The sequence below is a fragment of the Gekko japonicus genome, unplaced genomic scaffold (assembly GCF_001447785.1).
Source record: "Gekko japonicus isolate JY-2015 unplaced genomic scaffold, Gekko_japonicus_V1.1 scaffold1288, whole genome shotgun sequence".
Taxonomy (NCBI): Eukaryota; Metazoa; Chordata; class Lepidosauria; order Squamata; family Gekkonidae; genus Gekko; species Gekko japonicus.
The window spans coordinates 191790-263354 of record NW_015163127.1 but is presented as its reverse complement, the minus strand read 5'-3'; the positions used below and the strand labels follow the sequence as shown (position 1 = coordinate 263354).

Genomic DNA, 71565 nt, shown 5'->3' with positions numbered 1-71565 from the left:
AAGCTGGGCACGCCGGCGAGAGAGCGACAAGGAAACGCCAGAAGCAGCAGCAGCAGCACCCCCGCCGCCAGCCGGGCCATGCACTGGAGAGTTCAGCGAGCCAGCCCAGCCGGCCGAGCACCTTTATCGCTCAATGGGGAGAGGGAGGGGACACAGAAGGGGGTGGAAGTGTCTGGAAATAGCAGCTCCGCGCCAAAGAGGAGGGGGAAGGGGGGGGAGGAGGAGGAGGAGGAGAAACGCAGGGCAGCTGCCCAGCTGGAAACTTCTGGGCGCCTCTAGCGCCTTTGGACAGCCAGCCCGACAGCTCCTCCTTGAGTCACTTCGCCTTCGCTGTCATCAGCAGGAGAGGATTATGACGACGAGAGGCCGGCTTCGCTCCGCCCGCTGGGCGGTGCCCTTAAGTCACGCTTGCCGGCTGCCGGCTGTATTTACCAGGGCCTTTGGGAAGGCAGAAGAGGCCCGCCGGCATCGTCAGATCCGAGAAGAACGTGGTGAGAAACACACCCCAAAGTTAGACGCTTGACCTCCATCTTGGCAGAGGCCTGGTTAAAATGCGAGGGTGGCGGGACAAAAGAACTGGCACTTGCTTCTGGAGTCTTCTTTAAACAGGGCCGCTGCCTATGCGGAATTACTGCAGTCTGGAAGGCCAGATAATGAAACTGAAGCTCAAATACTTTGGCCACCAAATGAGAAGGGAGCACGCCCTGGAGAAGACCCTGATGCTGGGAAAGACTGAAGGTCAAAGAAGACTGGGACGGCAAAGGATGAGATGGTGAGACAGTGTCATCGATGCAACGAACATGAAGTTGAGCAAACTTCAGGGGACGGCGGAAGGCCTGGCGTGATCCATGGGGTCGCGAAGAGTCGGACTCGACTGTGCGACTGAACAACAACAAACAAAAAACCCGCACTGAGTTTGTGTGTAGATACTGCTGGTTTGCATGGCACAGCTCTTGGCCAGTGTTGGGCTGGTATGCCAACTAAGCCTGCACGGCTGCTTTAAAGGTAAAGGTTCCCTTGCTAGAAAGCCAGTCGAATCCGACTCTAGGGTTGCGGTGCTCATCTCCATTTCCAAGCCGAAGAGCCAGCGCTGTCTGAAGTCATTTCCGTGGTCATGTGGCCACAGCTGCTTTACCCAGGCAGTAGTCCAATTTAGGCCTCCTTTAAATGTGATGCAAGTGAGCAGGAAGAACTTACCCAGGCAACTTTGTGAAAGCCCAAGGAATAGCATCACTTAAACTGGGATGTTACCTTTGAAAAATGGTTTTGTGTGCATAGTACACCAAAGACTGGTAGCTTGAGCAGGCAATGTGCCGGTGTGCTAAGCATGCATAGCCATGTTGCATGGGTTGCCCCCTCCCCCAGATTAAACAAGACCACAGACCTGTGCAAAGTCAACGCTATTTTGCCTCACCAATCTCATATCTAAATCAGGCCTTGAACAAAGTGTGCAAAATCATATTTCACTGGCATGTTTAAATCAAGCCTCAGTTTAAATGAGTATGAAGGCCCATTACACGTACAACATTAGCAAGCCAGCATGATGCCCATTCAGGATACAGCTCTCTGATGTTCTAAGACTAGACAAATTGAAAGAGCCCAGTCTAAGATAATGGGTAAGGGTAAGTAGCACAGCTAACTAGTGTCATTTAAAGCAGATATGACTTAGCTGGAATAGTAACTTCCCCATTGTTCTTTCCTCAACATCATTAGTGTGTTGATAGGAGGGCAAGAACATATTGCAGACTGCAAGTAAGTATGTCAGGTAATTACAGGACATGACAGGATAATCAATTTATGCTTAAGAAACAGGAATCCAGTAGCACCTAAAAGATTAACAAAATTTATTCCAACATAAACTGTCATGAGTCAAAATCATGGCAACCTACCCTCTCTGTAGATTGCACTAAGCTTGTTGGAAAAATAGCAGAGCCCCAAAAATGCAGTGTTTGGTTACATAGAAAACTTTACTAAAGGACATGGTTACATTGGGATGTAAAACAACAAAGAATAAAGACTCTAACTAGATTCTTGACCTATACTCCATCTTGGCTAAAACCCTAGTGATCTCAAGAACAAAGAAACAGAAAGTTCCCCCCAAACTCCCCTGAGTAGGTGACAAATACCATATAACTTTCTCTAAATTATCAATTAACCAATAGAGAATCTTAGTTCACTTCATTAAGACTATTATCTCCTTTTTCTCTGGCAGGAACAACTACACAGTGTCTAATTGGTTCTGTGCTAATTAACTATTTGTTGTAAACACAAACAACAGATTAACTCTTTCGTGACTGAGGTGAGGACACTTGCTTCTTCCAACAGCTCTTGATAGCATGCTGACATATACCCTACCTAGAGGTACAAAGTCATTAGGGTTGAATGACATGTTACTTATGGTGCAGTCCTAAGAACATTCTGGAAATATGAATCTTTTAAAAACCATTGCTGAGCCATACAAATTTCTTAACAGTAGTTATTCTCACAACAGTCTGTGAGGCAGGTGGCTATTATTAGAACATTGGTCTTACCCAGCAAGGCAATGTTTATGTTCTTATATTGCAAAAGTTAATAAATCCCTGTTACTGTCCAATATTGTCTAGCCCAGATTTTTTGGGAAAGAAGCCATGAAGGGTCTGACTCAGAAAAACAGCTGCAGCATCTTAGTAAAAATCATGCCTTCTCCTTCTGTTTAGTGAGAAGGCACATTTGATTCCATCTCTAAAACAGAGAAGTTACTTCCCTCACACGCCCAAATGGACACACTAGCTAGCAATCTTCGAACGCTGAATTCAGCAGGCCAATTTACTAATGGCAGTGGTTTCCCATTACAATGCAATATTTAATGTATTATGACTAACCCAAATGAAACAAAACCTGAAAGCTTTTGAGTTCTTCAAAAAAATTTAAGGCACATTTGATTCCATCTCTAAAACAGAGAAGTTACTTCCCTCACACGCCCAAATGGACACACTAGCTAGCAATCTTCGAACGCTGAATTCAGCAGGCCAATTTACTAATGGCAGTGGTTTCCCATTACAATGCAATATTTAATGTATTATGACTAACCCAAATGAAACAAAACAACCTGCAAGCTTTTGAGTTCTTCAAAAAATTTTGTCAGGGTGGATGTTTAAAAAACAAAATGGAGGAAGAAGGGAAAAAATGATGTCTCAGGGCCACTTGCCTGCTCCCACTGTAGAATCATGTAAAAACAATGACAGTCTCCATCAATGTTCCCTCTAAGCTGTGGAGTCTTGTGAGCAAAAATTCTACTTTGTGAGCTACTGGCAATAAAGCTGTGAGCGAGCAATTTGGCTACTGCATAGATTAGTTTGCTCTGGAGCCCTCCTTCCTGAGCTGAGACAAAAATGTGTGAACCAGAGGCTAAGAAACGGTGAGCTAGCTCACACCAACTCAGCTTAGAGGGAACACTGGTCTCCATCATGGGTATAAAAATCAGTCGTTTATCAAATCTCTCTTTATTCCCAGACAAAACAAAGTGGTCTCTCAAAAAGTTGAGAGTGAAGTAAAAATGATCCTTATATTGACACTACCAATTAATTTTATTTGATGGACTAAGTAAAAAGCTGTTTTGACCTTCTTCCCAGAGTGTTGTAAGTACCTAAAACAAACTACTCACTGCTGCTCTGGCCGACTGTTGAGTCAAATTGGCTTGGCTGAACAGGAGCAGACAAGAGGCTTCAAGATCATGGCTCTCCCCACCACCCTTTCTTTGTTTGTTTTTAAGATCCAGCCTGATGAAGAGTTCTGGAGAACCCATTAAGTTTGTACACAGTTATTTTTAGTTGGTCTTAATAAAAAGTATTTACATGGATTTTTTCTCCTTTTAAACCAACACAGCTGCCTAAAATCTCTAATTCTGATATCTGATTAGAACTGCAGAACTTTTTGTTTCCAGGCAACCTTGGCTAGACAAAAAGAACCATTAGTTTCCTATTACATGATTACATTAAGTAATGAACATCAGACTGTCTGAAAGAGCTCTCATATAGTGCTTCAAGAATCGCACTTACTTGGCCAGGTTCATTTGATGTATGTAAAACCCTCTTATCTCTGGCTAGGATAAAGGATTCCTAAAAGATCACGGGTAAATCATTTGACAACTTGGCATTGTCTATTGCAAACTAAAGAAAACAAAGAAAGTCTGAGTGGTTGTGTAGAAAGAAGCTGATTGCCAAGAGAAATTCAAGGCCTTCACTCATGTATCTAACACAGCATGTTGCTAACAGTACTTTCTTTTGTTAACAAGCTCAGTTTACGCCCAAAATAATATGTCCCCTCTACCACAACCTCGGGTAGTTCTAAAATCAGTTCAGCCTTTTGATTTCTAAAACTACAGCAAGACATGTTTACTCGATATGTGTCAGAGACAGACTTGGCAGGCATGGCCTGGCAACCAGCAGGAGTCTGAGGTTGGGGGCCAGGGACATGCAAAGTACTGCCAAGCAATGACATGATGTCATTTCCAGGGGAAACCCAGAAGTGACATGCCTCTCTAGGAATTGCAGATATCCTAGAGCAGACTGGCGGAAAACCTGGAAATGACATCACACCATTGTCTGATGTTGATTTTTTTTTTTAAGCTTATTTTCCTGGTCTGCCACAGGAGTGGGGACAGGAAATGAGATCTGGGGTTGGGGGATGCCCTGCCTCTGGTAGGAAACTGGCAGCCCTAGTCAGAGATGCTATTTTAATTTTGCTTAGCTCATAAATATCCCCCTCTAGATTATCAGTCTTCAAGTCTTTTGTACTTATGGCTCCCAGGAGCCCCATTATATGCATGGACAATTTTTTTCAAACTTTCCCTATAACCTATCACTCATACCACATTACAGAGTAGTTTTTGTTAGCTGTAAATCATTTTGTGATTCTTTAAAACTCCACCCCTCAAGTTTTAAAATGGGATGTGTAGGGGAAAGCTCAGCAAAGCAAATTAGAATTAAACAGTGCAGAGAGTTAATTACTAAGTTATTTTATTGCAATACCAACTTAACAACAGCAAGGGCTGATCAAAGAAAAATATGGAAATGTGGTGCTTCTGGTTGCACAAACATATTGTGCTAAACAGACATTACATTGCTCAAGGTGATCTAAGTTTAGCTGTGTTGTAAAATCCATGCTTGAGCTAGATAGCCTGTCAGCTGTCTCTGCACTGGCAAGCTTTCCTAACTTCCTGAAAGCCTCTGGCATAGCTTTGGTGCTGGGTCGAAAAGAAATGACCAAAAGATTATGAACATTCATTTCATCAGAAGTTAACATGGAAACATGAGACTACTGGCAGAGAAGTAAATTGGTGATACATATTTTAGCATATGGCCAATTGCAAAATCTCAGAGAGCAATCCTAAGAAGGTCTACAAGAGGAGCAGACAAGATTGTTCAAGATCGTGGTCTGAATTTTTTTCTCCCCAACCCCCTATTCAGACCTATACAATGGGGTTTTACTCCCAGGAAAATGATTTTTGGATGGCATTGCTAGTTATCTAGATATCATGTGAGTATATTAGCCTCATTACAAAGGCTTCAGGCATTTTACACCTAGGCCATGCAATAAGAGGCAAAACAGATAGGAAAAACAGATATCAAGCATGTAGGAATAAAAGTATCCAGTGATATAAATTGTCATATTGATCCTTCAGTAAATTGGGTAAAACAAAGAGGAGGCACTTCAGACAGAGGGGAGGGGGATTAATCCCAGAAGGAAAGAATTTCTAACATAGAATTAAAATGCTTATTCTAAAAAAAAATAAACCAGAATATAACTATATAGAAAATTAGTGCAATTCCCGAACAATCCACATGATTTAACTTCCATTCTGACCTGACTGGGGCTCACCTCTACATAAAATAGTCCTGTCCCCATTTCTAACCCCCTTGTCTTTTGTAATTTTGGTCCATCCTGCTTGTCCTTTAAATTCCAACTTCATCTGCTTTAACCAAACACTACATCAGCAAAGACTGGCATCGATCCGTAGTATTTGGTTAAAGCTCTGGGGAAGCAGCATGGCAATAGCAGCCCATGCAGTAAATACTGAATTCATTCCTAGCAAAGCCTATCCATCTCCCACCCCCATAGTCAAAGCACAGCTGTGCCAGGCAGGCAGTCCCTGACCATTCAGCCTCAGGAAGTCAGAGCAGCAATAGAAGTACAAGACAGTATGAGCAGTATGAATATGCCTACCAGTATGTTTTAAATTGATTAAGTGGAACCTCAGACCTAAAAAGGTTTCCCACCCTTTTGCACTTCATCTGAAGTACTCTCTCCACTGCTGGGGCTGATTTGCATGTTACATGCCTTCAGTTTATCTGATACCTTGGAAAATATATATTCTGGGAAGCAGCAATTTAGGGTTGCCAACCTCCAGGTGGGACCTGGAAATCTCCCAGAATTACAACTGCTCTCTTTGGATCTCTCTGGAGGAATCTCTCTCTCTGGAGGAAATGGCTGCTTTGGTGGGTGGACTCTGAGGCATTATACATCACTGATATCCCTCCCTTCCCCAAATGCTGCTCTCCTTGGCTCCACCCACAGATCTGTGGGAATTTCCCAATCCAGAGTTGGCAACCCTATGGGCAGGATTAGTGATTTATTAAGATTATCAGGCTGCAGTTTTCTTTCTTTTTTAAAAAAAGCATTTTTAAACTTTAATAAAGTATCCCCTTAAGGAAAAAAAATACAGCATTTACATATCAGAAAAGGGGAGAAATAGGAGAGTCTTACTTGTATCTCTCTAAACACCAGAAAAAAAATTTTAATGGTCTGGACAACAATAAAAAAATATGGGTAACTTTAGAAAGAGATTTTGAGGTTTGCAACATCGATTTGAATAATTTCATACCACAATCTATATGCATTTTAAACAGGCAGTAGTTTGCAAAGTTCCTTATTTTCCTGTTTTAGAGCTTGGTACCGTGGACTAGGACTAAGGACACCCAGGTTCAGATCCCTGCTTGCCAGGAAATTTGGGACAGTCATTCTCTCTCAGCTTAAGCCACCTCACAGGATGGTTGTGAAGATAAAATGGGTGAGGGGAGAACGATACGTGCCATCCTCAGCTCTCTGGGGGAAGATTAAAAAGGGTAGAGGTATTCCTCCTGAAAAGTGGGCTCTCTTTCACAGTCTAGTCCACATCCTCCCCTGTTCATGTAGTACATCTGATCAAATCATAAATCTCTGTGTTGCTGCTTTATAGTTAAGATTCCTGCATCATTGTATATTTTGTAATCTGGCAATCAATGTTCCCTCTAAGCTATGGAGTCCTGTGAGCAAAAATTCTACTCTGTGAGCTACTGGCATTAAAGTTGTGAGCAAGCAATTTGGTTACTGCATAAATTAGTTTGCTCTGGAGTCATCCTTCCTGAGCTAAGAAAAAAATGTGTGAGCCAGAGGCTAAAAAACTGTGAGCTAGCTCACACTAACTCAGAGGGAACAGTGCTGGCAATGTGTTTGGTATTGTGTAGAAAAGTATTGTATTAGTATTCTGTTAAGATGTTATGGTATTGTAAATTAATAATTTTAAAAAACCCCTCACGTAGAAGCACAAGTGAGAGATCCAACTTCTGGGACGCAGAGTACCAAAATTATGTTTTACTAATCAGGGATCTGCAAAACATCACAAAAAAGACTATTCAAACTGTTCTTCATTATTTGGCAGCCATGGTTTTTTTGGCATCATCCCAGCTGCCCCCCCCCCAACTACCAAGAAGGATTTAAACACGTGAGATATGTAGACGAAGGCCTATTACACTCGGTCATGTTTTCCCTCGCTTTCACTGTGCACATCCGTCAGGTTTTCTTTTTCCTTCTGCATTGATTTTCCTCCCTTCAGCACTCAGTTTGCTTTCTGGTTGCTGTTCCCCTGGGGTTTCTGAGAGTGCTTTTGTGCCAGTTTTTTTCTTGCTTTGCTTCCAAGCTGAAGGTAATTCGAAAGCATGCAGGTTCCCCCCGTCCTTTTGCTACCCCCTCAAAGGCCATTCCCCCGCCCACAATGAGGTTGTTCCACCCACTCTGCACCTTCGGACATCCTTCATTGGTGTACAAGCTCTGGTGATTACTTGTCATGAGTCTAGCGACATGAGGCTGTTGTTAGTCTTGGGCCATGGGGGGTGGGGAGAAATGACAGGGGGAAACTTAAAAGAGTTGTGCAAGAGGTTGTGGTTCCCTGCAATTCCTTTTCTATATGTGAGTCTCTGGCAGCTCTCCAAGCAGCCTCTTTGCAAGCTCTGAAAAGGGGGGGGAGGGGGAGAGAAAGACCAGCATTGGGTCATGTGCCACTGATCAAGCCCAGCAGTGAGCACAGCGGCTACAGCCAATGCTCAGCTGGTATGTGCGCGCGCGCACACAATGGATCAGCCAAGTTTTTCAGCAAGCACTCTCCCCAGTCCCATCTTAGCATCCCCACAGCTTCCCTGTTCATTCCATTCCATTCCCCCACCATAGTGGATGTGTTTCTCCAGTTTGGGTATGAATCACCTTTGAAACATCTGCAGTTGGCTTGGTGCTGGGGTGGGGGAATCTCCGCTCTTCTCTTGCTTTTGGTGGCTTTAAGTTACGTTTTATCTCTAATCTCGTACCACTTATTATAACAAAAATTAAACTATGGAAAATAATTCAAAAAATTATTCAAAATGTTGCTTGTGTGGCAATGAAGGAGGGGGGTGGCAGAGGGGGGTGACTGTTTTCCATTTTTCACAGTGGTCAATAACACATCAGAGAATCTACTGGAGCATGGCAACAAGCTTTTCTGCTGCTCTGGTCAGTTTCAAAAAACTTTTGTCAGTTTCAGGACAATTTCTTTTAGTTTGCTTGCATTCTTTTGTGTTTCCTTTCATTTAAGGAAGTTAACCAGGAGGATTTAAATGGAAGGCACATACTGGACACTACTGCACAGCTGTGATAGGACAATTATGTAAATTAAAAAGACTTTGTACGCCGCCCCCCACATGTCACAAGTGACATTCCACCCAATTTAAGAAAACTGCATTTTTTGGTTGTAGCTGCAGAATAAATACACCAGAGAAAAAAAATAACGGTGTGTAAGGCACACACAGAATCTGAAGTCAAGCTTAAAGGCTTGACTGCTTGGAAAAACTGAAATAAGCTGTGTGTGCGCAATAGACTTAAGTCCCAAGTATCTGTGACCTTGCTTTGTTTACATATCATGTGTGAGTGGGTGCCTCCATTAACATATCCAAGGAACAAGAGGCCACCCTTGAATATTTTTCCAAAGCATTCCAAGGGACCTGGACAATTATTAGGTGGTTTAAAGAGGCTGATGGGCATTAGATCACAAAGCTGCATGCTTCAGTTTATCAACTGGGTGTATATCCTGCCATTCCCTCCCCTTCTTGCTATTTTCAGTCCTTGCTTATCAGTAACTTATCCTGAGAGTTGCTATCAGGTTGTTCCCCTTTGCATCTTTTGCCATTAGATCTAACTGACAAAAAGCCCACTGTCAGCATTATAAACTCACTCCCTCATATTGGACAACCCAAAATTAATTCAGCAGGTTATACTTAGAATATTTACATGGACATTTCAATGTACGATTACTTGCTTCCAAGATGGATCATTTGGCATTTTGCATATAATATACCTGTTGGTGGGCATACGGATGGACTCCACCCCAGGTATTCTAGCCAAGGCTGGGTGGTTAAGACAGAGTTGGCTGAAATTGAATCTTGTTGCGAGCAGAACTGAAGGGGGGAAGATCTCATATTATCTCTCCCTCCTTTCTGTTATCAGTGGCTCCCCATGGCCAGCAGAAAAGAAGGGAAAGAAGATCTCAGACCTCAGATATCCCCCCCCCCCGTCCTTTCTGCTGGTGGCAGGGTACCACCGCCTGTAGAAAGGAGGGAGGGAAAATGTCAGATCGCCTTGGAGGGGACTTCCTTTCCCCCCTTCTCCTGCCTATGGCTTGCCACGGTTGGGAGAATGGGAGCAGGGATCTCCCGGGAATGGGCATCATTTAAGCCTCCAGTTGAAGCAGCGGGAAGCAAAAACAGTGATTTAAATATGGGGATGAAGTGCTTCCCAGGGGGCATTTCACTTCCTCCTTTCTGCTGGCCAAGCTGTCTTGGGCTCCCTTGCATAGCCGTTTAAAGGGGCTATGCCAGGGAGCCTGAGACAGCTGAGCTGGTGAAGAGAGCCCAAAGCTCCCAACAGCCAAACTGAACTGGCCAAAACCCTGGTAAATGTTCAGGGAATGTGCCTTCCCCAAACATTGGTTCCTGAGCTCTGAACCAGCCCAAGCTTGGCTCAAATTTTGGTTCATGAGCTGTTTTGTGCCCACCCCTAATAGAGATGGAACTTAACCTTATCTGGCTGTGATAAAAAAGAGGGAAGAGCATACATGGACCTAATCTCTTCTTTCCATCTTTACAGAAGTGTAGGGGGTGGAAATGATACCTGTCATCCAGCTTTCTGTCAAGCAAGATGGGATAATCACAAGGTTACCAACTGGCCAGCTTTCCATAGGCATGAGTGGATACTCCTGCTTCTGGACAGCAGCCAGATGCAGGTTTTTTTCCTTATAACGGGAACAGGAGAAAGGCTTTTGAAAAATTTATTTATTACACTAAAAGCTTTGTTATCTGGAAGTCATGGGGAATGGGTGTTTGCAGTTAATCAAACATTATAGATACTCAGGCTTACTCTTAGCTACTCTGCCTCGCCTCATATGCACAGGAATCCACAGCAAGCAAACCACACCCCTTTGGGAATGCCTTAACAACAGCCCCTGTGCCTAGAGGGGCTCTTCACCATCCCCTTGAACCATGGAATCAGTCTTAACACTCAGCTGAGGCAGAGGGGCAAGAAAAGGGAGTGGGAAAGGTTGGGCAAGCAGCAGGGATGAAGGCCTTAATTTTGTTGGAAGTGAAAGACTTTGCGCCATCTCTTAGCCTCCGACTTCAAAGGGGGACTATAAGAGAGTCAGAGAGATAGATAACCAGGTTGCCAACAGCTAAGGAGATGTATACAGCCTTAGAATCATCCTACCTGAGTAAGGGTTGAGTATTTATGTATTTGTTGCATCAACGGCTGGTAGCAACTCAATATCTGTTTGGGCAGCTTGAGGATGCTGATGTTCCACTGGATGAGAGACGTAAAATCACCACCCTATTCTTAAGCCTGCCCCCAGGCTATGAGCATGTTGTTAGTCATTTCAGAAAGCAAGTGCTGAAATTTTGCATGAGGTGAGCAGAAGGAAAACCCTGAGTAAAACCAGGGATTCTCTCCCAGAGGAATTTGCTCACAAAGTTTCTGTAAAGGACTGCCCATTTACAGCCCCTCATTGGCAGAACAAAAGGGAAAGCCCTGTTGACAGGGCAACAAATTAGAAGAGCTGGACCATTTCCATACCACTAGAGAGAAATCTGATGTTGTTTCTGCTGTAATAAATTTGACCATAAGGTGGTGAACAGAATAAATAAGGTGGTGCCCACAGAATAAACCAGAGGTGGAGGCTATAAAGCTAACCCTCACAAACATGATTATCAACACCAGATCTATACAGCTGCCCTAGTACAAGGGACAGCTGATTTTATTCTGGACTCAGGAACTTCAGTCCACATCTGTAATAAGAGAGATTTTTACATTGAGCTTAACAATATTCCAAGAGAAATGGCATCAAAGTCAATGCTTACCAAAAGGGCACTGGAGTGCTTTACTGCAAACTACCACAAAGTGGCACTCATGAGTTTCTAGTGAAAATGTACATTTCAGAATTTACAAGCCGCTTACTGTCTTTATCAAAACTAGATGAAGAAGGCTTTGAACTAAATGTTAAACATAGACAGTGTACTCTTTCACTAAATGGAGAAATTTATATAATGGGCACAAAATGCAAAGGTCCTTACAATCTAGACGATACTGTGATAATGACAGACAAAGTGAACCTGACTGAATAATTTTAGACAAATGATTTTCATTAAATGAAGAAATGTATATAATGGGCACAAAATGCAAAGGTCCTTACAATGTAGAAGATGCTATGATAGTGACAGACAAAGTGAACCTGACTGAATAATTTGAGGCAATGGCAGAATAAGTAAACTTTACAAAATCATGTGTTAATGAAAGCTGTCTGCATCTTTGGCACAGGAGATTAGACCATAAGAATTATCAGGAAATTTAGGGAATGGAAAGAAAAGGTTTGACCAATGGCACTGATCCTACTGAATGCAATGTTGATGCTAACTGTGTTTGCTGTATTGAATCTAAGGCTAGTAACAAGGTTTTTCCAAAGCAGAGTAAGAGGAAAACAAAGAGAGCTCTGGAGCTGATCCACAATGACATCTGTGGCCCACTGCCAACTCCAACAATAGACAATTGCAGATATTTTTACTCTTTTATTGATGATTATACCAGATATTTAGTTGTGTTTCTGCTTAGTGAAAAATCACAGATGCTGAGGAAGCTGAGAGAATATACTTTGCTTGTCAGCAACAAATTTGGAAGGAAGCCACAGATCCTGCACACAGACAATGGAGGTGAATACATGGTGAATGCTACACAGCAGTTCCTGAGAGAACAAGGTATGGAACACCAGAGCACAGTTCCTTATACACTGCAACAGAATGATGTGGCAGAGAGGAAGAACAGAAGCCTACTGGACATGGTAAGATGCATGCTTAATAATGTAGGCCTTCCAGAGAAGTTCTGGGGAGAGTGCATCATGACAGCCACATACATACAAAACAGGCTATCCACAAAAGCCATAGACACAACAGAATACAAACTCTGGCATGGCAACAACCCTAGCATGCAACATCTATGTGTATTTGGAAACAAGGCTTATGCATACATCCCAAAATAAAAAAGGTCCAAGCTAGATGATAGGGCCACAGAAAGGATTACAGTAGGCTATTCATCTAAATGCAAAGGCAAGAGAATTCTAGATCCATGCATCAACAAGATCACCATCAGCAGAGCAGTTTACTTTGAGAAAAGTGAGAAAGCTCCACCTTCAGAGAGGCCCTATGTTGAACAGCCAGATTGTGTATACTGATGTGAGTAGCCCTAAAAAGGAAGAAGAAGAGATTGGATTTATACCCCGCCCTTCACTTGGAGTCTCAGAGCGACTTACAAACTCCTTTTCCTTCCCCTCCCCAGAACAGACACCCTGTGAGGTGGGTGGGGCTGAGAGAACTCTGACACAAACTGCTCTTTCAGGAACAGCTGTGCCAGAGCTTGTGACTGACCCAAGGTCACATCAGCAGGTGCAAGTGGAGGAGTGGGGAATCAAACCCGGTTCTCCCAGATTAGAGTCTGCCCACTTAACCACTACACCAAACTGTAGAAGAGACAACATATCCTAACACAATCCTACTTGATGGATAACCTTCAGTACTCCATCAGTACCTGACCAAAAAAACATAAGAGAAGCCAATGTTGGATCAGGCCAATGGCCCATCCAGTCCAACACTCTGTCACACTGTGGCCAAAACTACCAGATGCCATCAGGAGGTCCACCAGTGGGGCCAGGACACTAGAAGCCCTCTCACTGTTGCCCCCCCCAAGCACCAAGAATACATAGCATCACTTGCCCCAGACCTAGAGTTCCTACCTATACCTTGTGGCTAATAGCCACTGATGGACCTCTGAGAGAGAGACCACAGAGGTTGAAGTAAGGTGCTCAATGCACTCAACCAAAGGTATCCCAGCCAAGTGACTGTCCTATCTTGCAAGAATGGTGGAAGTATCAGAACCTGCATCATGGGAAGACTTCCACAAGAGGCACAAACATGGAAACAGGCTGCATGAGAGGAACTTGAAGCCCTAACCAAGAACCACACATGGACATTTACAGACCTACTGTCAGCTATGCTGCCGTGGGGGTTGAGGAGTTCATTCTGTCTCTTGATAATTGCTATTGCATTCCTATCTCTGCTGTTCTGCCTGTGCCGCAATGCTTATCTCTACAGATGTGTAGGAGGATGTTTTGTTGAAGGTTGTATTGTCTGGAAGTCTCATATGTACCGTGAGAGACTACTACTTCCCAGCTTTCGCCACCTAACGGTTTCCTACCTGGTCCCGCGTGCGGGAGGGTAGCTAATTGGCCCATGCCATGGGGGGGTGCATACGAATGCCCTATATCCTATTATGCTCAATGGGTTGCCACCATTCTTAACAGTGCCTGTGTTACTGCATCTATAGCTTTGCAATAAACGTATAACCGTTCCTGAATGCGTGTACTTCATTGTAAGCTGTGGGTTCTGACACCTACCTCCAAAGAGGCAAGCTATAGGATACAAATGGATTTTCAAACTAAAACACATTGCAGAAGGTGAGATCCAGTGCTACAAAGCCAGACTAGTAGCTGAAGGATACTTACAGAAATATGGAGAGGACTATGATGAAACCTTTGCACCAGTGGTTAAGCATGCAACAGTAAGAACATTCCTAAGTGTTGCAGCAAGCAAGGGAATGCACGTTGAGCACCTAGATGTGAAGACTGCATTCTTGCATGGAGAACTAGAAGAAGACAAAGGATTTGTATGCAAACTTCAGAAAAGCATCTGTGGGCTCAACCAGACTGCTAGAGCTTGGAACTTGAAACTGAATGAGATGCTACTTCAAGCAAACTTCAGAAAGATGGCAAATGGAGTTACATCCTGACTAACATTGATGACCTGATTGTAGTGTATGAAATCCAGATGACAGCAAAGAAATAGTGAATCATCTGAACCAACAAGTAGAAATGAAGCAACTAGGCAATGTCACACACTATCTAGGCATTCAAATACAGAGAGAGGAAGATGGAAGTTTTGGTATCAACCAAGAATAAAAGATCAAAGAACTGATAAAGTACCTGAGAATGCAAGATGCCTATCCTGCACCAATTTCCATGGAAGTAAGCTACATAAAACAACATCATGACACCAAAGAGCTACCCGCTAACAAACTTATCATGAAACACTAGGTAAGCTACTCTATATTAGCACACTAACTAGGCCAGACATTAGCACTGCAGTAGGATTACTGTGTAGAAAGACTGCATCACCAACAAACAAAAACTAGACTGCAATTAAGAGACTTGAAGGACACCTAAAGGGCACAGCAGACTTTTATCTTAAATTACCAGCCAATGACAGCTCTAAGCTAGTGGCATATATAGACACTGACTGGGGAGGAAACATAGAAGGAAGAAAATCCACCAGTGTTCCCTCTAAGCTGAGTTAGTGTTAGCTAGCTCACAGTTTTTTAGCCTCCGGCTCACACATTTTCCTCTTAGCTCAGGAAGGATGGCTCCAGGACAAACTAAATTATGCAGTAGCCAAATCACCTGCTCACAACTTTAGTGCCACATTGGTGGCCACATATTTTTCTATGGAGAGGGAGCTATAAGCTGTTCAATTAAGAAGCAAGATATAGTGGAACATTGGTGGCCACATATTTTTCTATGGAGAGGGAGCTATAAGCTGTTCAATTAAGAAGCAAGATATAGTTGCAGTATCTACCACTGAAGCTGAATACATATCAGCTGCACAAGGCTGCCAAGACATACAGTGGCTACGCCAACTAACAGATCTAGGTATAGATGTATCACAGCCCATACAAATTCATGAAGAGAGCCAAAGCTGCATTCAACGATCTAAACAAGAAGATGTGAGCATGCGGACCAAGCATATTGACATAAAGTATCACCTAGTGAGAAAGCTGCAAAGAGAAGAAATTCTCAAGCTGACCTACTGTTCAACAGAAGAAATGATTGCAGATGTTCTCATTAAGCCACTCTCTAGAATTCACTTGGAAGCTCTAAGAAAGAAGATTAATCTTACAGAGTGAGTCACAAGACATCAAGAGGGGGTATTGGAAGTGAAGGACTTTGCGCTGTCTCTTAGCCTCAGACTTTAGAGAAGGACTATAAGAGAGTCAGAGTGGGATATGCTAGGACTCTGATTATCCCCTTCTACTACTCTGATACTATCCCTTTGATGTGCAGATTGCTACTCTCAGGGAATCTTCCTTCCTTCTGGCTTGACACCTTCTCTCCACTCTGTGCTAGCCTTCTCCATCTTGGCACCATGAGGCCAGGACATGCTTCTTGCATCTCTATCCATCCTAGCTAGTTAGACTAGATTAGAATCCTATCTCTAGAATGGAGCTCCTTACAATAAAGGACTCATATTAGTGTTGCAAAGATAAAGGGGCTCTGTTTTTAAGTTTGTTTCTTATCAGCACACACAAACCAGATAGGCTTTGCTGAATTTTGTGCCTGGAGGACTCTGCTAACCAAATAATTCTTCAGATTTGTCTCGCAATCTACTTATTTTCCCTTATGATCAGAAGGACTTAGATCGCTTTGGATGAGATTGTGGAGTCCCCTCCAATCTCACCCAAAGTGATCCAAGTTCTGATTATGAGGAAAACAAGCGAGAAGGGTGAAAGGATGGGCTTTCTGCTGTTCAGCTTCCCACCTCATTTGGCTTGAGCCAAAAGACTTGGGAACTGACTGCTAAAGAGAAGACCGTTTAACACAAGGATTGGGAAGGTTGTCAAGGAGGAGTGGAAGAATTGGTGTAGACCCCCACTCGGGCCAGGAAAAGGGACAGATCTTTTAGTTAGAGAAAAGAAATTCCCTGCCCAGTTGATAAGGAAGATAGTTCTAAAGAGTGGAGTGATCCCTGGTGTATTTAGAGAAGGAATGTGGGTACTTGGTAGTGTATCCCTGCCTTCTAAAACCTGAAGAGTCAGATAAACTCAAGAAAGTATACTGGAGTATTTAGAAAACACTGAAATAAAAGCCCCTCATCTCAAAAACTCTAACTTTGTGTAAAGCTTTAAACTCTCACATGCTGGAAACGTATGAACGTGAGTTTGTGATTATACCAAGTTACCTCAGAGTTATATTTGATTCACCTCAGACATTTTACCCCTGATTTCACCTGACTTTTCCCCTCTACATTGAATAAAATATTTTTATTTTTGAACTTTAAGCCTCACATGTGACATTTTGAGAAGTTTAAGAGGTGGTCTTGTCTCTTCCCTCAAGTTCCAGGGCTTAGCCAGCATCAAAATACCATAAAGTGACAGTGTGGGAGAGTTATAAACCTTCAAAAAGGAACAGATAAAGGGGCTGTTCAGCCAAGAAGGAAGAAAAAATTGAGGGAAAATCCTGTGTGTGAGAGGGAAGAGGGTGAGGTCACCATAATGGCCCATCCTTCTCTCTCGTTGAGGACATAGCCTTTCACTGACTGCTGCAACACCCAGCTTCCCGGTACTCTGTCCCCTCATGGAGGACAATGAGCTGATGAGTCTTGCCCTCCATGCACCACTCCACAGTGATGACGGTCAAGGGTGAGCTCTCCAAAGCGCAAGGCAAAACCGGGCACTTCATGATAGACCTCTGGAGCAGCCAGCAGAACGGCTACCTCTCCCTCACTGCCCACTGGTGGCAATCAGAAGACCTGTCTGTCTGGACTGTTGGGGTATGGCCCAGGCCTCAGGAGGGGATAGTCCTGCCACCAGGCTACAAAGTGGTTCTGCTCCATGACAGGGGATGGATGCAGACCACACAGTGCAAAACATTGCTGCTGCGATACAGAGTATCACGAACCAAACCAGTTCATCTAGCACTAAAAAGTTTGTGACAATCTGTGGTTCACGAACTGCACATGGCACAAACCATAAATTGAAATATATTTTCCCCATTTGTGCCCATCCCTAGTTAAGGCTGAGAAGAGTGTGATTGGCCCAAGCTTTCTTGGCAGATTTGGGATCTGAACCTTGGTCTCTTCCTCTAATTCAGGTGGTTAGCTGTGTTGGTCTGAAGCAACAGAACAAAATTTGAGTCTTCAGAGTCCAGAGCACCTTTAAGACCAACAAAGTTCAATTCTGGCTATAAGCTTTCATGCGCATATACAATTCATCAGATATGACTTGACATCAGTATCTGATGAAGTGTGCATACACACGAAAGCTTATACCCAGAATTAAACTTTGTTGGTCTTAAAGGTGCCACTGGACTCAAACTTTGTTTAAATACTTTAATTACTACTCTGCATAGGCTCTGATAGTTCAAAGAAGTTGTTAAACTTAGGCTGCGGTCACACGGAGCATTAGCCATGCTACTGAGATAGATGATAGGCGGATTTTCTGGGCACGATCACACCGCAACATCTGGGAAGGGTAGAGCTCCCATGGCGAACCCGAGGCTTCCCACCGAAGATGCGGCATAAAAAACTAGTACCTCCGAGGTACTAGTTTCCGGAAACCACGGGGCAAGGGCTGGGGTCTGATTGTTTCCGGTGGTAGTTCGTGGCATCCGGCGCCAGCCCATGTCCCGTCGTAAACAGGTTCCCCCCCCCTCCAAGTCTCCACAGGATACGCACAAGCACCCAACGGTGCATGCGCACGAAGAGGAAAGTGAAAGTTCCATTGCTGTGCAGAATCGCGCATGGCGTTGAACACGAAACCAAAAGTTCCACTCCTCCTTCCTTGAGCTTAAAAGAAAATAAATGACCCCGTTTGCCACGGCAGCAGCGCCTAGCCACTGCTGGTGTGATCGCGCCGCGCCGCTTCTTTGCCGCGCCGCAGGATCGTCGTGTGATCGCCACCCTCGTTTACCTGCCGGAAGGACCCGTGGTGTGCCGCCGGCACGTCTGATCGCGTAATCATGGATCAAACTGTGCCGGGGCAATTAGCCATGCCTCCCCCCTGCGATATCTGGCCCGTGTGACCGGGGCCTTACTTTGTTTTGTAATGGAGGGGATATTTTCTACCACCCCTATCTGTGCTGCCTTCACCTTCCTGGCTTCTCATAAGTAAAGCTTTGTTTCTATTGCAAGAGTACAGGAATGTTCTAGAGGCAATTCACGGCAAGATGCTCAGATTCCCTTCATCTTTTGCACTGTAAGTCCCATAATCATCCTGAACCTGGTGGTTCAGTTTGAAATGTCAGGCTCTATTTTGTGATGAATTATGCCCGCTAGAGATAGACAAACTTCGGTACCATTGGAAACAGCACTGAGATGGGAGCATAATTCTGGCAATAATTCTGGTCAGCATGGTCCAATTCCCTTCATTTTTGACACTGCAACACCCACAATCATCCTGAAGCTCATGGCCTATTTAAAGATGCACAGCTTCATTTTCTGATGACTTATGCCTGCCACAGAAGGACAGATGGACAGAGAGAAAGATAGACACGGCCATTTATTCTCAAAGATTAAGCACTGTACAAAAAAGGCTGCCTTTGTTTATGATCAAAGAGCAACGCACGAAAGGTAAGGAAAAGAAGGAACAAGAAATGCACAATAATTCTGGCATAGCAAACGAGTAAAGCTGACTGTGATATACTTACCTGGATGAGTGTGATGAGCAAAAATTGCCTCCCCAGGATCAAGAAGGAAAGCTTTCCCAAATGTTCTTCTTCTTTATCAAATTATAAACTAGTACATGCAAACAGTCTGGCTATAAAAAATGGCTACGGGCAAATAACTTCTGTTAGCTTATTTGCAGGCTGAAGAGATGGCAAAAGCTATTTTTAATTTTGTGCATTCAAATTAGAAGAGCAAACAGTACTGGAAAATCTTCATGTATTAAGCAGCCTTAGGCTGCAATCCTACTGAACTGCGGGACTTATTTCTGAGCAAACATGCATTGAAATAGACTTAATTTACATAACGCTGTAGTAGTAATAGGATTCAACATCAGCTGTAGTCAAGTTGCAAACTAATGGGAAAAAACTGATTTCATTTTGGCAACCAAAGTTACAAAATCTCTGAAAAATATGAACACAAATCAGTCTTATACACATAGGTTTTTATTTAATTATTTGCATCATCCTGGTGCAGTAAACAATGGGCAAAGTTGGGGGTGGGGTTTGAAAGCACTCTGGGAACCAACTGACCTTCACGTCAGCGTATGTCTGAGGCATGCTAGCATAAGGGCCAGTTATGATAGTGCAGGGCCCCAATGCTGCTCCGTCGCTCTCAGGTGCTGGCGGATGGCCACCCAAGCTGCCTGTTAGTGCAACCATGGCATAGGCCCCTGTGCTAGCATGGCTGTGGGTGGATTTGTGGGCATGGCCAGAGGAATTTGGCACCATGAGCCTTTTCACCTTGGGAACACCCCCTGCCAGAGGTGGAGAGTTACACCAATGAACAAATGGCATGACCCATAGGCGCCAATTGAACTGAAAACTCAAGTCGTCCCTCCACCACTTTTCCCCAGGAGGAAAAGTAGTTTTTATCTGCAATGGGGACCAAAGCAGCTTACATCATTCTCCTCTCCCCCTTTTGACTTGCACAACAACCCTGTGAGGTAGGTTAGGCTAAAAGTCTGTGACTTGTCCAAAATCACCCACTCAGCTTCCACAGCATGAACCTGGGTCTAGCAGACCCTGCTCTGAAGCGTTGACTGCTATGCCTAGGGTAGCCAACCTCCAGGTGGAGCCTGAAGATTGCCAGGTATCACAACTGAACTCCAGACAACAGATCCCCCCCCCCAATAAAATAACTGCTTTGGAGAGTGGGCTCTATGGCATTCTCTTCAGCTGAGGCCTCTTCTCTCCTCAAACCCTTGCTTCCGTAGACTCTACCATAAAATCTCCAGGAATTTCCCTATCTGAAGCTGGCAATCCTAGTCAGAACTGGCCCCAATGAGTTTTCTCCCAAAGGCCAAAACAGGCATAGAAAGGGTCTCCTTCCCCCACACCTTTTACTGACAGAACCAAGCTTGGTTGCCTAGCAACAGGTACTGAGGGGAAAGTAGGGTTGCCAGCTCTGAGTAGGGAAATAGCTGGAGATTTGGGGGAAAGGATCCTGTGGAGGGCAGCGTTTGGGGAGGAAAAAGACCTCAGTCATCTGGAGATAAATTTTAACAGCGGGAGATCTCCAGGTCCCACCTGGAGATTGGCAACCCTAGGGGAAAGAGCTGCACAACGGGGTTGAACAGAATGAAGATCGCCAGTTATCACAACTGAACTCCAGACAACAGATCCCCCCCCCCCCCGAGAAAATAACTGCTTTGGAGGGTAGGCTCTATGGCATTCTGTTCAGCTGAGGTCTCTCCCCTCCCCAAACTCTGGCTTCCTTAGACACAGAATATCCAGGAATTTCCCAACCTGGAGCTGGCAACCCTAGTCAGGATGGGCCCCAATGAGTTCCTCACAAAGGCCTGGAAAGGGTTTCCTTCCTTTGTCTTTTTACTGACAGAACCAAACTTGTTTGCCTACCAACAGCCACTGAGGAAAAAGTTAGTCCCATGGAGGAGCCAAGCAAGAGAAGTGTCTTCGTCAGGAGAGACAGCTATTTGCCAGGCAACAGTGGGCGGGGAAGAGGAGCAGACCCAGCACCCAGCCAATGGCACGCGAGTACTCTTGAGTGGCAGCTGACAGACCAATGGCTGATGGAGTGCATTGCACAGCCAATGGGAGAGCTGGAAACGGCCAATATGCTAGAAATAGAAGAGACAAAGCTTCAGTACACTTATACACTCTTCTAGCTGATTTTTTTTTTTTTTGGCCAATTCACACTTTGGTTCTGTTGACTCTGTAGAACAGTGAGGAATTTCAGACAGGTGATATATTCCAGTTCAGGAACGGTTCCCAAATGGTTTCTGGTCTGACATTTCATACAGAACCGTTTTAGAACCTGTTCCCTACCGAAATATATTTGTACTATCCCGTTCAGGAAACGCTTCTGTCCCATTACAGGTTTTATCTGTAAACCACTTCCAAGTAGTCTTCAGTTTCTTCTCCTGGATCCGAAACGCTTTTTCCCACCATTTTTCGCCCGCGGGGGCAATCTCCAGCTTTTTAAAAAAACGTTTGCTTTAGAGCACTATGGCGCTATAACACAACAGCAAAACAGCATTATAGCAACCCCATTGGAATGCCTGGAGTGTTGTGTTATAGTGTTATAAAGCGAACATTTTTTAAAAAGCCGGAAATCGCCCACGCGGGTTAAAAATGGCAGGAAAAAGCGGGAAAAAGCAGTGCAGTCTGAAATGGCAAACCGCTTCAGAACCAGCTGTTTACCGGTAGGGGAAAGCCATGTGTGAAATGGCAGCCCTATACTGGTTTACTCCACAATGGATCAAAAACGGCTTCAAGCCAGCGTAAAAAGGGTAATGTGAAATTCCTCTATATCCAATAAGTAACTTGCATTCTTACTGTAATCAAGTAGGGACACCACCAGATATCATTGGTCTAGTTTAGTGTTTTATACAGTGGGGACTTGAAGAACTGTCAGAGATGACATTTATTTAAACTGGCAAGAGCAATGTGTTTATTTATGGTCCACTGACCTTCTTACACATGAAAGTTCTAGATGCTTCCCGAATAAGTTCCACTGCTAATAAAATAACTAGAGAGGAAGACGTACTGAAAGAATAGACAGGAACAGACTTTACTCATACTTTATGGAATTGACTCAGGGTGGAGGTAGGGACAATGGAGACATCAAAGTAGGCGAAAAACCTTGAAGCTTTCAGAATTGTTGCTATAGGGTAGAAGAAATCTGCCTTGTTCTAAGCTACTTCATTATAAAGCAGATATGATGAATAAAGAACATTTAAACACAAATACAAGCTCCATTACCCACATGATTGCTTCCCTTGACTACCTGACTTCACCATTTTCTAAAGTTTCCACCTTTTCCCTTTTGTGCCTTTTACAGTTGTATGATAGGCAAAAATGCAAGCTGTGTAGTTTCACAGCATGGAGGCAGTAATGGGGGGGACCGCACCTCTTGAATTCATGCATGACATACAGCTATTGAGAACACAAATGCTTTTAACAGAAAACAAGGGCAATCCTCCTACTGCACTCCTCTTCTGAGCATTAAACCTCACTTTCCTGCTAACCCCACAGAATGGAGCCTTATTATAACTATTGCTTGTCTCAAAGTTAAAGTAACTGAAGTCCTTTTTGTCAAAAGATAAAAAACACACAGGTTGACATTGGCAATTGTTTTCAGTTTCTGCAGCCACCATTAAGATTTTGTTTATAACAGGGATGGCATGCTGGCAACCAAACTGGAATAAAGTGATAAAAAGTCTTTAGACAGTTTCACTGGTGAAGAATTAACAAAAAAATCAGGCAGTGAACTTGTATATTCCATATGCGAATTGAATGTGCAATACGGCTGCACTAGGTAAATGTACGTTTGGGTGCAATCCAAAGACACATGCATTCCACAAGGGTGAAGCACTTACAAATAAACAACACAGGATGGGATGATGGTGGTGGTAACTGACAAAATGCCATTAGTTGTGCTTCCCCACTATGTCGGACACTGTGTAGGTCTAGAGTGCTTGAAACCAGGAGGATAGGGCCAATTTCCCTTCCTTGGCACTACAGCACCTATGCTGGTGATTCCTGTTTCCTTCCTCTCCACCAGACGGGGGATGGAAAGCTGTTGCAGGCTTTTTGTACATCTGGACACATGAGTGGCAAAAGCTGCTAGGTGCAGCATCAGCTGAGATCAACCCAGATGTAGACAGATGAGTGAGTAGCTACCCCTACCCGCATAGATTTAAGAAGCTGAATTGCTGCCTTCAGTATCTGGGGGAATTTAGCTAAATGGCAGGCCTCAGTGAGAGGTGGGGTATTAACGAGGATCTTCCTATGTTTATGGGGATTTTCCCCTTTTTGAGAGCTCTTAATAACCAGTCCAAGGGTAAAATGGAGAATGTTTTATTGAAGGAAAATTAAGGAATTTAACATACAGGGAGCACACATTGAACATATAGCAGGAGATACGGAGGCAAGGACTCAGAAGATGGAAGGGAAGCTGGGAGTCCTGACCAGTGTTCCCTCTAAGCTGAGTTAGTGTGAGCTAGCTCACAGTTTTTTAGCCTCTGGCTCACACATTTTTGTCTCAGCTCAGGAAGGATGGCTCCAAAGATAACTAATTCATGCAGGAGCCAAATCGCTCGCTCACAACTTTAATGCCAGTAGTTCACAAAGTAGAATTTTTGCTCACAAGAGTCCACAGCTTAGAGGGAACTGACCCTCCCAGCGGGCAATTCCTACGAAAGTCAGGTGGCGGCGGCAGGCTACCCGAGAAAGAAAAGCCTCTCCAGGGGCAGAGTGTAACCGGGTTCAGGTTCATCATCATCATCATTCTTTATTTATTTACAGCATTTGTATGGCTGTAAAGAACCCAAAACAACTCACAGAAAAATATCAAGCTACCCATCAATTAAACAAATAATATAATTAAACAAAAATCTTTGTTGTTGTGGATGATGAGGTGCAAGTGACAAGAGATTATCAGACTCTCCTTGCTGTTGCGGGCAGCATTAGCAATGCCAAGGCCTCAGTGGTTAAGTATTCCAGCCAAATAAATGGATCTTCCAGCTTCAACTCGCTCAGCATAATTTCCTTTCCTCAGCAAACAATGCACACAACCCACAGTGTTCCCTCTAAGCTGAGTTAGCATGAGCTAGCTCACAGTTTCTTAGTCTCCAGCTCACAGATTTTTGTCTTAGCTCAGGAAGGATGGCTCCACAGCAAACTAATTTATGCAGCAGCCAACTTGCTCGTTCACAACCTTAATGCCAGTAGCTCACAAAGCAGAATTTTTGCTCACAAGACTTCACAGCATAGAGGGAGCATTGCCCACAAGGAACTGCAACCTGGCACGAGAACATGTCTCCTTCACTGTGGCTTTCCTGGCTTGCTTTCCCCAGTGAAACATCGCAGCATTTCTCAAGCAACAGTCACCAGCAGCCTCCCAAATATGAGCCCTTTTTGGGCGTTGAAAATTACATGTACAGTTGAATGTCTTCAGGGTAACCACAGGCACCTATACATTCACATGAGTAGCCTATCTACATGCATACCATAGGTACTTGGGTGTTTGGTTTCACTATAATTTAAAACGGTCTTTCCATTGGGACCAATTGCTCCAATTGGCTAAAAACAGGATTTTGGCTGTTACCCATTTTTATTATCGACCATTCGAATTTTCCAGGTTACGGTAATCTCTCGCTTATTATATGGAATCCCTGTATGGATTCAGAGTTTTAACAATAACTGTCACTCCTGATAGACATACATATTCATCCACACAGCATCACTTCCAAAACCCCTCCCCCTCTCTGTCACTCACCAATCACACCACACTTGCCTCTTCAAGCACTCTAGACTATCACATGCAACCAAACTTTTAAAAAGACACACACCCATAAACAAGGAATCGTTACACACGTCAATATTAAAAATGGTTCCTTACTGCCAAAATCTTGGACAAGAATTCAGCAATCTGTGCAGCAACTTCTGGTGATTTATCAGCTAGAAGGTACCTAATTGCGTTGTCAATAGTTAATTCTAGACAGTAAGTGCTTAATCCAAAGTAATCAAAGATGTGAGTGAAGGGGGCAGCGCCATAGAAGAATCTGGGACATTGAAGCCCAAATAATCCAGGCTCGGTCTCAGATATGTACCAAATAGTATGGCACAATACTTTTCTAAATTGGTGATCCTGCTGCAACGCAGAGCCTTTATGCTAGCCAGATTTAATGTTTTCCCCTCATCTTGGGTTTCAGGTAGATACAGAAGTATCCCGAGATGTGACAGAATTTGTAATTGTTCCATCCGGAGAACCTGATACCTTAGACCACATCTTCCATTGGGGAAGCTTGGAAACTGTTTAAAACTACAATTCTAGAAGCTCAAATAAAATATATTCCGCAGGTTAGGAAAGGCACAAACAGGTATAAGAAAAAGCCTACATGGTTAACAAACAAAGTAATGGAAGCTGTAAAAGGTAAAAAGGATTCCTTTAAGCGGTGGAAAGCTAGTCACAGTGAGGCTGATAAAACAGAACACAGGCTATGGCAAATAAAATGCAAGTCTGTGGTCAGGCATGCAAAAAGGGAATATGAGGAGCATATAGCAAAAAATGTAAAGACCAACAATAAAACTTTCTTCAAATACATTAGAAACAGGAAACCAGCCAGGGAGGCAGTGGGGCCCTTGGATGACCAAGGGGTAAAAGGAGTACTGAAGGATGATAGGGAAATGGCTGAGAAGCTAAATGCATTTTTTGCCTCCGTCTTCACTGTGGAAGATGAGAGGTGCTTGCCCACTCCAGAGCCGCTGAGTTCGGGAGGGGTGTTGAAAGACCTGAGTCAGATTGAGGTGACGAGAGAGGAGGTCCTAAAACTGATAAACAACTTAAAAACTGATAAATCACCAGGCCCAGATGGCATACATCCAAGAGTTCTGAAAGAACTCAATTGTGAACTTGTGGATCTCCTGACAAAAATATGTAATCTCTCCTTAAAATCAGCCTCCATTCCTGAGGACTGGAAGGTAGCTAATGTCACTCCCATCTTTAAAAAGGGTTCCAGAGGAGATCCGGGAAATTACAGGCCAGTCAGTCTGACGTCGATACCGGGTAAATTGGTGGAAACCATTATTAAGGAAAGAATTAGTAGGCACATAGATGAACAAAACCTATTGAGGCAGACTCAGCACGGTTTCTGTAAGGGAAGATCTTGTCTCACTAACCTGTTAGTGTTCTTTGAGGGGGTGAACAAACATGTGGACAAGGGGGATCCAATAGATATTGTTTACCTTGACTTCCAGAAAGCTTTTGATAAAGTTCCTCATCAAAGGCTCCTAAGCAAGCTCAAAAATCATGGGATAAAAGGACAAGTCCTTTTATGGATCAAAAACTGGCTAATTAATAGAAAACAGAGAGTGAGTATAAATGGGCAGTTCTCCCAGTGGAGGGGTGTAAGCAGTGGGGTACCACAGGGATCAGTACTTGGTCCACTGCTTTTTAACTTGTTCATTAATGATTTGGAGATGGGAGTAAGCAGTGAAGTGGCTAAATTTGCGGATGATACGAAGTTGTTCAGGGTGGTGAAAACCAGTGAGGATTGTGAGGCACTCCAAAGGGATCTGTCAAAGTTGGGCGAGTGGGCGTCAACATGGCAAATGGGGTTCAATGTGGCCAAGTGCAAGGTGATGCACATTGGAGCCAAAAATCCTAACTATAAATACACGTTGATGGGGTCTGAACTGGCAGAGACAGATCAAGAGAGAGATCTTGGAGTTGTAGTAGATAACTCACTGAAAATGTCGAGACAGTGTGTGACTGCAATAAAGAAGGCCAATGCTATGCTGGGGATTATTAGGAAGGGTATTGAAAACAGATCAGCCAATATAATAATGCCCCTATATAAATCAATGGTGAGACCTCATTTGGAATACTGTGTGCAGTTCTGGTCACCACACCTTAAAAAGGATATTATAGCTTTGGAAAAAGTGCAGAAAAGAGCAACTCGAATGATAAAAGGGTTGGAACACTTTCCCTATGAGGAACGGTTAAGGCGCTTAGGGCTCTTTAGCTTGGAGAAACGACGACTGAGGGGTGACATGATTGAGGTTTATAAGATTATGCATGGGAAAGAGCAGGTAGAGAAAGAGGTACTTTTCTCCCTTTCTCACAATACAAGAACCCGTGGGCACTCCATGAAATTGCTGAGCGGTCGGGTTAGAACGGATAAGAGGAAGTACTTCTTCACCCAAAGAGTGATTAACACTTGGAATTCACTGCCACAGGAAGTGGTGGCGGCTACAAGCATGGACGGCTTCAAGAGGGAATTAGATAAGCATATGGAGCAGAGGTCCATCAGTGGCTATTAGCCACAAGGTATAGATAGGGACTCTGGGGCAAGTGATGCTCTGTCATCTTGGTGCTTGGGGGGGGTCAACAGTGGGAGGGCTTCTAATGTCCTGGCCCCACTGGTGGACCTCCTGATGGCACTGGTATTTCTGGCCACTGTGGGATACAGAGTGTTGGACTGGATGGGCCTTTGGCCTGATCCAACATTGGCATCTCTTATGTTCTTATGTTCTTATGTTCATCCCACTGCCCTCTCTACACATCCAGCCTATCCGGTTTAGAAAAATCTGGGCAGGGCTGGTGTGTTTATGGCCTGGTTTACACATGCAGCAAAATGGGTGATACAGACTCAAGAGTGAAGACTGGCATACGGAGGATCATTTTTGGCAACAACTCCCTCCAAACAGAAAAACAGAACAAGAAAAGGAAAAGACGGAGGTTTACATGGAGGTTTGTGGGTTTTTTAAAAACATCATGGTTACAAGGAGATCCCCCCACCACCATTCAAGCCTAGACTCTGCCAGCTGTAGTCTGAAGCCGTACACTCCGTTCTACGAGGGCTGTACTACCTTGCACGCGTTAAACACGTTTCAGTATCCAACACACATCCTCTGCCTTGAAAGTAAACGCCTCAGCATGCGGCGACTGAGTCTCCGAGCCAAATCCACTGCACTTGGAACGTTGCATCTGTTTCACCCTGAAACCGTCTCAAGCGTCCTGTTAGAAACAGACAAATAGAGCAAAAGAAAGCCTTCGCAAAAAAAACCCCCCAAAGCTCCAAACTTATGGATACAGCAAATGTATATATCCAATAAACTAAACATCTCAATCAGCCTCCTCCAAAGCCGCCGCCAGAGTTAGAGCCGGTGTGCAACTGAACGCGGACGCCTTGCGCTGTTTTCTCTCTCATTCAGGCACCCCCTGGAATTCCCACTGAGTAAAATGGAGATCGGAAGCCGGAAGGCGTGCGCCTTTCTAGTCTCTCAATCTCTATGGTGGCGTGGGGAGGAAGGAACGGGTTGCGCTTGCGTGTTGCGTGGCTTCCTGAGTGGTTGGCGGCAGCGGCCATTTTGTGGAGCTTTGGGTTCCCCCTTTTCTGTCTCTCGGTTCTAGTTCTGGTCTTGCCAGGCCCCGGAGGAGAAGAGGGATCTCGGGCTTTGCGCGTTTCTTCATCGCGCGTCGGAGCCTCCCTGTTCCTTCACCTACTGCGCGGTATCCAGGGCCCGTCTATGAGTGGCCGTCCCTACCGCGATGGAAGACGACGGGCAACCCAGGACGCTGTGAGTGACAGTATCCGCTGGAAACAGGGAGATAATCCGCCGGGCGGCAGGGTCTGAGAAAGAAAAGCGAGGGGGGGGGGCTGAGGGAGGAGAATCCAGGGCCCCGAGTAGGACCTCGCTAATTGACGTGGGGTTGAGAGCTTGTAACGGAGAGAGGGGAAGAAGCGTGTCCTCGAGGGGAGTCCAGGCGGCAGGAGACTTTAGATGGCTGGGGATGCGAATCACAATCTTTAAAAAAAATCCAAATGTCTGGGATCCCCCCCCCCAAAAAGCCCCTTTGTAGTACACGCGAGAATAGGAGGGACTTGACGTGTGTTGTGTGAAGCTAAAAGAGTAGGCTGTGGGGATCTTTTAGTCTTTGGAAGATTGTGAATACTTACTTTCGACTGACATCGCACCACTTTTCATTACTTACCGACTAAACGTGTTGATATTCATAGGACCTGGGTGTTCGGTCCTGAACAGTTCAAAGTTTTCTTTTTATGGAATGAGATCTAATTCAGGTCCCTTAGGTTCCAAGAAACCAGTCTCTTCTGTGTGGCCCATAATACTGCCAGTAGGCAAGTTTTAGGATATATTAAATTGATGTTGGGCAGGCACTGAAGAGAGACTAGACCAGGGTGGCCAAACTTGCTTAACGTAAGAGCCACATAGGGTAAACATCATATGTTTGAGAGCCGCAGGACATGACAAATACTATACACATGTTTTTATTGGCAAATGTGCGCATTTGCTTTTTATTAACATTAAATTGATAACTTTAGATGGGGAGGGGAGAAAGAAAGAGAAAGGTGGAAAGAACATGGAAAGAAAGCAAATAGATGGGGGAGGGAGAGAGGTGGAAAGAAAGCAACTTTAAATGCATCCTCCAAGCCCGCCCCCCCCATTCCCATGCTGGCTAGCTTGGCTTGGAGAAGGGGTTTAAAGAGACAAATGCCTTCTTCAAGCCGGCCGGGGGTGGACGGCTTTGAGAATGCATTTAAAGTTACTTTCTTTCTCTGCACTGGCTGGGGAAGGGAAGACCAATTGGGGAGGCATGCCTCCCCTTTGCTTCCCCAGCCGTGTCATCAAATCACAGCCTACTTACAGAGACCGTATCTGTAAAAGAGCCGCATATGGCTCCCGAGCCACAGTTTGGCCATCCCTGGACTAGACCCTTCACTGTTGTCTTTATTATATATTCTGCTCTTCAGATAACAGTTCTCTTTCAAAGTGCCTCAAATCAAGAGAGAAGTCCTATGTATAATGTCCCCATAAAATTTGAAAACAGTGGTTAGCATTAGAAATATAATAAAATCAGGGAGACTCCAGAGGTGAATGGAACAGAATATGAACAGACTTGAACAGAATATGAGATAATTTTTAAAGATGTGGAAACCCAATGGAAGAGGTATGTATAAAGTGTGAGGGTTTTGAAGTCAGAGTCCAAGAATGAATAACTGTAGCAAATGAAAGTAGGGTGGTTTGTGAAGTAGACAGGAAGACACAATATGGGAATGGTCGTTAGTTGGAAGGTATGGTCCCTAAAAAGATCTCCCCCCCCAAAAAAAGTTGAGATAATTGCTGAATCTTGGAGGTGAATATATGATCCATATGTTTGCTGTCCTGGTGCAGACCAAACTCTCTTCTTGCAGAAGAATACTTGCAGCTGCCTAGCAAACTGATGTATACTCTTAATAGCTTTATTTTGATTGTCATGAAACAAATGAACATCTCCTTTGTCTGACTTGTTATTTTAAAGAGAAGGGCTACTGTGGGAACACCAAGATTATGGGTAATAGACACTTTGAGTGTTTGTAAATAACATCACTACTTCTGTGTCTAATATTTAAAAGGCTTTTGACATTTATATGTAAGATCTTGACAGAGTAGCTGCATTTTGAGTGTTATGAAAATTTATTTGAATTGATGAACTCAGGGCTGGACAGTGTTCAGTGCTGTTGACCATGTTGGAAATACTGTGAGGGAGAATAAGTAATTTAAATGGAATGTGTATCTCACCCATGAAAATATGGATGTGAAAATAGTGCACACTTGTATTTCTTCTGCAGTACTTCTGAAATTTTATACTGTAACATCAGAAGCTGAGCTAGCTTTTGTGTGCAGTCTTAAAAATCATAAAGAATTTAAAATGGTTCAGACCTTTGGTATTTTTGCCACCATATTTTAAAGTCTTTGTACCGGGGGAAAAATTGGTTTAAAAATAAATGTTGAATGTTCAGGATTATGCCCCAGAGGAAGTGAGGGGTTCATGTGGCTCAGCAGATGAGCTTTTGCTTTTCATCAGCCCTGGGTTCAATCCTTGGCATCTACTGTTGAAAGGACCAGGCAACATGTGATGTGCAGGACTCTGCCTGAGACCTTGGAGAGCTGCTACCAGTCTGAGTAGACAGTACTGACCTTGATGGACCAATGATCTGATTCAGTATAAGACAGTTTCATATGTGTTCATGTTGTCCGCTCCTGCCCTGGACTATGTCCTTGAAAGTAGAATACTGACTGTGCGCTTTTTGGCAGGTTTTAGGAAAGAGCTTCAAAACCAAATTTGTGGAGTGAAAACAAATGCGTTTTGTTAGAATCAGAAAGAGTTGGGAATATAATCGTCCTATGTCTGTAAGGATGACTCAGCTTTTTGTGGTTCATTAATTTTGGATATTTTCCTCCCATTGCCCTTCCCCAATTCACAAAAGTTATAAATAATTTAAACATGTAGTCAAGCCTTGCCCTGCCCTGATATATATTTGAAATTAGCCCCCCCCCCATCATCTTTGCATCTTTTAAGGGATACTGATTGACTCAAAAATCCAAGTTAGGAATGGTGCTTTTTTGGCAGACTAGGAAAAAGAAATGACAGTGTGTACAGTGGGACTAAATGTAGCTAGCAGGCAGCTAACAAATGTCCATTGTGTTTAGTCACTTTTTAAAGTTTTTTTGAAATGTTAGAATTAAAGATCCCTGTCTTTCAGAAGAGCAAATGTGTGCTTGCATGCCCCTAAACGCATAGGGGATGAAGATATGGGCATTTAAGAACCTTTTTTTCTTCTAAGCTGAGAGAGAGATTAAGCAAAAATTGAAGTAATATAAAATATTACTATTCATTTGCTTTGCAGTGCACTTAGTGATGTTATTGCTTTCTGATGTATAGGACTTATTCCAGTTGAAAATCAGGGCTGGAAAAGTTCTCAGCATCCTGCTTCATTTTCTATCTTACTCTCTAAGGCTGCAGTCCTATTCATGTATACTTGTGAGTAGTACCCGTTTAATTTTAGATAGATAGAAAAACTTTAATGACCATATACATGTATCCCATCTGTTCAGGAATTCTCTTCAATGTCAGGAAAGATAAAGCAAGACACACACTCTCCTGTTCACCTATCTTTGGGAGTACTGGTTTTCTTGAGTCTAGTATGGTATTGCCCGACTGAATAGCAGCGATGTTTTGTTGTATAAAACATTTTACTAAATTACTCAATTGCTTGTTGTTCTTGAGATCTTGCTTGTTGTTCTTGAGATCTTCCACTTCCAACTTAGACTTCAGTACTTGATCATGTGTTTCTTCCTTAAAATCCCTAGCTGTGGAATGGGTCTTGTTTGTTCATATGGAATGTCCACTGAAGGGTGATAGCAAACGATGGTCTTTCCATCTGATGTCACAGCAAGTTCCACTTTGCAATTGTAGTCATCTGGAAGAGCTGAATATGTAGATTTGTTGCAAGAACAATACACAGCCGAGTCAAATGCCAGAGATTGCCTAGTGAATGCTTTGAAACATGTTCCCATAGTAGTGAACACAGCTCTTCTGGATGCTGCAGCCATACTAGTGGATAAAATCAGTGGCACTTCAGGAAGTCATTTGGAGGGGAGCTGTAAAGTTCAGTCCAGGTCTTACTACAGAACAAATTGAGCCAACAGCACAGCCACCTTGTCCCCAAAAAAGCCCTCAATGCTTGTTTGTACCCATTTAATCTTAGAGAGTCTTAGTTTTGAGTAAACAGGCATAAGATGGGGTTACACAGTAAGAAGGAGAACATATATATGTACAACTTCTTTCGTCTGGCAGATTGAGGGACTGAAATTGGCAGTTTACATAGCACTGTGGTGTGACTCTTTGCAGATTATTGCTATAGGTAGTCAGTGCCTCCTCTTGTTTCTGTGCTGTAAGAAAGTATACACAGTTACTGTAGTGCTTTGACTGTTGCCTGTATTAAGGGGAACAAAGTATAGCACTAAAGTAGTTGTATTGGGATTTGTACCACATTCTACATCTCTTCCACTATATTTCAAACTATTCTGAAACATTTCCCCCATCTTCTTGGCCATCTAGAACTCATTTTTCATTGACAAAAGAAGTATAGAGCCCCAAGCTGTTAAAATGTTAGCATATTTTAGTAGGCTTTGTAGTGCTGCTATTGGCAATGGTGCTTTTTATTCCAAGTGCAGGAGTTTTAATGGATCAAAGTTCTGAAAATTGTGACTGAAGACATGATAACTAAAACAACTATTTGCATGGAGGCTTAACATATGATAGTAGGACATGGATTTTACTTGCATAAAGATAGAAAATTGCCATTTAACATTTGTTGTACTTTACAGAAGCTGGTATTTAGATCACTATGTAGTTATAAAATTGTGGTGCTAGAGTATCTCAGGCCTGGGCAGTTAACTTTTTAATGCAGGATATTCCATTATCAAAAACTTACAACTTATTTCCCACGTCATCAAGGTATTCCACAACTATAGATAACAGGTGGGAGAGTCCAAGGTACATCATGACAGAGGTGTCTGAAGGTCAGCTCTTTACTTCTGTGAAACATAGCAGAAGTCCCCAACCTTATTGAATCTGGGGGCACCTTTGGAATTTTAAGAAGTGGTGGTGAGCACCACCCCAAAATTGCTGCTGCAGGAGCCAGAGGCAAACTCAAAATGGCTGCTGCAGTACATGGTGCCCGATACAGTATGCCCCTCCTCACTTCGCAAGAGAATTGCAGAAGAGAAGTAAAAACAAATATAGGTAAACTGAAGGAGGGGAAGGAGGATAGAGGATGAGAGTGGAGAATATAAAGAAATGAATGAAAGCCCAAGAGGTGAGGGAGAAAGACAAAAGGCAATACAAAAGAAGGAACACCTGAAGGAGGAATGGGACCATAAGCCCACGTGCTTACTGCTCTTCCTGATTCACCAGTGGCTATGGCTGCTGTTGCGGCTGTGCAAGACCCTTTCATTTGAATGGCAGCAGCCAATAACAAGCCCTGCCTTACTGTGACCCTGCCCACTTTCTGAAAAGCTCATCTGGTGTCAGTTGGATCTCTGTTGGGGAACACTGGAATATGTTCTGATTTTTAAAAAAATTCAGGTTAACAGCTGTTTCTAACTTGAGAACAAAAGGTATGTAAATGGTACAAGGTTAGGAACTCTGGATGCTATCAATATGATAATAGGGGAGGGGACAGTTAAACTTATTTTGGAGTTTCTCAATTGAGCATCTCATAAATATTATGCAATTGATATAATTTCCCTCTGAAAAATAGTACAATTCTAAGATCTGCCAGATATTAATTGTAACTGCTGAAGATGTCCTTTCTTCAGATGAGACTTTTAGGAGGCCTTTTATTGATATCCTTGACACATGTTGTTCACTGAATAAACTTTTGCTTGTTATCTTTCATATGGTAGAGGAGTTGTGTGTATATTGAAGGTAATAGCTTTTTTTTTTTTACTGGTCGTAAATTGTGAGTCAGGTTGTAAATATAGCAGCCTGCAGTCATGCACAGAATCCTCCATGTCAGCTACAGAGAGAGACTGGATGTGTGTTTGTAGATGATTATGAGCATGATCCTAGGGATGTTCATTCGGAAATAAGTCTCAGTGTATCAGTAGGTCTTAGTGAAAGGTAGGTATGTGCAAGACTGCAGCCTTAGTTAATGTTATAGGCTGAATGGTTGTCTTTTGCTTTACGGAGCTTATATAAATGTTTCTTCTGTATGCAGCAACAGTACCTAGTATTGGAACCTATATATGTCAAATATAAACTATTTATTATCTATTTAGGTTTCTATACTATGCCTGTCAAAGCAGCATAAGTGGTGTCACATGAATTAGGGAGACAGCCTATAGAGGTATGGTATGTGCCTTTCTCTATTTCATTACTTATGGTTTTACCAATTTTTAGAGAACAGTCTATGAAATAGCTTGAAAAATAGTATTTTGTACACATAGTTTGTTTCAATTATTGTACTGAAGTGCCCTCTACCTTTAAGATACTCATTCCAAAATAAATTTCCTGGTTGTAATTTCTCAACAAAGCAAATCAATAAATCATGTCTTTCTGTAGGCTGCCTTCCCAGTTATTTTTCTAGTTGAAATGTCACTTCTTGTATAAGGGCCTGTACATATCTGTACATTTTTTTCTAGGTATCTTCCACCTTTTGGCAATGAGGTGTTCTAGACCTGTTCTTCACTATGGTACAGCAGATTTATTTATTTTTGAAACATAACATCATACAAGTAGTAACTATTTTAAAATAACCTCAAAGCAATGAAATGCTTAGGAAAAAATACCGTATAAATACTAAGTGACAAAACTACTTCATCTTGCAGCCAGCCTGCAAGGTGGCTATTATTATTGTCCCATATTACATGGGTGGAGGAATAACTCGGCAGATGCTGGCAGTGGTTTGCCTAAGGCCACCCAGAGAAGTCATGGCCTAGCTGAGCTTTGAACTATTGGCATCTGGTTTAGAAAACTAACTGAGGTATTTCACATGATAGTCTCTTATATGCCTGTTCAAATTGAACAGGGCTCATATATTACCCCTTCCTACCTTCTGTTTACCTGAGACCCAAGGCCCATACGTTGGGCCTTACTTTTCCCTTTATAGAACAACCAGCTTGAAGGGCATGGAGGCTGTTGTTGTCTGCCAGCACTAGTATTCAGCAGTTACTACCTCTGAACATGGAGGTTCCATGCGTAGCATAGTTAATAGTCATTGATGTACTTGGGTTGCTGTGGGGATTGCTCTGGAGAGGACTTCTGTGTTGTGAATAAGTACAACATCACGAACCTGCAGAAAAAGCATTATGGAAATAAGACTTGCAGTCAGTACTAATTGTGTACAGCAGTGGGTGAAACAAGGTTGGAACCAGATGCACTGATGACTAAAACCAAAATATACCTGAGCTGCGAGCACCATGATGACCTCAGTTGCTAGTTCATCCTACCTAGCTCCTGACTTTCATGTTGTTCCTGTGGTCTCTTTTCTGGAAGACCCTAGGATCCTACAGAACTGATAGCACACTCCATTTCTCAATGTGGTTAAGCCTTTTCCTGTCGTCTTCTTGCCACCTGAATTCCAGTGATGCTCATCACTTGCATCATGGATTCTTCGCCTGAGTTGAGACAGGTCTGGATAGCTCATTATATCCTAGATCAGTGGTGGCGAACCTATGGCACGGGTGCCGGAGGTGGCACTCAGAGCCCTCCCTGTGGGCACGCGTGCCATCGCCCCAGCCAGGCCTAGACCATCATTAAAGTGTCGAATTCTCCGCCAAATAATTTTAAGTAAATGAAAGCATTTGGGATTGCTTTCCTCACTTTGTTTGGATCATTTTAAATTAATGTATGAGTTGTTTTTTCTAAAGTAAAACCTCAGTATTCAGGTTAAATTGCCGTGTTGGCACTTTGTGATAAAAAGTGGGGTTTGGGTTGAAGTTTGGGCACTCGGTCTCTAAAAGGTTCGCTATCACTGTCCTAGATGTATAAAATATTTTTTTTTCCTCATCAGTGTCATCTTGCTGGACATTTGTCAGTTGATCAGCTGACCACTGAAATATGATATGATTCTTTCATTAGTTCAACATAGTTCATTCTTTTTCAAATGTATTATTTCAATCTGTTTTATGCTTAGGTGAAAATTTTTATTTCATTCTGTTTTATACTTAGATGAAAAATGTTTAAGCACTACATTTATTCAAAATTACAAAAATGTAGTTATGAATGATTACAAAATCTGAAACAGTTGTAAGATCAATAAAGTATAGCTCATCTTCTTTGCATAATACATTATTGTTCCATTAATTCCAATAAATTTGACAGGGGGAAATTGTAAAACCTCTGAAGAAAAGTGGTAGAAAAATGTTTCTAGTTGCCCTGAGGAAACCGCTGCCATTTTAAAGTAATTTAAAGTGAGTGTGGTGCTCTTGTTTTCTCCAGTGAGCCTTTTCAAGTGCTGAAACAACCACGTGTATACGCGTGTGTGTACGGCCATCTCAGCACTTGATAAGCTGCAGGGGGGGAGGACAAGAGCTCTATGTTGTGAGTCCAGTCAGAATCAACCTCTCATTATATTTTAAAATGACTTTAAAATGGTGGCAGTTTCCTTGTAGCCATGAGGATACCGTCATATCTAGTTTGGCCCTAAATTTCTAAGACGCTTTCACTACTAGAGCAGACATGTTTTTTCCTAAATGTAGGTGCACTGTATTATGTGTAGTGGTAAATGTTGTACTCATTGAAACTGAGCTAGGAAGAATGCATGTACATAAATGTCAATAGCAAAGGGTTGTTTGGTGTCGTGGTTAGGAGCATGGACTCTAATCTGGGAGAACCGGGTTTGATTCCCCACTCCTCCACATGCAGCTGCTGGTGTGACCTTGGGTCAGTTACAAATTCTTTCAGAGCTGTTCTCTCAAGAGCAGTTCTCAAAAGAGCTCTCAGCCCCACCTACCTCACAGGGTGTCTGTTGTGGGGTGGGGAAGGGAAAGGAGATTGTAAGCTGCTCTGAGACTCCTTTAGGTAGTGAAGGGCGGGGTATAAAGCCAGTCTCTTCTCTCTTGTCAAGCTGAAGTAACTTGGTACTGCTGAAATGGATCACTGTATAATTTGAGCAAGGCAAGGCACAAAGCAACTTCTTTGGTTTGATGAAATGTTTGATAATGAATGTCAGTTAATGGTCTTCGACCGCCTTTATTTATAGTAAGATGTTTTACTTAAAATAAGACTAATGCGTTCTAGTTATATTTGTGTTGAAAGAGAGGTCTGCTTCATGGTCTGATGTTTTTAGAAATTTGGGCATGTAGGAGCTTCTCATATTGGATTATTCTGGGCCAGTGCAAGTAACAATGAAGAGGTCAGGAGTGGACAGCCCCTTCCTCCACTGAAATAATTTCTCTTTCCCACTTTTAAGTTAAAGGAATATTTGACTTCAATATTGAATATGGTTAATGCTAAACGTTAAGATTTGCTAGCCTGTTTCAAACCCTGGCTAGGGGGAACCTTGGTGATTAACCACTCTTAACATTGGTGCTTGTGTATACTTTAACAACTGTTGTGGGGGTCATTCTAAGCAGGGAGGATTTTGGGGACTGGAATAAAGCACAGCTGATCCTCTAGGTCCACCAACGAAGTATGGTTAAAGATATTTATGTATTTAACTAAAGTATTTCTATTGCACCTTTCCTCTTGGCTCAAGGCAGCTTACAAATAATAATTAAAACATAAAAAATAAAAATAAACACTGAAAGGTGCATGTTGTTCATATCCCATCAGAAGCCCAAGAAAACAAACAATGCTTGGGTTGTCTTGTCTCCTGAAGATCTCCAGTGAGGGGGCTCCCCTCTCCTCTTCAGGGATCCAGTTTCACAGAGTGCGGGCCATAATGGAAAAGGCCTGGGCTTCGGTCAATGCCAGTCAGCCATCCTAACTGGGGGACAAACCTGCAGGTGCCAGGCTAAAGACCATAGTTGGTGCACAGAAGCATATATAAAAAGATGGTCCTGCAGATATGTGGGCCCCAGGTCTTGAGGGCTTTAAAGGTTCAGGTTGTAAGCAACTTGGCAACCAATCTAGCGGTTTCAAAATGGGCAACATATGTTTTCTTCTGTTGACCCTGACAATAATTGCTTTATTCTGAACTGGCTGCACTTTCCAAGTTGTCTTCAAGGGCAGCCTAACACAAAGCAAATTACAGAAATCTAGCCATGATATTATAGGAGCAAGGATCAAAGTAGCCAGCTCAGCTAAGTCTGTCTGATTAGACTATAAATTAAATGTGAGTTGGTTTGGGGAAACATCAGCCCAGCTCACATTTAACATGTGACCTTGGACTCACCTTTAAGGGGCGGCAGATTGACTCCTAAGAATAATGGCAAGGAGGGGTTTCAGCATTCCTTCCCTTCCATCCTGTATGCTCTTGCTAGAAGAAAATGGCTGTGGGGGTCCTGCTGCTGGTTTCATGTATCTCTTGGGCGGACATGTGGGACAAACAGCCTGCTTCCCATGGTCATTCTCACAAGTGTGTAGGGTGGGAGGGAGGGAATGCTTTTTCGAGGCTCCTCCTGCCACTGAGCTGTGCTTGGGGTCCCCCCCCATTTTTAAGGTGAGTCCTGGGTCCTACATTAAATGTGAATTAGATTGGGTTTTTCCCCAACCCGATGCACATTTAAAGTATTCCATAACCAGACCCTAAGAAAGGATAGAAGGAGCTCTTGGCTACTGCACCAACCTGCTCTGGAAAAAGTCAAACCCACTCCATCCAGGACAAAAGGATCCAATCTCTCTAGATTCTCTTACTGACCAGCATTACTTCTGTTTTGTCTGTATTAAATGTCAGCTGATAGTTCCTTTTCCTCTTTCTTACCTTAAGAGGATTTATACACTGAAATAAATGAATTCTTCAGATTCTAGTTCAGGGTTTGTGCCTAGCTGTATTCATTTTCAATGGTACCATGTTTCAGTTTACTTTGATGTTAAAATTTTAAACACGGGGATATCATAATGAATGTTTGATTTTGAAGAATTCCAAAGAAGAAAATGCATTTACAACTGAAAACTCAAGTGATGATTAAAAAAAAAAAATTACTGCCACAATCTAGGTGGCCTGTTCCCCTCTCAATTGCACTCTTAACTTTCTTTAAGGATTTAGTTCTCTCTTCTATGAAAGCATAGTATTTATTATTGGCTTGTATTCTTTGGATAACTGAACAGTAATGGTTCTTTGCCAACAAAAATATTACTAAATGTTTGTAAGTACTTAATAATGTCTTTGCTGTATAGACATTCTTAGAGCATAAAATTCTGTGAACTGCTTAACAGCATAAACTTAAACTTTATTGCTGGTATTTCAGCCTTTGCAAGTGGTGAATGAGTGGATTAATATTATCTCTTCTTCTGTTTGTCTAGCTATGTAGGAAATCTCTCTAGAGATGTGACTGAGGTACTTATACTTCAATTATTCAGCCAAATTGGACCCTGCAAAAGCTGTAAAATGATAACAGAGGTAAGACTTTCACAGCCAAATTGATAGCAAATATAACCACTATTAACATCATTACTACATATCTTTGCTAGGGTTGCAGTGTTTAGTCAATTAATTTGACTAAATCCTTGACTAAAAGTTTTTAATAGGGGGCACATCTTGTTCACAAAACTGTTAATTCCTATTAACTTATAAAGACAGCATATGGCAGAAACTAACTTATAAGAGCCCTCTTGTCTCCCAGACAGGAGGGAATACCTCTCCCAGCATTCTCCTGCGATGTATTATACCACCAACAAACCACATATTCTTCACTGCAAAACTGTTCCTTTTTTCCATATGGTGTAATTTATTGATATTTAATCAACTGACATAAAACTCACCGTGTAATCAGTTAAGACTTCTTTAACTAGGTGTGGTGGTAGCCTTCTCTGTTAGAACAAGCTTTAAGAGTTCAGCCAACATATCTTTGGTTCTTGAATGCTACCATTAGTCTTATGTGCAGAATAGCAGTTGTTCTTCAGATATGGCTGTTGAGTGTCTGTATTTGAAGTTCAAGCTTTTCACAACATCCCTTTTACCTTATTGACAAACATTCCTATTTTGCTTCCACTGGAATAATGAAGCACTCTCTGTGATTAGAATAACTTTGCAAACAACTACTGTTGTCTAGTAGACAAAGCTATTGAACTTGATTTGACCTGTGAGTTTTGAGCAAGTTGTTTTTATTTGGCTCTAGATCCCTAACTGCAAAATTAAAAATACCTGCCTTTCTGAATAGTGTGGAAAACAAGAATAGGATAAGGATTATAAGCCATTTAGACAAATACCTATATAAACTAAATGGTGGTGTCATATTTCCACTATGTGGCCAGTTTAAAACATGGATGGCTGTAAATGACTGAAAGCCCCAAATCAGGCCCCTTTAAAGTTCCAAAGGCTCAAAATTGCAAGATGGCATAGCTCCAACTATCTAGAAGACATTTGCCTTTGTCATTTTAGGCCTTCCTTTCTGGGTTAATTAACTGTAAGGAAGCTTTCCCTTCAAACATGACAACATAATTTTTCATTGAGTGTATAACTAGGTAGTATTAAATCTCAGTGAACAAAATCAGGAAAGTTACTGAGATCCTTAAATAGATTTCAAAAACATTATTCTCTGCGATATGGTAATTATATATTTTTGATTTAACTGCAGATCTGTATTTCTAATGAAAATGGCATTTAGAAAAGAACTTAGACTGGATATTTTAATCTATTGTCATCCTAATTACTAAGGAGCAATAAGCATATTCAGAATTTGTTAGAAATAATTTATAATCATGGTGTGAATATGCATATAACTTTCCTATACTGAGTTGGAACCTTAAAAGAGAGATGCACATTTTTATAGTGAACTTTGTGATTGTTTGCTTGTTTTCCAATAGATTCTCTTTGAAATAAACCTATGCACTGAATATTAAAGTGTAACATTAAGCATTTTAGCATAGGAAATATTACTTACAGCATCCCCTGAAATTTTCTTGATGCCTTGCAAATATTTGTGAGCAATTGTATTTGAATAACTTAGTACATTCAGTTATAAAGTCTCAAGGATGTAAGCAGCACCCTGGGTTTTCATGTTCAACTTGTTAAAATTTTGCAGTATGGAAAAAAGAGTTCCTTCACACTGAAAAATCTGGACTGTAGGAATGACAGCTACTTTGGATATCTAACCAGAACCATTTTTTCCCTGTGACTGTCATGTTTGAAAAGAATACATCAGAATAAGGAAATATAAAACCTTTATATACATAGTGTAATCAGCAAGAGTGATGTTCATCCCAAAATAACCTTTGCTGTACAGACAGTCAATTACTATCAGGTCACGGTTTTGAGACTTTTATTTCTTAAACAATAAGTGTGCCAAAGTGGACTACAATTCTTAAGATTATTAGTAAGCATTTGTGGCAATATTTATCTTTCTAGCTTTAAGTAATATATTTTCCTGGATTTTCTTCTCAGCAACCCGATAGCAGAAGGGTCAACTCTTCTGTTGGATTTTCTGTTTTGCAGCATACAAGCAATGATCCTTATTGCTTTGTGGAATTTTATGAACACAGGGACGCAGCTGCTGCATTAGCTGCTATGAATGGGAGAAAAATTTTGGGAAAGGTATGTTTACATCAAAAAAAGAATAATGTAGTAAATGAAATAAGCTGTTTGACTATAATTCAAGGAAAACGTTTGATCCCTTTAACTGGGGATATTTTATACCTCATCACTGAATGTTTCTTTGAAGAGAAAACACTTCTTCCGTTGGCATTGAACATATGATGTATGTGTTGAATTTGTTCATGCCTTCTGGAATTATAGATTGGTAATGAGTGGGGTTTTTTTTGTTTTGTTTTTTTCCAGGAGGTCAAAGTTAATTGGGCAACCACACCAAGCAGCCAGAAGAAAGATACATCAAGTAAGTAATGTTAGGGTTCTGGAAATAATCTACCAAAATTAGTCGTAACAGTATTATACATCTCAAGAATGTATGCTTTTTTAGTTTGCTTCTTGTCCAGGTTGGATTTTCTACTGTAGTTGAAATACAACACATTCTTCAAACTTCTTCCTTAGCTCAAGTCTGTTTACTGTTTAACATCAGATGTAACCTGCAAATTCAAATACTGAAATGTATTACTCCTGCCTTCGCAGTGATTGTTCGAGAAAGTTAAGTCATTCAGTAACAGCATTTTATTTAATTCTGTTATGCTTTCTCTCCTAGATCACTTCCATGTATTTGTGGGAGATTTAAGTCCAGAAATAACAACAGATGACATCAAATCAGCATTTGCTCCATTTGGTAAAATATCGTAAGTACCATAGCTTGTATCTTAAATTATTAGTGAAGAAAAAAGCTGTTATACAAGTTCGTTCTTCTTTTGAAGTTAATGTTTCTCACTTTGCTCAGATAATTTCCTGATAACAGTGTAGTGGGTGCTGTATAGTGACTTTGTGGCCCCCATGTTGTCCCACAAAAGAGTGAGTCTTCTACTTCAAACCCATTAAAAGCTCTATGCTTTAAGCACATTCTTTGTACTTTGGGTTTTTAACATTACTGAAAAATGAAACAGAAAATCTTGTTGTCTTTTAGTTTTCTTGGTTCTTGGGGTTCATGAAGAGGCATTTCAAAGTATTTTGCATCTGATAATTATATAGGCAGTGTTTGATCACATTATGTAAGTTAGGATAGGAAGTTATGAAATTTAGTTGTGTGCATGTATCCTTTTCCTATATATTGTAGTCTTGAATTTGGGGGGAAGGGGGGCCCACAACAGAAGGAATGAGATTTAAATACTACTACTTCAGGAGGAAGCCTTGTTTTGTTTGTTGCAGTACCCAAGCATGTTATGGACCTCTCCCCCTATCCCAAAGCCTCAGTAGATAGTAAAAACTTTGGATTATATTTGAAAATGAAAATTGCTTTTTAACTAAATGTTTGAAACATCGCGAGCATTCCTTTAAGTGCCAAACCATGTTTGTCTCTTTTGTTGCACAATCTAGCTTTAAAAAGAATCTCCTTTGTTTTCTTTCACTCCTTTTAAAACCTTCCCCCAAACCCAAACCTGAACATCTTGTGCTATTTTATGGGAATGTATATGTCTGCTAAAAAACCCCCTCTTTTCTCTACCCCCTGTGTACATTCAAATGAAACATAAATCTTATTTTGTCTATTTTGCTTATTTTACTTTTTATCTCAGTGTGGTAAGTAGTACTGTTTGCTAGCCAATATAAAAAGGTTTAATACAGGTTGCTGTTTCTCAATCTTTATTTATACCTGAGACCTGCAGTTTTTCTAAAGTCCAAGTCACAATTAAAAGTAATAGCATTCTGGTTATTTTGCAGAATTGCTCATAAGAATGGACAGGATCTTGAAGCTAACTGCAAGGAACTGTGCACACTGGAACTCAGTTGTAGATTTTTTTCTCATTTCTATTTATTCTTATTATACATTATTTATATATACATATTTTAGTATTTACATTTTAACATTCTATATTCAGTGCAGTTCTATATTTCCAATCATTTAACTTACTCACTAAAATTTATGTGTAAAATTTGTTGTTTTCGTACTGGTGTGCTTAGCATTGTTGTTAGTTTTATTCTCCTTTCTTAAATTTCTGAAAATGTCAATTTTTCAAAATTTACAGCTGCCCAAACTCCAAAATGATGGTAGAGAATTGACCAAGAAAAATAAAGAAATCTGTTAACAGGCCATGTATGCCTTTTAATTCCTATTTTTTTCCTCTTTTTCAATTTTTTAATATTTCATATTTTGTATCACTAGGCAGAGGGCGTTTATTTAGAAAATGCATGGTAAAAATAGTTAGAAATGTTACAGTTACTTATAGAGCAGTAAACCTTAGAGGGCCCTAGTTGATAGAGTAATAGAAAAGGAAACTTTGTTCCTTTTTTAAAAAAAATCAAATCTGAACATTTCAGTTGTAGAAAGTGCAGGTTATGTGAATAGGTTGCATGTTTATTACATGTTATTTTTTTTTGTCCTACTGCTTTTTTCTAACAGGTAAAGAAGCATTAGGGAGAGGTTAGGTATGGCTATAGCTGTAGGGTTTACTGAGTTTATGTTAGGGAAAATTATGCTCACAATACAGTGTGTGTGGTTCCTTTTAGTTTTTATTTTGAAAATCTTTAATATTTTCCTCATATAACTGTGCTTCTCTTCACAGGGATGCACGGGTAGTTAAAGATATGGCAACGGGAAAATCAAAAGGATACGGCTTTGTGTCATTTTATAACAAACTGGTAATAACAATGTTGTTTGTTTTTTCTTTACTATAAATCTCATGAACACGATAGATATGCTGAGAAACACAAATACTTTCTTGAATGCCAGTGAAAATACCCTTCTCACTATCGAACGGTTGGTGATGTGACAGAGGCAAGCTCCAGTTCCCCTGTATTCTGGTAGAGCTGTGGCTTAGCTTGCTGGGTGCTACTGTGATGCTCTGTTGTCAGCCAGAGGATGCAAAATGTATAGTTTTCAGGTTTTACTCTGTATGTGAATATCTTGTTGTTACGTTTGAAACATCCGTTTTTTTAGACAGTACCATACGAAATTTAGATGCCCCCATCTGTGAGTGAGGCTTAAGCATTTATTCTTAAAATATATTCTATATACATAGGGTTGGATCCACTATTTCCACAAATGGTGACTTGACAGACAATCCAATCTAGCCAGCTTCCAGTTTCTTTAGCAGTCCTTAATCTTCCCCCACCCCTGCTTTTGCTGAGGTTCAGGGGCATGTGACATGGAGGACTTCTGCAAAAGGGTAAAAATCCCTCCCTAATACAAATGTAATTCAAGTTCATAGAGCAAGCTTCACTTATGTGGGAGTGGTTGGGGGTATTTCAGCTGATTTTCTCTTTCATTTGGCAGCACTCTGTGTCATGTTGCAGAATCTCTTGACCAGGGTTGTCTCTGGCCATGGCATCCACAGAGATTTCTCCAGGTGCCCTCTGTGTGTTTCAGAAAAGTAGGCAGGGCTGTTGTGAAGGCAGAACCAATGACTGGCTGCCATCATACACATACAGGGGCTTTTCACATAGGTCCTCCCCACCAATCACTGGAGAAGGATCCAGGATCCTGTAAACAGGACCTGTGGATCAGCAGTAGCATGAGAGGCAGCTTCTCACTCAGCTGTCTGGCGGGTAGAAAGAAAGGTGAGCCCAGGGTGGCAGCAGTGGCACTTGGATCAGCTTGTCCAGTGTGGGGTGGAGCATGAGGGCTGGAGCAGTGTCCAGATCAGCTATCTGGCTGTATGGAAAAAGGAAGCATGGGCCGTGGCAGTCCTCTGATCAGCTGCTCAAGCAGAGCAGGAAGAAGACAAGCACTTCTCAAATCCGGAGCAGGGAGTGAAGTGGAAAAGTGGTTCATTTTGTGTGAATTCCAGGTGGCTGCCAAGGGGATGGGAATCAAGAGAGAATACTTCCTTGGCCACCTTCTCTTTTGGGGTGTGTGTGTGTGTTATCCTCTCCCCCTTGGTAGTCTTTTGCGAGTGTATGTGTTTTGTCCCTCCTTGGCCACCATATGTGTGTTTCTGATCTTCCCCCTTTCCCCCCTTTGGTAATCTTGTATGTCTGTTATCCCCTTTTGGCTTTCTCTGTCTCTCTGTTATCTCCACCCCCACCCCCCGGGCTTCTTCTGTGCATATGTTTATATTCCACATCCTCCTTCCACTTGTGCGTATGTGTGTGCTTGGCTCTTCTGCATCCTCCTTCCTCTTGTGCTTGGCTTGGCTTGTGTGCTTGGCTTGGCTTGGCTTGGCTTGGCTTGTATGTATATGTATGCTTGGCTATGTGGCACCTGCCACCCGGCCTCAGAATTCCAAAAGTTCCTGCAGGCTTGAAAAGGTTGTGGGGACCCCTGTTGACCCTCAGCAGTTGCTTTTGTGGGCTGCTGCGGAAAAGGAAAGTAGGTAAAACTACTTCAACAAAGTTGCAGAAGCATTGGCTCCAACACATAGTTTGTAGATTAAAGGTAACATACATTGGCATAAAATACAGCTTGCGATTTGGAAACATAAAAGTATTCTTGGTTACTGCTGAAAGTCATCCCTCCCTCTCAATCCAAGTGTATGAAGGGATTTCCAAAATATAACAGATAAATGTTTAATAAAAACTTGATTACGTTGAGAGAATGATGTGATGGAACACCCATTTGAAGGAATGGATGTAAAACCAATGCCAATTTTAAAAATAATTTAGAAGAGTAAGGACTGCTGCCTGTCTCTGTTTCCTTTGCCCTCTTCCCTGATCTTGTATGAAAGTTTTTCCTGTCCACATTGCCTCCTTCAGAGGTTGCACTCCATCCAACTACATTATTAATGTGTTCGACTTGAGCAACTAGAACGTCTTAAATATTTCATTCCATTGCAGAACTCATCCAATGGGAGAGGCTGTGGTGGGGGAGGGGTGTATGGAATTAATAGGCATACAGCAGGTAGTAGCCAGTGTTTTACTGTTAATTTTATTTAATTTTAGAAGTTTGGACTGATTCACTTGGTTCAAAAGCTTATCTGTTGAACATGCTATCTACTGAAGGCTAATAGATCTTGTGAGGAAGTAGATGTTTATGCATAAAGCAAAAAATTGTGTGCATAGAAACATTTGCTTTCTGCAGCACTCTCAAAGGCCATGTGGCTGTCATGACACAGGCTACACATCTTATCTGTTTCCTTCTTGCTCAAATTGATTGGTGTCAATGTCAAGGCTAAATGCTGAGGCATACTGCCCAGTTTCATTCCTGTTGGCTGTCAGAGTTGGTTTGTTCTAGATGAGTCACTGGATACTTACTAGATCGGAGGGAAGCATTAGGAGCAGTGTTCCCTCTAAGCTGAGTTAGTGTGAGGTAGCTCACAGTTTTTTAGCCTCTGGCTCACACATTTTTGTCTTAGCTCAGGAACGAAGACTCCAGAGCAAACTAATTTATGCAGTAGCCACATTGCTTGCTCACAGTGCCAGTAGCTCATAAAGTAGAATTTTTGCTCAGACGATTCCACAGCTTAGGGGGAGCATTGATTAGGAGCCCCCAGTGTTTTCAAAGAAGTTGGGGACTATACCCACTTCTGTCTAGAAATCACTGATGACCAAGCTAGAACAGGCTTCTCAAGTCTTTTAAAGCCTAACGTCTGGCCCAGGCAAATTTATATAAACCTGTAGTTGAGCTAGAACTGCTAAAAACTAAAAAGAACAAGCCTTACCGTGACAGAATTAGCATGACTATTGCAAAAGAAACGTTTGCCTTGCTACAGTTTACAGTTATGTAAACAGCTATGTATGTTAACAGCTATGTAGATGAGGATGATCTGGTATGGTTAGATTAAAAAAAAAACTTTTAGGTCACTCGTAACAAAAATTGGCAGTTATGGGTGAGTCCCTTCTATTAATCAAATGATTAAAATACAAAGAACGGGCATGTTTTTGATTTCTAATACCACCCTGTATGGTTCACACAGAAGGTTGTTACCCTATTTCATGTGTATTGTGAGCTGAACCTTTTTTCCTACTCTGACAGGATGCAGAAAATGCGATTGTGCACATGGGAGGTCAGTGGTTAGGTGGTCGTCAGATAAGAACTAACTGGGCAACACGGAAGCCCCCAGCTCCCAAAACTACACAAGAAAGTAAGTGACCTAATATGGTGTGGGTGGTATTGTGTATTCTGACTCATTTGCAGGACCTACCATCTGTAGCTCATTGCATAACTTTAATATACTGTTTGGAAAGTTTCAGTAATAACCCTTGGCATTGGTATAATTGATTTAAAATGTTAAAAGTGCTTCATATTATCTTAATAGTCCTTTCAGAGGGTGGCTGTAGCCCTTTTCAGACATTACATACATATACACCAAGAGTCTCCCAACTGCATATCCTGATATACAATCACAGGGGTATCACAGCTTCAGTACATGCAAACTGGTTACTAGATATTTCAGGGTTCTAATTCATGCATACCAAAGCACACAGCTATACAAAATACATGTTCAGACAACACGGCAACCACACATATTGAGAGGATCGTGGATGCTTCCCAATGCATGTGGTTGCTGGACTTCTGGTATTTGTGGATGTAATATCTGATAGGAACTTTTCTATCAGGATTATCTAGAACTTTATTCAGCAGACTTGGTTGAGTTGAGAAATAAAATTATTCTTGCATCTGAGTTGGAAGATGTGTGTTAAAGAAAGAGATACTTCTTTGTTTTAAATCATTCTGCCATCAGCATAAACTTCCCATAAATTCCATCACCATAAATGCCATCAGCATAAAATCCCCATAAAAATGGAAATTCATTATCCTCTGAGCTTGATGTAGCTTTTAGAATCAGCCTAACTTGAAGGGATGTTTGTCATAAAGTGGGAGATATGATGAATAGTTTTAGACAAAACACACACACACATACAGAGTGCCTAGGAGTAATTTTATTCCTAGGTAAGTCTTTACGGTACATCCAGCATGGTAATACTAGCTTTGGCATCCTTATTCAGTAAGGTAATGTTGTTTCCAGCGTATTTGTTCTTCTCATTTTTAAAAATTGGGACAGATTTAGGCCAGAGAACTACAGATTCTTTGATATAATAATAAAACCATACATATTTAATATAAGTTTGAACATTTGGCTGACAGAAAATGAACTTCTAGCCAAAGTGTAAACTGGTAAGAGCAGAGTAGATCAACGTTCTAACTTGCTTTATGAAATCAGATACAGTAAAGGAACGAACACCAAATAAATAACACAAGGGGGACCCATGAGAAACTTGCAGGGTGGGGGCATTCTCCCCCTTTGTTTCTTCCCTTCTCCCCCTACTTTTCTGCCTTTCACTTTCCATCTTGTCACCTCATCTCTTACTCTCTCCCCCATGCTTGTCACTGTTTCTGCCCCCTACCCCATAATTCTCTGCTCTCTACCCCATCACTTTCTCTTTCTGCCCCTATCCCAATCACTTTTTTTCTCTCTGCCCACCTACCCCAGCACTACCCTCTCTCTTTTCTCTCTGTCCACCCCTGCTGAGGCTCTCCCCCCACCATAGCCACTTTTGGCAGCTCATTCTGGTAAGCCAGCAGTTGTCCCCGTAGACTCTTCCCTCCCCCCTCCTGCTGCTCTCTGCAGCTTGCCTGGAACTGCTCTGGATGAGCCAGCAGTCCCATTCCCTCTGCCAGTCTTGGTGGCTCACTCAGAGCAGCTCCAGGCAAGCCAGCAGACTCTTCCTTCTCCCCCACTGCTTTCGGCGGCTCACCCCAAGCAGCGCCGAATGATCCAGCAGACTCTTCCTTCCCTCCCCTCAGCTCTCTGCGGCTCGCCTTGAGCAGCTCTGGCTGAGCTAGTAGAGTCTTCCTTTTTTGATGGCTCACCCTCTGAGCCCCCCCCCCCTTTCCCTTTTGATGGCTTGCTTGGTGCAGCTCCAGGTAGGAGCCGGCAGGGCTATCTGCAGATTTCCAGATAGGGCACACTTGGGAACCGGATATTCTGATTTACACAGACAACATATTATTGACACCAAATAAACTAGGGACAGCTAGTATCCCCCCTCCCCCCCCAAATAGTGATTGTTTGGGGAAACATCAACCAATTATACCAAAACAGAGGTGATGTCTTTGGGTGTAAATCTTCCTGCTATAACTAGATAGCCAGAGTGCCTTAGAGCAGGTTGAGTATCTTAAACCCAACAGGTTTTTCCAACGCGTTCTAATTTCAGCTGACAGAAAAATAAATATTAATCGTTCACTTTCCAGAAAACTAGGTTTTACAGTACTGTTTATGGAGGATGACAGAGAGTGTAACAAAACCAAGGAGTTAATTCATGGTTTAGATAAGATTTTAACTAGTGACTTTGTGATTCATAGCTTGCATTCTCATCTACTGTACTAGACCAGCTCTCAATATGATTAAACTGATGCACTGAAATCTGTTTTAGGACTGATGTTCTTAGGTATTAAAATACTACATACAGTTTTCAAACATCATGAAAAGTAGTTGAGAAGCAGATCTTAAGTGTGTGTGCTCTTTTGCAGACAGCACAAAACAGCTGAGATTTGAAGATGTAGTAAATCAGTCAAGCCCCAAAAACTGTACAGTCTACTGTGGAGGAATTGCCTCTGGATTGACAGGTACAAATTAGTTATATGGATGTCATAACATTGCAATTAATGCTAAGAGGAAAGATGACTGACAGAAAATGTATCCTCTTCTAGATCAGCTTATGAGACAGACATTTTCACCTTTTGGACAGATTATGGAAATAAGAGTTTTTCCAGAAAAAGGTTATTCATTTGTGAGGTAAGACAATTAACACCATTTGTTTGGGATGTTTATTCTGAAAATATTTTACTATGTTAATTATGCAAATTTTAGTTTAAGAATTTGCTATTTTTAAAGGGGAGGAGTTATTGAGCCTTTAAACATAGGTATGGTATAAGGTGGAATGAAGGGGTTGGAGCCATTTGCTTTTTATTCATTTTTGTGTTAGAGGTGTTTCTGTAGCTAAGTTGCTCAACTACATCTCTAGAAACTGAAAATTCGGGTATTGTCCAGTCTCTCAGTAGATGCTAGTTCACTTGTGCAGTAAATTTGCGATTGTCTTCTCCATTGTTGAAATGTAACTTGTAAGCTTGTCCAGCAAAGGGACTAGTCACTGTTAATTTTATTACTCTGTAATATTCCATATACAATAATATATAAATAATTATAAATCATTTTGGAAGACAAAATAAAGTGCTTATAAGTAGAAGATAAAATCTGTTTTCATATTTGTCCACTCATCAGATTTTCAACCCATGAAAGTGCAGCCCATGCTATTGTTTCAGTCAACGGAACCACAATTGAAGGACATGTTGTTAAATGTTATTGGGGTAAAGAATCACCAGATATAACTAAAAACTTCCAACAGGTAATTTGACTATTAATTGAATTAAATGTGTTATTTTAAATAGTAATATCTTGTCCTTCCAGCAAAGCTCAGGGCCCATAATGAGAACAGTGAAAAACAAAGCAAAATGGAGTCCTAGAACACAGTTTATAGTAATGTAAACCCAGCGAAACAATGACACATGAGTTTTGCTCATAACTATTACTTCAGGAATCCAGATGGATTCATAATTCATACTTCCATCAGTACAACTGCTGTTTCAGATTTCAGTAAAATGAAATATTTTCAGTAAAATGCTCTCTGAAATAGACAGGCTATCTAGAGCCAAGGAGGGGGAAAGGTAGAGATTATTTGAGGCTGTTCCTTATTAAAGGAGCAGCAGTTTCAATAGCTAGATTCCTGGCTGAGGCCAGTAGCACTACCCAAAGTAATGAAGGGCTTTAGAGGTAACATTCAGCACCTTTATTTGAACCTGGAAGCAGATGGGAAGCCAGTGCAGCTGCTTTAGTGACAGTGTAATATGATTGCATTATCTCATCCCCCTAAGTAAACAGGTTGCTGCATTTTGTATAAGCTAAACTTGTGAGTTGTCAAGTACAGCATATTACAGGAAGCCAGAATAGAGGTTATGGAAGCGTGGATCACCATGGCCAGATCAGCTGAGTCTAGCCAGCTACAATGTGTGTGTAATTAAAAAATACTGTATGTTGTCTTCCCTATCCCCCAAGAGTACCAAGGCCTGCATTTCTTCCTCAAAGAGCTGTTTGAAATCCAAAACTACCCTGAGGCCTTTTGAGTGCTCAGATAATAATTTCAGACTCTTGTAAACAGGAAGGTCAGTGCCCTCTAGAAAATCTGCTCTACCAACCAACTCACTGTTTAGATTTAGTTTCAATCCATAGTGCAGTATTAATGGCATTATTTTGCAGTTAGACTGTTTTTGCAGTAACATTTAAATGGTGTAGATGCATGTGGATTTCCACTCTTGATAGTCTTTCTCTCAAAGTTTTTGAAGATAAAAATTGTATATTATAAGATGTATGCATATAAATATCAATATGTGATTGCCCCACATCATGATAATAATATGGAATTGAAGGGACACAAGTCCGGTGCTCCCAGTGTTTGCTGAATGTGCATAGGCCCTGCTTTGCTTAGTAATGAGCTGCTAACCTTAGAATTAGTATGTAGTACTTCTACGTATGCTGCAGTATGTGCTCTGAGTTTTTTCTTTTTCCCCTCAGTTTGATTTTTATCTCAGCTTTCCTCCGAGGAGCTTGCAGTACTTTGTATGGCATGTCTCCCCTGTCCCCCCACTACATTTCAAGCTTTTCTTTTAACTTCCAGGTTGACTATAGTCAGTGGGGTCAGTGGAGTCAAGTTTATGGGAATCCACAGCAGTACGGACAGTACATGGCCAATGGGTGGCAAGTGCCATCTTACGGAATGTATGGGCAAGCATGGAATCAACAGGGGTTTGGTGTAGAGTAAGTAGTTTTTCTAAATACTATTTTTCTAAATACTATTTATACATACTGTTTTCCCATGCTAAAAATTCTGTGCTATAGTCTTGCTCTGTGCCTCATTTGGCTTAACTATTGTTCTTGGCTAAGGTGAATAATTAATATAAATTAGTCTGTGACTTCTGTGTTGATTTCATCAATCTTGTTTCAGAAGGTTTGAGGGATTTGCTAGAATATAAATTACCTGTTATCAAGCCTCTACAGGCATTCATTGTCTAAGATGTGTACATGAACATCATAGTTTTAGTTCCATAAAGTATTTTTGAAGTTGAGGTGGCTGCTTGCAGAATCACGTGCAGAGTCAGTCATGTTCATGAAAACATAACCAAAACATCAGTTTTAATTGTAGGAGGTATTTTGTAAGTTCACAAATGCATTAATTTTGTCTCTAGTCTCATGCATCTTAAATTTATTACTAACAGCAGGCCCATTGGAACAAGGCATTCAGGAACGATGCCTTACCTGTTGCCTCCTGCAGCTTCTTCCATAGCATGGATTGGATCCTGTCTAAATTGTGTGCACAGAAGTGTAATTTCCCCACTTCCTCCATCCTAAAGCAGCTCAAACTGCCTCATCAAACACCAGAGAGTTGCTGCAGGAGGGGGGAAATCGACTCTCGCGCATGTAAATAAGATATTTTCCATAGGATCCAACCATATAGGTGCACTTACAGGACAAGCATAGGAGCTGGCTGTGTCACTACATGTAGCAAGTGTGTTGCATGCAGGATCTCTTATGTGGAGCACAGCTAACACAGAGAACAAACTTGAACCTGCCACAACACTGCTTTCATGCAGACACAGATTAAAATGATAGAAAACAAGTTTTAAGTGAGTAGATTCTCTTTTCATCTTTAATTTTGGGCTCAAGACCACTATCTACAACTACATGGTTTTTTTTCTTCTTTTTGGTAAATGATACTATTGTGTCTTCATCAGAAGTTGTATATTGAGGCATCTTGGTAACCAAGTGTATTCACTTTCTCTCTCTTAAATAGTCAAACACCATCTGCAGCCTGGATGAGTGGATTTGGTGCTCAGCCTGCCCAGGGACAAGCAGCTCCTGTAATACCTAATCAGGCTGGATATGGTATGGCAAGTTACCAAACACAGTGAACTGGGACTCTCTTTCAAAGTATGGATTCAAGATAGGCTTCAGTTTCCAGCGATATTCAGAAGACTGGACTATAGACATTTGGGGGGCTTAAAATATTTATTTTGAAAATTGAAAATGTTTGGAACCTTTAGCACAGTGTTTTGCTTTTGGTGAAGGACACAAATGTCTTCTGGTTATGCCTTTTTAATTTTTTTGTTCATGGTGAATATGGACATGTTTTTTCTTTATGTACAAAATTAAAATAAAGTCAATAAAGACAACTCTGACTACAAATTTTGGTATATTAGGAAGAAATGTTTAATAATGTGATTCTTATTACCATTCCATTTTTTGCCTTCAGTGTTTTACATCACAGCTTTTAAAAAAAATGAAATCAATGTTGCTTTTAGTTGAATTCTAAAACGTGACATTTTTGATTGCGGACCATACATTACATCATAGAAGACAGCTTTCTTCAGTAACCACAAGGCCAGCATTCAGAAGATATAGTCATGGAAAGAACTTTTTTTTAAAAAAAATAAACCACCAACAATTTTTCTCCGTGTGTGAAGAAACTGAAGTCTAATAGAAATGTTGCAGCCTAATGAAAAAGCACTGTCTGAATTACTTGAGCAAACACTTGTCCACATTCATGGAGCATATTAAGTCTTCTCAAATCTGGTTGGCTTAGAGTGGAAAAATTGCATATTATTTTTGGCAGCAGCACCCCGCCCCCCCGAGTATGGTGCTTTGGCAGTCATACTTGTTCTTTTACATAAAGTTTGTATTTAAATGCAATGTTGCAAAAGCATGTTCAGACATAGAAGTAGCAATGTAATTATTCAAAGTAATACTGAATATACTCTACTGTTTTGCAGTGGATTGACAAGAATGTGCAAGACTGATATTTCCAAAGTTGGCTACTATGTAAAGTTACATTAATTACTATACAAAGAGCCTTAATTTTAATTTCATAAAACTTTAATTCAATCCTTTTTGTCATTAGAAATCTGAATTATTTTGCTTTATGTTACTCAGTATGTAAATATCTTGGTTGACAACCTTGTATACCTACTTGAAGATTCACATAAGTTGTATAGTACCTGCGTGTTTTCAAAAAAAAAAATCTTGGGGTCTTTTTTAAGTCTAGAAATATGTAGCCCAAGAATTTTTTTAACAAGATTGTTAAAATATCTTATTTTAGAGATTCCTCAATGTGCCATTTGCTAAACAAAAATGCAGTTAAAACAAATATACTGAGTTGTGGCTTATTTTTTAGTTTAAATGTTTTTTGTATTTGGGGTGGCTTGCAGGTTGTTAGTGCTTTGACTTATAAATGGATAAATCATGAAGTTGTTCAAATGGTATGCTTGGGTTATTTTTCAGTTATTTTATGAATACTTTGATGAAACTGCCTCAATAAATTTGAAGTTCAAAATGAATGTAAGTTAGATACAAGAAATGTGTGTATTTACCTATGACAGCTAGGGGGTGCAGATGTTTCAAGTCTGAGGTTCAGTGTACCAAATTCACTGGGCAGAATAGGCCATATGTGAGTAAGCTGCATCAATGAATAAAATAGACTTTCATTGTTGTGGACTTCAGTTCCAGAATGATATTGGGTACACTGCATGTTTGTTCTCTTCTGTTTCTTATATAAGTGGCTATTGGGAGAGTTCCATGCTATAGATGTAGCCCAGTTTGAAAATGGCTTGTTTGTATGTGTGCCGGTGTTGATTCTGAGCAAAACTTCTGTCCCTATCTTGTTTTGGGTGCAAGACTTGAGAGAGTTTTTCCTACTCTGGTAGCCGCCTTATCTGAAACAACTGCTGAGCTGTCAGAATTTGTAACAGATTGCTCTGCTTCTTGTAGTATGATGTCCTGCTTCAGCTGAAATATTTTTAGATTTCTGCATTGCTAAGTTCTGTTCAAAGTTGAGAAGGTTGAACAGCAACCGCTTTAACACTATAGTAAAGTCCAAGACTAGCTATAATTACTGCCTTCAGAACTGTCACTTCTGCTAAAAGAAAGTACACTTATTCATCCTGAATATCTTCTGAATATCTTCATTCACATCTAGAAAGATTTGTATCCTCTAGGTGTTGCATAGAGAATTTATTACTAAACTAAAAGTAATGAGCATTAAGGTGTTTCAGGGGTATGGTGTATTTCCAAGATACAGTTCCCCAACATTTTTGAGCCTGTGGGCAACTTTGGAATTTTGGCACAGGGTGGTGAATCAACCACAGGCTGGCTGCCTCGAGAGGCGGAGTCACCCTCAAAATGGCTGCCACAAGAAGCAGAGCCAGCTACAAAATATGAGACAGTCAGGTCACATGTAGTTCTAATGGTAATGCTTCAACATTAAACAGAGGCAGAAGCTCTGTTTAACAGGATGCCTTTCAAAATGAACATTGTTTAAAAACATTTTCTTGCATATATACAGTTTACCTTCAGTCATGCAGTGAAAATCCTTGTGCTATGGAGGCAGCTGCCACTGAAGTGACTTTTTAAAAATCTGCTCAGCCAATTAGAAGACCTGCTGGGCAAACCCCCCCCCCCCCAGCAATGCTCCCTCTAAGCTGTAGAGTCTTGTGAGCGAAAATTCTACTTTGTGAGCTACTGGCATTAAAGTTGTGAGTGAGCGATTTGGCTATTGCATAAACGAGTCTGCTCTGGAGCCATCCTTCCTGAGCTAAGATAAAAATGTGTGAGCCGGAGCTAGCTCATGCTAACTCAGCTTAGGGGAAACACTGCCCCCCAGCCCTTCTCACTTCCTAAAAACCCTTGGCAGGTGCTAGGAAAAGGTGTGAGTGGGCACCTCAGCATCCACAGGCACAATGTTAGAGACCCCTATTCTACGGTTCTGTTTTGATGCAGCAATATACATCTTTTATATCAGTCTCAGCTGAGTAACCATAACAACAGAAACTCTAGTCCTGCATTTTTTAAGCAGGAACATGCATTAGTATTAATATCTTTGCAGAAACACAGGTATTCTCCGTGTTTTTAATCTTTAGAAGTGAACTTTCTCCCCTTAATTTTCTCCCCTTAAATTCTAAATTGCTGTACAGGTTATTCTATCCATTGGTGAAGTTCAGCATTATATAGACCTGGGGAAATCTGTACAAGTTTTGTGTTTTGAGAGCCATCTATTGCTTACTTAAGTATTTCACTGGCAGAGTTAAGGTTATTTAGTACCAAAGTTTTTTTTTAAAATGCCAGTTATTACCCTACTGACGTTTATACTCTGTTGTAATCAAACCTATTTTCAGGCTGGAGAGATCAACCACTACCCCACTCTGTACAACCAGACTTCAGAATCCTGTCTGGAAAAAGTATTAGGCAAAGGTGAAGAGGCAAAGTGAGCCAACATTTCAGTCAGCATCTGCAGAGCTGCTGTTTGGATCATGAGTGTAAATTTACAGGTCTTCCCTATATGTTTCTCCTGTAGTACAAAGATTGGCTCCAGGGATTAACTGATTTGGGAAAATAGTGCAGGAGGAATGGTTGAAGCTTTGTAGTTTAGATGCTACTGGGGGAGAGGGCTGCGTTAAAAAAATGCAGGAGATCATCCTCACAAATATTCTGCAGCATGTGTTTGCTCCAAAACAGCTGCCATCATTTAGAATTTTATTTCTTACATTTATATTCTGCCAAGTGTTCCATAAACATTTGCCGGTGGTGACCAGGATTCTTGAGTGTACGATGGAGTTGAGTATGAAGCAAAAGGCTCCAACTTTTTTCACCCCCCTCCCCCCCCAAAAAAAAAAAAACATAAGAGAAAGGGAGGTTGTAAGAGGAACAGACTCCTCCATTGAGTTGTTTGCTATGTGATTTGGGAAAAGAGGTTGAAGGCAAATCCAAATAACGTGAAAATTATGGATCCTGATTTTATCTTTCTTGCAGGGAATATAAGGCAACATGCATAGGATTGCATAGTCTGGGTCTGCTTAGTCTTAACAAAGTTGCTGTATCAGCCTTCAGGCAGCCCACTGACTGACTGGTGCAAGGAACATAATGGTGCTTGCATGCTTCTTTCTGCACTAATCAGTTCTTTGAATCCCCATTGCTGCAGTATTCTGCTTGAGTGTCTGCTAAGGAGATCAGCCATGGTGTATTGGTTAGTGTTGGGCTGGAATTTGGGATTGCTCTGGTATAACGAGGTGTGAATATATGAAGGCTTTGTCGCTCTTTAAACCTAACACAAGTTTAAATGGTATTTCTAAAATATTAAGCTGCTATGTTCGGTAGCTAACAAAATATTCTGAAGAAAAGGTATAGAACATTCTGAGGAAACCCATCCAAACCACCAGACTATAAACAGTTGTGCAATAATGAATATGTTTACACAAAAACCGAAATGCAGTTTAATGAGCGTGTCCTGGAATGGAAAAGCATTATTTTCAGAAATAATTGCAGCTGGGATGCTGCTTATAAATAGGGAGAAGTCAGAGGGCCTACAATTAAAAAGTAGTGTCTGATCCTATGTGTATTTAGCAATGTATCTAGTATCTGTGAGAAAGTTGCTTTACCCCGGTTTTACGATGGTGAGCATTAGTATTCTAGTTAAGATGGACATTGGACACATCTGTGTGACCATTACATGTGCACCTTCTAAGCATGGGCAAGGGATCTCAGTCTGTGCATAGATAGGCATAACCTTGGGGACCAATACTTTGGGTGTAACTGAGAAGAAGAAGAAGAAGAGATTGGATTTATACCCCGCCCTTCACTACCCAAAGGTGTCTCAGAGCGGCTTACAAACTCCTTTCCCTTCCCCTCCCCACAACAGACACCCTGTGAGGTGGGTAGGGCTGAGAGAACTCTGACACAAACTGCTCTTTTTCAAGGACAGCTGTGCGAGAGCTTGCGACTGACCCAAGGTCACATCAGCAGGTGCAAGTGAAGGAGTGGGGAATCAAACCCAGTTCTCCCAGATTAGAGTCCGCACACTTAACCACTACACCAAACTGGCCACCACACCAAACTACACCAAGAGAGAAGAGAAGATGGCAATTTAGATTTGAACTAAACTTTATTTTCAAGGGATGTATAAAAGGGGAAAAAATGAGGAAAGAGTAGATACAAAGGAAAGACTCCAATCAGTAAATTGCACAAACTGGAAAATAAACCAGCAAGCAATTTAAACCATTCCTAGCAGAAACTGTCATGTTAAGCTCGATGTATGCTCCCATGGCTAGTGCAAAAGTAGGTCTCTCACCCATGTAGTCTATATGTGTATGGCATTCCTGAGAAAGGGGAGGGGGGAGCTGGGGGAATGGCTGTTCAAAGGGGGAAGAATGGTGTGGGTTTGAGGTTCCTCCAAGCAAGACTTGGAAGAAGGGATACCAGCAGGGAGGGAGGACAGGGAAATCAGCAAAGATGGACAGAAAGAAAGAGAGAATGATGGGGTAGAACTCTAAAGTCCAGAAGAGTCAAGACTTTCTGCTTGAGGGTATGGATAGACCTAAAATATTTCAGATGGTCTGTTTAAATTCTAAAGTTCTGTGCCTCTTTTTGACAGCAGTGACAGACAGGTAGCGGTGTTATAATCTGGCAAATATGTTATTTTCAGTATCCAAATAATTATGAAACTAATCCTAGGTCCTTTGAAGGGGCTTACAATGTATTTTTTCTTGAACAGCTCTCCCACATTGCAAACTGGCTGAGATTGAGGGAAGTGTTGTATGTGTGAATGAGGAAAAGTAAAAAACCTATTGGAGTAACTTAAGCTCGTAGCATTAATGAGAGCAGATATTTGGGTCCTGACATGAATAGGGATGGGCATGAACTGGCTTACAAACTAAAGTTAATCACGAATTGTGGGCGGTTCGTGCGTCACAAAATGATGTTCTTGGCAGGGCGACTGGCATGAACATTCCATGAACTTTTATGCTGTTCGTGAAGGTTCGTAGTGCTTTATAAATGGATACATTTCCAAACAGACTGTCTCCACTCAAACTGTTTGCAAAACTTCAATGGGGGCCAGAATTCTCCAGCCTTGGAAACACTAATAGGAGCCCTCCAGAGTTTAACAGGCACTGCTAGATGCCAGTAACAGAGTTTCCATTCCGCTCTATGGGATCAGAATGCTATATATCAACTCAGCTCCACAGCCTTTCCATTGTTGGCAGTTAGAGAGGCAGGAAACTTGTTAAAAGCAGAGCACATTCATGTATTCCTTATTGTGAACACCTCTCCCCTGCAGGGGTTTGGGTGTTAGGTGGGGTTCTGAGCGTCCCCATCTCTCTGCTCATGCCAAGCGGTGGGGATTAGCTACTGGCTTCCTTGGCTAAGGACCCACATTTTATACCCCACGATTGTAAACTCCTCCCCCTTGGGTGTTAGGTGGACGCAGGGCTCATGGCCACGTAAGAGAGGTTGGGCCAGATTGACAGCCTTGTGTGACCAATACTTCAGGGGACTTAGTGAGGTACTCTATCATCATCTCTACCAAATCCTCCACCCCTGCACGCCTGGCATCCCTGCTGCTGCTGATCTCCAGCGGTGGGGATTAGCTACTGGCTTCCTTGGTTAAGGACCCACATTTTATACCCCCGATTGTAAACTCCTCCCCCCTGCTGGGGCTTGGGTGTTTAGTGGACTCAGGGCTCATGGCCACGTAAGAGAGGTTGGGCCAGATTGAGAGCCTTGTGTGACCAATACGTCAGAGGACTTAGTGGGGTACTCCATCATCATCTCTACCAAATCCTCCACCACTGCACGCCTGGCATCCCTGCTGCTGCCGATCTCCAAGTTCACTACTGACAACCAGTAGTGGGGCTTCTCCCTCGTTTGGCTCTTTGAAGCAGGGGTGCTGGGCTGCAGCTTTTCCTCTTCCCCAGCCTCTTCCGCTGTTACCTCTGGCCACATTTGTGGCTTGTTACTTCCACACTTCTTTGCAGAACTAATGCTTCCATGGCAATAGCTCTGCATTCAGGAGAGCAATGCTGCCTTTTATCCAGGGCTCACAGATACAAGCCAGCTTGTACTCCCCTACATTGCAGAAAGTATTCAGCCTGGTGGTGATGCCCACCTTCAGCCTCTCTGCCAAGAATACCTGTCCCATTGGGGCCCAGCTGTAGTGTGGAGGCCAGCTCCTGGTCCAGCCCTCTAACCAAGTTGGCCATATGGGTGCACAGCATAGAATAGCTGTCCCATTGGGGCCCAGCTGCAGTGTGGAGGCCAGCTCCTGGTCCAGCCCTCTAACCAGGTTGGCCATATGGGTGCACAGCACGTTGAAGGTGTCCTGGAAGGGCTTGAGGACACGCACCATTTGGGAGAGGGTCAGCCAGTCGTTAGAGCTGATACTGAGCTCCTCTTCTCCATACAGGATGGTAATGGAGAAAATGACATCCTGCACTGTGCTCTTCTGCTCCACCAAACATGCAATCCTGGCATAGGTGGGGTTCCTCATCTCCCTGCCTCTTGCGCATCAGATGGGCAGACTTGATGCTGAGCAAGAAGTGGGTGGCGTGGTGCCAGAAGGTCTTGAGCAAGGACTGCATCTTGAGGGGGGCAGCATCCCAGGTGGCCTTGACAGTGCTCCCTGGAACATCCTTCATCACCAGCTGAAACGCGTGCACCAGGTAGGCAATACTTTTGAGGCATGCATGCTTCACCTCTGCCAGTACATTGACGCTGGTGTCTGTGACCATGTAGCCATGGATGATGTTGCTGTGGCCCACCCACTCGCTCAGGCTACTCTGTTTCATGGCGGCAATATTTTATGCCATGTGGCCTGCATCCATCCCCTGCACATGTAGCAGAACCATTTTGTAACCCAGTGGCAGGACTGTACCCTTCAGGGGCCTGGGCCATGCCCTGACCGTCCTGCTGGCTACTCTAGAGGTCTGTCGTGAAGTGCATGGTTCTGCCTTGTGCTCTGGAGAGCTGAGCCTTGACCATCACCCCTGCAGCCAGTGAAAGGCTATGTCCTCCACGAGGGAGAAGGGTTGGCCATCCGCAGCAATCATCACACTGATGTGGTGAGTGACTGCTTGTCAGGCCCTCCACATAGCCCTTTTGACCGAGAGTTGTCCACTTTGGTGTCCCACCCATGGCAACCCAAGTGCAGGGAGCCTTTCTTGGTGGGGCCTCCTGCTCCCCCTCCGCTTCTCCTTGCTGAGAGGGAGTGGGTCTCTTCTTCCTCCTAATGGCTGCCACTCTTTTCTCTAGTGGCAACGTAGTTGTGTGTATCCTGTGTAGGTGCCTGAGTAGGACAAGTGTTGGGATGTTGTGCCACACACACATCTCTGGGCAGGGTGTGGAAATGGTTCCAAACTAGGCTTCCTCCCCACCCTCTGAATTACTGCTGCCAGAGTCCTCCTCTCCAAAGTGTGTTAGCAACTGCTGGTGTCTCTGGCCAGTGCTAACAACTCTTGCCTCTGTGAAAAGCTCCAGGAACAGATCAGGGGAAGGAGGCTCCAAGACCCCTGGTGATGCCCTGATAGGGCCGGGCTCCAGTGGGCTGTCAAGAAAAGTTTGATCCCCAGGGATGGGGGCCTGTGGGATGCAAGGGGTGGAGGACTTCTCTCCCCCCCCCCATGATGAGCACCCTTTGCACCCACTTTCACCCTCATGGCACTCAGAGGTTCACACTCAGGAGCAGTAGGAGGGTATAAATGTGGCAGACCTTTTTGGGGGGTCCATAACTGGGACCCCAGAAATGTAAACTGCCCTCAACTCAGAAGGATTGTAGAGGAACAAGTGACAGGGTGAGGTTCCCTGTGTGTTTGGTGTGTGTAGCTTGCAGGGGGTCCATTCTATACACTTTTGGACCCACTCTTGATATTTCCCCTGAAAGCAATTTTGTGGCTTGGCCTTAGTCCTGTTGGGTTTGCACTGCCACAGTGGCACTGGTTCTGCTGGGCTTGTAAAAATGCCCCCCCCTTCAGTTTCTACTTCAGAGATTCTCTGGGAGTTTGATTCTGTTCTGTGGGGCTTCTATTGCCCTTGCTTTTTTTGTCTTTCCCCTCCTCCATTGGAAACAATGGAGGGTGGGAGCACCTTCTTTGGGGGGCAGTAACTCAGACCCTGTAAATCCAGTCCTCACCAAACTTGGAGGGCAGGTAGAGGAAAGTCAGGCAGAGATCCCTGTGAGTTTGGTGTCTCTAGCATGCTGGGGGACATGTTCTACCACATCACAAATCTCACAAACTGAACCAGTTCGTTTAACATCTAAAAGTTTGTGATGGTTCATGCTTTGCAAACTGGGCATGCTACAAGACAAATAGAACAACACTTTCCAGCCCTGACTTGGATAACCCAGGCAAGCCCGATCTCATCAGATCTCAGAAGCTAAGCAGGGTCACCTCTGGCAAATACTTGGATGGGAGACCTCCTTGAAATACTAGAGGCGGGAGGTGGAGGCAGGCTTTATTTAGCCACCTCTCTGAATATTCTCCAGCCCCCCAGTAGGGATTAGTCACCAGAGGTCACCATGACTTCCAGGTATACACACACACACACACCACATTTTCCGGTTTGTGCTCATCCCTAGACATGAATAATTTACAATACACATGTATTGTTACTGATAGCTGATTATCCTATCCAGAACTAGATGAGCAGTTTTGCGTAGACACTGTACCTCAGATTGTATGACACTTCCTGAGAAGCTATTTTATGCCTCCAATAAGGAATGGCCAAGTTGTAATATACTGAGTTAATAAAACACAAAGGGCACTGAAGTACTTTCAGCAGTTGTGAGAACAATAAACAATTAAGCTGTCAAGAGAGAGCCTGAGTTTAAATCTTCCAGATGTTTCAGTGTCCCATGTTTTATGTTTTATTTCAACCTCTTTAGCCATGCTTAGGTATTAGGTGGATGTTACAGAGTGCAGAAATATTTCTGCAGAAATAACTGAAAGTGACACTTTCATAGGCTCATTCAAACAGTGATCATGCTACGGGCTAAAATGTTCATTATCCCATTTTGCTATCAGGCATATGTTAAATGGTAAATATGGACATTGCAAGCTTCCTTCGTGAACCTGGTTTACATTGCAGTGGCCTCTTCCTGGCTTCTCCGAGGAACTTGTGTCTAGAAGACCATTCCTTTTACACATCTTCAGAGTTTCTCTAGTTTACCTTCAGCTTTTATACTGCAGGCTTTATAATGGACCTCTGAGTCTTTTATTATTTTAAATTTATTTACACTATTTATAGTCTGCCCTTCCAATGAGACTCAAGGCAGGTTATACAGTGTAAGACAAATACAAGCAACAAACAGTGTAGAAATTAGTAAGTGCATATAGTACTACAGCCCACAGTTTGTATACTTTTACCAAAGCAACTTTCAGAAGCATTTTGTTATAGTACTGCCCAAATTATCTGTGTGAAAGAAGCCCCTCCTGAATAATGCAGTTTTGCATAGTCTGCAGAAAGCCAGGAGGTTGATAGCCTTCCTGATCTAATAAGGCAGGCCATTCCATAAGATGGGGGAGCCACAACAGAGGAAGCACTTATATGGACAGTGGGTGTTACTGCTGGAGGCTCTGCGCAGATGAGTGAAGCTGTTGTGGCAGAGCGCAGGGGGAGAGGCAGTCCCATGGGTACGAGGAGCCACGGCCTTAAAGGGTTTTTTATGTGATAGCCAAGACCTTGAATTGAGCCCTATAACCGATGGGAGTGACTTCAGGATGGGAGTTAATATGCATGCTTTCTCTTGCTCCTGACAATAAGTGAGCTGCAGTATTCTGCACCAGCAGGAGCCTCTAAGTTGCCTATAAGGGGAATGCATTACAGTAGCCTAGTCTTGATGTCACCATGCCATGGAACTAAGTGACCAGCTTGGTTGTGTCATGGTACAGGGCCATCTTCCAGGCTAATCAGAAGAAAGGAATTTTTTGTAGCTGCATTGACTTGTTTCTCCAACACTGGTTCCACTATAATCCTTATGCTCTTAACTGAGTCTGCAAGGATCGGCTAAACTCAAAATGAGAACACGATGTCCTTCAAGATGTCTATCTTTCCAACCCACATCACGTCTGAATTGTCTGGGTTCAGTTTCAGTTTGCTTACTTTCAGCCACAGCTGTCAGACATTGGCTGAAGGCCTCTACAACATTACCAGGGGATTTGGGTAAAGAGGTACAGAGCTTGGTGTCATCAGTATTTCGATGACATCCAATTCTAAAGCTATGAATGATTTCTTCTAAAGGCTTTACATAGGGGGTAAGATTGCACTCTATGAACCTCCACAAAACAGCTCCCATACTAAAGATAGCTGGTTGCCAACAGCAACACTTTGAGTCTGGTCCTTGAGGAATGATGTAAACCAGTCCAAGGCACATCCCCTGATACCTACTTCTGTTTTCAAATACCTTGACAAAGTGGCATGATCTACTGTATCAAAAGCTACAGATAGGAGCAACAAAGTATCAAAGGCTGTAGGAGCAACAAAGAAGCATGGCCTTTGTCACCATTCAGATGGAGGTCATCAACTAAGGCCACCATGGTTGTCTCTGTCCAATTGCCTGGCCTGAAACTGGACTGAAAAGGGTCCAGAGAACATGAATTACCAAGAAGACCTGGAGCTAGCCTGTTACTGCTCTCTCAATCACTTTTCCTAGGAAGGGTAGATTAGAGACTCGTAAGATAATCAGTTTTCTGTAGTGGACTGACAATCTTCTCTTGTGAGTGACCAGAGAAAGGTGCCATGGGTTAGTGAGTGATTTATAATGGACATCAAGGGCCCCTTAATGTGGTTCTTGTATAATTTTAGCAGCCAGGAAGGGCAAGGATCCAGCCCACAGGTGGCAGTCTTCGCAGATCCAAGGATCCTGTCTATGCCTAGCATGGTAGCTGGATCAATGTGATCTATAAACAGACCAGACAAAATAATTAGGCACTTCATGTCACACAATAATGGGCTAAGGAGACACTTGACTTTAATATACACCAGTCCATAAGATTGTTCCATTGTTTGTACCTTTTCTGGTCTTGGCCAAGATTAAAATTATCTGTACCCTTTGAAATGTTCTCCTACAGGTTTCTCAAATTGGTCATTCTTGATGTCAGATTTATGTCCATTTATCCTTTGGCATAGGGTTTGACTTGTTTGCCCTATGTACCCTGTGAACCAAAGGGCATTGTTGGCATTTAATGGTATATACAATGTGCCTGAGATGGCGTAGTTGATGTTGTTAGGTCCAGTGATTGTGTTGTCTGGGTTTATATGGCAGTAAAATTGGCATCTGGGTTTATTGCAAGCTCCGGTACCAGTGTCCATTTTCAAATTAGATCTATTGTTGTGGGTTAGCATTTGTTTAAGATTGGGGGGGCTGTCTGTGCACAAGAAAAGGTTTGCCCCTCGTACTTGTGAAAGAGAACTGTCATTGTCCAGTGGAGACTGTAAGTTGCTGATGATGTGTTGAACTGTTTTGAGCTGAGAACTGTATGTGACCACTAGTGGTGTTCTGTTATTGTCTCTTTTGGGCCAGTTTGGTTTGGTGTAGTGGTAAGGAGCACAGACTCTAATCTGGGAGAACCGGGTTTGATTCCCCACACCTCCACATGCAGCTGCTGGGTGACCTTGGGAAAGCCACGGTTCTCTCAGAGCTGTTCTCTCAAGAGCCGTTCTCAAAGAGCTCTCTCAGCCCCACCTACCTCACAGGGTGTTTGTTGTGAGGAGAGAAAAGGAAGGAGATTGTAAGCTGCTCTGAGACTCCAAGTGAAAGGCAGGGTATAAATCCAATCTCCTCCTCCTCCTTCATCCTGTCTTGCAACAGGTTTTCTCTGGTTTTGTTAATTTGTTTCTTGACTTCATCAGTTGGATATTTTAGTTCCAAAAATCCATAGTCCTCCATCATCTAAAGTTACTTTGCCCATTCCCTTCATGACAAAAGGATACACCATACAGAAAAACTTGGGCTGATTAGTTCCATATATGAAATTCAGTCCACACCATACTGTTCTTTATGGTCACTAGTAAGGTTCCTTTTAGCAGTTCCTTATTGTTGCCAGGCCACAGTGCTACCATAATGAGAGAACACACAGTTGTGTTAAAGTGCCACAAGGTGCCTGTTTATTTTTGCAAAAAGGACAGGAGTCTTTCCAACCTGTGTTGATGGCGACCTTATGACTTTGGCTTGCTGTTCTATAGTGCTCATGCTTCTAAATTTCTTTGCCTTTCCACCTCCTTTCTTCCAAGTGCACACACCACAGAATCTTCCTGACCTGGGCCCTATGTGATGTTTTCTTTCAATCCTACTTTCTCCTTTCAGTATTATTAAATATTTACATAGGTCCTGTTTTTCAGCCATCTGCTGATTCCGTCTCACGTTACACACCATGACTCTTGACTAGTATTCACTTCCCCTTTCAACCGCATAAAGCCTCTCCTGAGTTTAGGCTGGGGTACCCACAATTTTGACTTGTGATCTGTCCACAAGCTTCAGTTAGTGGAGCTGAATATTCAACAAAGTGCTCACCTGTTTTTGAGCCATTTTGCATATGTTCAATCACACAGAAAGCTGATTGCGCATGCGTATTCTCATGGTGCTCTTCCATGGCTTCCCCTCCCACCCACCATTGCCTCCTTGTTTGCTGCTCACAACATTCTTTAAATGCATATTGACATTTCACAGTGACCTACAGACGTGAGATGTCTCCTTCTGTCCCTTACGGCTGCTCGATTCTGTTTGTCACTGCACAGGCATGAACTGAGAGTGATCTGTTTTCTAAAACTAGATTACTTTATTAACCTAACCATGATCCCGAGGGATACATCCACTGACTGATGACTGAGAAGGTTCGGTGTGCTGACTATGCAAGTGTCCAAGTGGCTGCAAGCTGCAACACAAGCTACACATCTAGTTTAGCTTTTTTTTGTTTTCTAAAACTAGATTACTTTATTAACCTAACCATGATCCCGAGGGATACATCCACTGACTGATGACTGAGAAGGTTCGGTGTGCTGACTATGCAAGTGTCCAAGTGGCTGCAAGCTGCAACACAAGCTACACATCTAGTTTAGCTTTTTTTTTTCTTTTTTTTTTGTATAAGCTTTATTCCCTCTCCTAAAAAGGAGAGATATTTCTTTTTAATTCAAGAAATAGGGTGGGTATATAGCGGGATAAAGAAAAAGAGTGAGTGGTGTTATTTATATTAGTAAATTAGTCTGTTAATACTCAAAGCTCTAAGTCCATATTGTCCATCTTTGGTCGTCCTTCTGCTAGTCAATGTTAAACAAAGTGTTTAATTTATTAATAATGTCCTTCTGATGTGAATTTCTTCCAAGTATAATCCGAAAAAAAAAATTATTATTTTTTTTTTCAAACTTTGGGGTCCTTTCCTTTTTTATCTCTCAAGTTGTATTTTGGTCCAGTCACTCCTTCATCTTCATCGTCTTTCACCTCTCCCTCTGAACTGCTGTCGTCCACGCTTAGTGTTGACATCCACTTGGCTAGTTCTGCTCCCTCTTCTTTACTGGCATGCCTTTTCAAGAATTCTTGAGCCTTAAAGATAGAGTCAATTTTTTCTTTTTTGTCTTTGAATTTGAACGTTAGCCCTTCGGGTATCAACCATTTATATGCTGTTTGATTTTTTTGTAAGAAAATGGTCAGTCCCTTATATTCCTTTCTTTTCATTCTGATTTCAAACGGAACATCTTTCAAAATTCTGATTAATTGGTCCCCGATTTTCAGGGGTGACGCAGATGTAGTCCTCAAAATTTGATCCCTGAGACGTTGTTTAGTAAATTTTACGACCACTTCAGCTGGCAACTTGTTTTTTCTCGTAAAGTTGGAATAGGCCCGATAGGCCAAATCCATCTCCTCTTTTATTTTTTCCGCTTCGTTGCCCAGCAGTGGTGCTAAAGCTTCAGCCAGGATACTTCTCAGGTCCTCTCCAGATTCTTCCTTCCAACCCTGGAACCGGAGAGTATGGTTTGATTTTTCCATTTGTAGCATTAACAATTTATTTTCTTGCTTTTCTTGGTGCTTTTCAATTTTAAAGACCTTTTTCTTAACTGTCTGCACATCTTCTGCTGATACCAGGCATTTTTTGGCAATATCATCTACCTTTTCAGCTGTTTCTGTCATCTTTTTCTGCTGTAGACCAAAGGCATTTTCCATAGAGTCAAGTTTAGAATTTATTTTTTGCAGTTCTGCCAGCAGATGGCGAGCAAGTTCACTGTCTGCTTGATTGACAGCAGCTCCAGCAGTGGAGGGGCTAGGACAGGAAGTCCCGCCTGCCTTCTTCAAGGGTTTTTCTATTGCTTTTCTAGTCCCCGCCATTTTACCAGATTGTTTATACTTGGAAAGTTTTCTTTTCGCTTCTCTTCGGGACAGGTCCCTTTCTCCGTTTTTCTATCCCACCAGAAGGTAAGCGCTTGTATTATCTTATGCTTTACCCCCCGTTTTTTTGGATTTTGAAAGAGTCTCTCGTGGTGGAGCGGGGGGGTGGAGTCCTCCCTTCTCCCTTCTCCTCCAGCCGCTTCTCTAGTGGGGGGGGAATTTGCCGCTTTAATTTTGGACGTCCACTTACGGTTCTTCGTTCTCAGAAGAGCTTTGCCGCATCACCACTCCGCTCCACCGGAGGCGTTGCTAAGCCCCTCATAGGGGCAAGTCACAGCCGGGGCCGTTTGGGGCAAATGGGAGAGCCTCAATTCTCGACCATCAGGTCGATAAGAGGCTTCTCCCTGACGCACCCCCTGGTTCGGAGCCCTCTCACTGAGGACTCCTTAGGATCTCCGCTGACGCGGGACCCCCCCGGGCTGTGCTTGGGTGATCCGGCTCTGGGAGACGTCCCAAGAGCCGGTCGCCATTCACGCCGCCAAAAACCGGAAGTTCACATCTAGTTTAGCTTGATTCAAGTCCAGTAGCACCTTAGAGACAAAGATTTTCAATGTATGAATTTTCAAGAATCAAAACTTCCTTTCTCAAATACAGTTTGGAAATACAGTTTGGTGTAGTGGTTAAGAGTGGAGAACTCTAATCTGGAGAACTGGGTTTGATTCTCCCACTCCTTCACATGCAGCCAGCTGGGTAACCTTGGGTCAATCACAGTTCTCTCAGAGCTCTCTCAGCCCCACTTACCTCACAGGATGTCTGTTGTGGGGAGAGGAAGGGAAGGCGATTGTAAGCCGCTCTGAGTCTCTTGAGTGAAGGGCAGGGTATAAATCCAACTCATCTTCACTCAGTACTTCTTAGCTTCTGTACCTCCCTGAATCTGTTCCTACTACCAAGTGCTTGTTGACACATGGCTTCCTGTCACTAAATCCTATGTGCACATTTTTCTCAACCAGATCACCCTTCTTTTCACAGGTGCTGAACTGCTGAGAATATTCTGCTGCTTACAGTTCTCCCTAGCAGTATGAATGTCCATATCACCATGAGGTATATTATCCAACTGATGCCAAGAGTTTCACCACTGCTACCATAATACATAGCAATACTCAGCAGAGTTACACCTTCTAAGCCCAATGCCTTCAATGCTCTTAGAAGAGTATAACCCTTTTTTCTAGATTGCACTGGAAGTATATTACAATGCAGAACAATGAGAAGGAGGTTTCTTGCTTAGTGTCTATACACAACCAGTATGTTTACCTACAAGTGGATATTCTGTTGCTGAGGGGAAAATGGCAGCCCTAGAATCCTCAGCCAATACCACTGCTGCTTTTGCAGAGTGTGCATTTCGTGTTGCTGTCTGCAGAACTGTGATCTCCATATCAAAGGTTTTAAAATATAAAAAGTAGCCAAGGGTAGATATTGTAGTAGTGAATCATTCCAATGATGCTTGCTACTCAGTATTTAACTAATGGTCATGTTTTGTGTTTTCAAGGGGGGTGGAATAGAATAGCCTTTTGCTCTGAAGGATGTCTGTTCCTCCCATTCATTAATGCTAAGCAGCCTTGTAGAAGTGTCTGTTATCCAAGCCAGATGTCTTCTGTATTTAGAGACAAAATTGGAGCAAATGAGAGATACTTTAAGCTTTAGTATTCTCTGACAAACATGTCCTTTTCGAAGCTCAGCTTCTCAAGACTATCCTCTGGGCAATGAATAGCACTAGTTACCCTTGCCAAGCCAAGTAGCCTCTATGTAGTCCTTGCTGTTACCCTAGGGTAACATTAATATTGTCCCCCACCAACCCACAAGATCTTTTAGAAATAATTAGACAATGCAAATGAGAGGGATAGAATTGAACAGCTGGATTAAACAAATCAAAAAAGGCACTGAAGTTTAGAGACAGGATATTTTCAAAAACGAACCTAAGTAATACTTACACAACCAAAACCTAAGAGTCAGAGAGAAAGTAAATTCCATAGTTACATGTACAGAGAAGAAAAGAGAACCACAGGGTACTGAGAAATGTTTTCTGGAGACAGTAAAACATAATATTTGTTTCTAAAGAACTCAGGACAGCATATGTGGTTT

The 71565-nt window shown here is 42.2% G+C and overlaps 3 protein-coding genes across 5 annotated transcripts in view; 1 reads left to right on the top strand and 2 right to left on the bottom strand.

Moving 5' to 3' along the window:
- BAG3 (BCL2 associated athanogene 3) overlaps nt 1-219 on the bottom strand; it is a 24623-nt gene extending 24404 nt beyond the window's left edge. For all 3 annotated transcript variants that reach the window (XM_015406915.1, XM_015406916.1, XM_015406917.1), the window contains exon 1: nt 1-219. This exon is cut by the window's left edge and continues 189 nt beyond it. The gene's annotated coding sequence lies outside the window, so the exon portion shown is untranslated.
- A 23957-nt stretch (nt 220-24176) lies between these two features.
- LOC107106730 (histone H2A-like) lies at nt 24177-24674 on the bottom strand. The gene is made up of 3 exons (XM_015406913.1): nt 24602-24674; nt 24309-24391; nt 24177-24278 (listed from the first exon to the last, which is right to left on the bottom strand). The coding sequence occupies exons 1-3, from the start codon at nt 24672-24674 to the stop codon at nt 24177-24179; spliced, it is 258 nt and encodes an 85-aa protein (XP_015262399.1).
- A 4001-nt stretch (nt 24675-28675) lies between these two features.
- Nucleotides 28676-54708, top strand: TIAL1 (TIA1 cytotoxic granule-associated RNA binding protein-like 1). The gene is made up of 12 exons (XM_015406914.1): nt 28676-28894; nt 40071-40167; nt 42151-42300; nt 42544-42598; nt 42902-42989; nt 44865-44940; nt 48212-48320; nt 50711-50806; nt 50891-50975; nt 51462-51585; nt 52912-53051; nt 54085-54708. Exons 1-12 carry the CDS (start codon nt 28866-28868, stop codon nt 54200-54202), a joined length of 1167 nt encoding a protein of 388 aa, XP_015262400.1. The 5' UTR covers nt 28676-28865; the 3' UTR covers nt 54203-54708.
- The last annotated feature ends 16857 nt before the right edge of the window (nt 54709-71565 follow it).

Bases quoted from the DNA above. Each gene is read 5' to 3' on its own strand.
- LOC107106730 (XM_015406913.1), bottom strand. From the start codon at position 24,674: ATGTTTCACTGGGGAAAGCAAGCCAGGAAAGCCACAGTGAAGGAGACA. The intron at 24,392-24,601 runs TTGTGGGCAATG...TTAGAGGGAACA, and splicing joins TCGTGCCAGGTTGCAGTTCC to CTGTGGGTTGTGTGCATTGT. The intron at 24,279-24,308 runs ATACTTAACCAC...CTTGGCATTGCT, and splicing joins GATCCATTTATTTGGCTGGA to AATGCTGCCCGCAACAGCAA.
- TIAL1 (XM_015406914.1), top strand. From the start codon at position 28,866: ATGGAAGACGACGGGCAACCCAGGACGCT. The intron at 44,941-48,211 runs GTAATAACAATG...CTACTCTGACAG, and splicing joins TGTCATTTTATAACAAACTG to GATGCAGAAAATGCGATTGT. The intron at 48,321-50,710 runs GTAAGTGACCTA...GCTCTTTTGCAG, and splicing joins TCCCAAAACTACACAAGAAA to ACAGCACAAAACAGCTGAGA.